This window comes from Euleptes europaea, chromosome 1, assembly GCF_029931775.1.
Source record: "Euleptes europaea isolate rEulEur1 chromosome 1, rEulEur1.hap1, whole genome shotgun sequence".
Classification (NCBI taxonomy): domain Eukaryota; kingdom Metazoa; phylum Chordata; class Lepidosauria; order Squamata; family Sphaerodactylidae; genus Euleptes; species Euleptes europaea.
In genome coordinates this window covers 122,534,145-122,606,233 of record NC_079312.1, presented here as the reverse complement: position 1 = coordinate 122,606,233, position 72,089 = coordinate 122,534,145, and the positions used below count along the sequence as shown (strand labels likewise).

Here is a 72,089-nt window from a genome sequence, read left to right as displayed (position 1 = left end):
TGTATATAAAAGTAATGTTTATGCTATACTGTAGTCTATTAAGTTTGAAATAGCATTATGTCTACAAAAAGGAACTGTAAGAATAATGAAAAAGTCTGCAATATTGCAAGATTTACCAGAATGTGACACAGAGACACGAAGTGACCACGTGCTGTTGGGAAAATGGCGCCAATAGACTTGCTCAAAAACGCAATCTCTGCGAAGCGCAATAAAGCGATGTGCAATAAAACAAGGTATGCCTGTACAGATCATCCCCAGAATAGAGAGATCCTCCAGAATACAAAGATCTTGAGTTCCCTCTCCTCCCCAGCCTCCATCCCCAACTCTCTAGGAGTTTCCCAAGCTGGATCTGGCAACCCTACCCCCCCAATCCCCTGCCAGTGGTCAGAGGGGACCAGGCAACCCTATGTGACGCTGTACCTGCCTCCTGCTGGTTGCCAAGCACTGCCTTGGGCACCCTGTTCATAGGGCATAATCTATTAGTAACCAGAATTAGATATCCATTCTATATTCCATATCTGACATCACATGTATGTGCTTCCCATGAAATTTCTCATCCCTTGGAGAAAAGAACTGTGCATAACAAAAATAAGCTATAATGTGTGCATATAGGTAGAATACAATGCAGACATCCTGCAACAGGCAATAATGCTGGTATTAGTACCAAGTGAGGAACATAAGAAGTTCCTTCCTTCCCCTCATCTCTCTTGATTTGTGAGGTCTGCATGGTGGGAGGATCTACGATGTATACAAGGGAGCCACTGGAAGAGTCACTGGGAAAGGGTCACTCTTCTGATATACTGTGCAGTATGATGAGTTGGTGTCCTCTGCTGGGCTGGGGCTACCCTACGATGGTGAAGCTTGAGTGCTAAATAGTGTGAGAGCAAATCGGTATCCTGAGAGACATGGCATCATGAAAGAATGGTCTTCTTACTAAATAATGATGTCTATGGGAGGGGTGGAACATTGAGAAGGGAGACTCCAAATGGTCACCCAGCAAGGCATGCTTGTGTCAAGGAAATAATTATTATCACACCATTTGACATATGGAGTGGGAGTATAAAGAAATGTAAAATCTCCCCTACCTTCATGTTAGGTAATGTTTCCAGGGTTTCCCTACTATAGGGGTTCTCTATTGCATCTTCATTTGGACTATCTTGGTTTTAAGCATGATGTGGCGTACTTGGAATCTGTGCACTTACAGCCTCCTTTGCTTGTCTCCTATATGCCTTCATCTTCAGTGGAAGCTTATCCGCCAGATCTTGGAGCCTGAAAACATTCTTCTTGTCCTCTCCAGCCTGCATGGAATGTTAATGGAATGCTAACACTGCCTTCAGAGGATACCAGGATACGAATGATCCAGAAGGTGACAGACAGAAAAGGTCCTTTGCTGAATCATTGTCTCTTCCCTCAAGCCAGGAGTTTGAAAGAAACAAAAGCTCAGGAAGGGGATAAGTGGAAGACAGCCTCACCTGATGTGAGTTCTTTGACTCTCTGCTCACATTTTTAAACTCCTTCTGTCCAGCATCAAGTTTTTTCTAGCTCATACACCTACAAGAGAATATTTCAGTTTTAAAAAACCCACAGTGAGGGATCAACAGCTGACTTATGGTGACCCCTGGTGGGGCTTGCAAAGCAAGAGATGCTCAGAGGTGGTCTGCCATTGCCTGCCTCTGCATCACGACCCTGGTATTCCTTGGAGGTCTCCCATCCAAATACCTGCCAGGGCCGACCCTGCTTAGCTTCTGAGATCTGTAGAGATCAGGCTAGCCTGGGCTATCCAGGTGAGGCTTCGACACTAGTTCGGTTAATAACATGGCCCTACCAAAAATTAGGTGCCTGATAGGACGACCGGTAGCTCCACCCACACGTTCCACCACCACATGAGGCATATTTTTTAAAGCAGTTGCTGGAAAGCCAGATGTCGGACCGGAGAGAGGCACACAGCCTGACTGTAGGCTCATTTACTCAATACGTCCAATGGGGCTTACTCCCAAATGTGCACAGAATTGCAGCTTGATGTGAGGGCAGCAGGCCAGAGAGGCATTCACTATGCCCATTTCTGTGAAGTTGCTTTATTCCACATCAGAAGATGAAGGGAACCCCTCATAATCACAGAGCACTTGAAACAACGCAAATACATATTGCATGGGAAAATGCCCCATCATACCTTTGGTACAGCTAGCTCACTGTTGTCTACTGTGGTGCAGGTGGACCTCCAAAATCTCAAGCAAAGAAGGGTCCTTCCCATTACCCATTGTTTGAGATCCCTTAATGGAAGTGCCAGGATTCAAACACGGGGTCTTCTGCATGCAAAAGAGGCTCTCCATCACTGAGCAGGCAGGAGCAAACCAGGTTTCCCCACCGTGCATGTAAATTACAAGAAACACAAAAAGAAACAAACAAACAGGTTTGTGTAAATGAAGGGTGTGTGTGTGAGAGAGAGAGAGAGAGAGAGAAAGAGAGAGAAGAGAGGTTAGCATATCTGGAAACCCTTGAGCCACCTTGGAGAGCGGTCCCTAGGGTTGCCAGGTCCCACTTCGCCACCATTTTTATTGTTTTATATGTATGCATTTTAAAAGGTGTTTTTAATGTTTGGGCTATTCACCACCCAGACGACCCTGAATGTGGTGGAACTGTGGCACAGAAATGTTTTAAATAAATAAGGAACTGCAGTTCCACCTGACATCAGAAGACATCCCTGTATATGTGGCTCCTTTGACTTTTAAATGGAGGAGCTTGATTACTGCCCTGTATTCAAGTTTCAGTAGTGTGCCACCTTTGGTCAGGCTGGCAGGTCTAGTTCACAAATGCTTCAACCTGAAAAGACAAAAATTGGAACATAAGTTGACAAGGCATGGGACAACATACAGTGCACGGGTCACGATTCTACCTCAACTCCTTTTATGTGAGGGAAAAACCTTATTGATAGGCCCTCATAATTTTACCTCCCTGGAGATGGCAGGCCAAAAGAACCAGGCCAAGATAAGGTGTTCTTTACCCCCTGATGGCCCGCCCAGGAGTGGTCGTGGCTTAAACAAAGTAACTCCTCCCGGTATCTCTGGGGTACCAACAGCTGATATACCTCCCTACCAGCCTCTTTCACCACCCAATATCAACTACCCCGCTGCAAGGCAATGTGCGGCCACCCCCCCTGCCCTGACCCTCACTCATGGCTACCATTCCTCGCAGGGCCTATAGTGACGGGTCTTGGCCTTGGGCCTGTTGGAAGTCAGGGTCTCCAACCAAGTCTTGGGCTCGTTCAGACATCCCCTGGGTTCCTCCGGTCGTCTCCTCGCTTCCTGAAGGGCCTGGGCTGTCGGCTTCTTCTTCTTCTCCGAGGTTGGTTTCCTTCACTGGATCCTCCTCCCGATGGTGACTAAGGGCGCGTATCATCTCGTGGAAGCAGGGGGCGTCCCACCCGATCAGGATCGGGTAAGGCAACACCTCCACCCGGGCGACCTCGCATTTGTAATAACGAGACTCCCATTCTAAGCCGATGGCCACTATGGGGTACTTCTCTAGGTGCCGGTGGAAGCAAGCCACTGTCGCAACCCGTATGACTGACAGTCCCTTGGGCAAAAGGTGAGTCTGCACCATAGAGATGGAAGAGCCACTATCTACCAACGCCTGTACAGACCTCCCCTGAAGCACGATGGAGGCTATCAATGGAGAGGGCCGGGGGCCCTCCCGTTCCCACCTGCATGACCTCCTCCCATCTGAGGTTGCACTCCATGAGGGGGCACTCTCGCTTAAAGTGCCCCTACTGACCTCAGGTGTAGCAGGGCCCGCGCCCTTTTGGCTCTCCAGCGCTGGGGTCTGCCTTGGCTGGCATCTTTGGCCCATCCATCGGACTTCCTAGGACAGGTCTTGGGGCCCCGGGGGGAGGCACCAGGAGACGGGGGCTGACGCTGTTCGGGACATGAGGTACCAACCGTGCTCATCCTCCCTGGAATAAGCTGATACTACTCCCTGCTCGATTTTCCCCTCTGGGCCCATCTCGGGAGGGGTCTCGCATCTCCAGGGCTGCCACGTTCTCTAAGAGCATCATGGCCTCCTCTAGTATCTTGGGCTTGATACACAGGAGCCAATCTCGGGCACAGTTCGGAACCACCTGGACCAATTGTTCCAGTATCATTTTGTCACTGATAGCGTGCTCCGCTGCGGTGGTGGGCTGCAACCACCGATAGGCTGCATCCCGGAGGGCTGTCACAAAGGCCCTAGGGGGTTCCCCCTTCTTCCAGGTAATACTTCTAAACCGTTGCTGGTAGGTCTCTTCGGAGATAGCGTAGCGCTCTAGGACGGTGGCTTTCAACCGGTCGTAATTGGTGCTATCCATCTTTGACATTGCTCTCAAAGCCGCCTGGGCTGGCCCCGTCAGCTGGGGCCCTATGATGAAAGCCCACCTTTCTTTGGGCCAGCCCGAGGCTTCGGCCGTCCGTTCGAAGGCGTCGAGATAGCCATCAATATCGTCTTCGGGCCCTAACTTGGCCAGAGGGATGGGGGGCATTCTTCCAGGTGTCCCATCTCCTCCGACCCCTCCGGAGGCACCCCGTCCCGCCTCGAAGGCCTTGTGCATGTCCCACATCAGCGCTGCCTGCGCTTCCTGGTGTTGCAACGACATCTCTTTCATGAGGCGAAGATGTGCCTCCTGCTGTTGGTGCATCATGTCCTGCATGAGCCAGCTTTGTTGCTCTGCCAGCCATTTTCCAAATTGTCCCAAATCCGCCAGGTTGGAACCCCCGGCTTCCGTGGCCTCCATGGGACTGCGAGAGGCGGGGGTTGAGGGTATCAGATGCGGTGGCCACAACAGGGGCCTACTTGCCCGCCAACCTGGTGGCGCGGGAATTTGGGGCGGGGTTTCTTCACGGTGACCCCCCCTCTTGTGCCAGCATTCTCCACCACTCTGTAGAGACCCCAGCCCGCAGTAGTGGCCTTGCGTGCTTTCCCTTTGGCCGACTCACTGGGCTGTGGGGTCTCCTCGGCCTCACACCACTCAGCCGGGGAACTGGAGCTTCCATCCCCATCTGAGTCCACCAGGGTTGTGGGCTCTGCGGAACCAGCCTTACCCAGGCAATCCTCCTCGGCCTCCACCCCACAATCCCTTTTATATGGTTTCCTCCCCTTGTCCTGCCCCCCCGAGCTTACAAGGATCAGCCCTGCTTCTGTCAGCCCAGGCTGCCCCTCCCGCCCCTCCCCCGCCCCGGTCTTGCCCGCCCAATGATCAGCTAACTAGCGGGTGGGTGCAGCAGTTGGCGGGTGTGTGCCGGCTCGGCCCCGTCCTGTTGGCCGGCGGGCTCCTCCCAGCACGCTCTCCTCGATTCTCCGGCAGCTCCTCCCCCCCGTCGGCATCCCGCGAGGGAGAGAGGACAGGCCGGTAAGGTCGCGCCAAGCTGGCTCGGCTGCTCCCGGCCCTTGCAGGCGGGGCCTCCTCTCTTGCCCCCGGCTCCAGCTGCTGGGGAAAGCGAGATGGGGGGCAGACCTCCTGGGCATGCCCCACCCCGGCTTTTCGCTCTTTCCGGGGCTGGCCTGGCTATCCGCTATCCCAGCTCTTGGGTAAGTTGCCGGGTGGGGGAAAGGCCCACGCCGGGCCTTGCACGGGCCATCACGGGACAATAACTTTCACAGATATAACTTGTAAAAGTAAACTTTCAAAAAGTTCTGAATCATAAATACTAAGGCAATACCAAATCCAGGAAGTTATGAATCATAAATACTAAGACATATTTCAAGGTTTTCTTGAAACTGCAATCCAAGTTGACAATCTTTTTCAAATGAATAAAACACAAATGGATTTTATATCAAAATAAATGAAAATAGCATTCATCACAGAGTAAATAGTGAAAGACTACTGTCAGTTCCAGTGATTCTTACATATCTGCCAAGCCAGCCCAGCCCAGACTCGCAATTATCTGGGGGAAATGTAATTAGTTTTTCTCACTCCTAGGATTTGACTTACCCTGCCCTGCAGCTCTTTGCAATATGGAGCTAATGAGCTGTTTCAATTTAATTATGCATTCCATTTCTAGCCAGCAGATGGCACTAATAATCCTTCTAAGGCTTCAGGAGAGTATATAAACTAGCTTCTGCTTTCCTGTACAACTGGAAGAAAAAGAAGCAAGCAAAGACTTCAGGATGTGCCAACTACTTTTTGGTAAAATCTGCTGTTTGTGAAGATTTTGGTGGCAAAAACTTACACAGGTACAAGACTACGAAAGAATCAGTACAAGCAACAAGCTGGGGAAATTCATTTTCTATACTGTGTTGTCCTTTACTGAATTTGTCGCTGAGCTGCCTCTGGAGTGAATTTTAAGTAATAATAATAGCCTCTTAAATTAACTGTACATATTCATGTCTACTTTTTCTAGGGCAGTTTGCAGGTCTGACTTCTTTTGCTCAATCTGCTTCTTTGCTAATCATTTATGAATATGATCATAAACATCTGCCTATCCGGTTCTCTGAATTCATATCCTTTTTTTTTTTTTTGCAGAGATGTTTGATATTCAGCTACTGATTTTAAAAAAGCTGCTAGTGGTGGTGGGGGGAATACCTACCACAAGGACAGGGAAAATGGCTGCCGTGTGGGTGAGAATGGGAAAATCCAGACTTTCCTGCCTAGATAGCAGCCATCCAGGTTTTTCTGCAATGTTTCCCAAAACTTCACAGCAAGCAAGCTTGGGATTGGGGTTGCCAGGTCCCTCTTTGCAACTGGCAGGAGGTTTTGGGGGTGGAGCCTGAGGATGGCAGGGTTTGGGGAGCAGAGGGACTTCAATGCCATAGAGTCCAATTGCCATAGCAGCCATTTTCTCTAGGTGAACTGATCTCGTATCGGCTGGAGATCAGTTGTAATAGCAGGAGATCTCCCGCTATTACCTGGAGGTTGGCAACCCTACTTGAAATGGATCAGAGAAAAGCCAGGGAAAACCGAGGAAATGCATGAATGCACATGTAGGGTTGCCAACCTCCACTTGGGGCATGGAGATCTCCTGGAATTAGGATGGATCTCCAGGTGACAGAGATCAGTTCCCCTGGAGAAAATGGCTACTTTGGAGGGTGGACTCTATGGCATTATAGACCACTGAGGTCCCACGCCTCCCCAAACCCTGCCAGGCCTAGGCTCCACCCACCAAATCTCCAGGTATTTTCCAACTCAGGGTTGGCAGTGCTAATGCACACCAATGCTGTAGGGAAGCAAACCCCCTTTCCCACAGTATCAAACCTGGGGCAAATAATCCGTGTGGAGAAAGATATATATAGAATCATAGAAACATAAAGTTGTAAGGGACCTCCGGGGCCATCTAGTCCAATACCCTGCACAATGCAGTAAATTCACAACTACCCCCCCACACACACACACCCAGCGACTCCTGCTCCATGCCCCTCCAGGATCCCTGGCCTGGAGGAAAATTGCTTCCTGATCCCAAAGTGGTGATCAGCATTACCCTGGGTATGTAAGAAAGGGCCAAGAGAGCCAAGTACAGATGCAACCCTTCCTGCCCTCTCTCTCATGATCTGCCTAAATTCACAGAATCAGCATTGCTGTCAGATGGCCATCTAGCCTCTGTTTAAAAACCTCCAAAGAAGGAAAGTCCACCACCTCCTGAGGAAGCCTGTTCCACTGAGGAACTGCTCTGTCAGGAAGTTCTTCCTAATGTTTAGCTGGAAACTCTTGATTTAATTTCAACCCATTGGTTCTGATCCAACTTTCTGGGGCAACAGAAAACAGCTCTGCACCCTCCTCTATATGACAGCCCTTCAAGTACTTGAAGATGCTTATCATATCCCCTCTCAGTCTTCTCCTCTTCAGGCTAAACATACCCAGCTCCTTCAACCTTTCCTCATAGGACTTGGTCTCCAGACCCCTCACCATCTTTGTTGCCCTCCTCTGGACAAGTTCCAGCTTGTCTACATCCTTCTAAAACTTTGGTACCCAAAACGGAATATCCAGGATTCTAAGAGCCTTATCGCACCCATACTGGCAAACGTCTCTCAAACCCTTTAGAAAAGTTACATTCTTTCCCCCACGCACCTCATTTTCCCGGTATGGTTGTGAGATCGTTTTGGGAACATATATTGCCCGTTATATCCTGAAACAGTAATATTACGATCTAAACACTTTCTCCGTTCCCATGACGTACTTCCCCCTGGGTGCGATCACTCTAAGAAGCTTTGGGGACTCTTCTCATGCATGCCCAGTTTTCCCAGCTGCCCCCTGACTCCTCCCCACCTGGCCACACCTCCCTCCCCCACCTCCTCCACCTCAGGTCACTGGGCATTCCTCCTTTTCTCTCCTGCCACGAGTGAATGGGCAGTTACCCACCCCCACGGTTTTTAAAAGCGGGGCAGAGCGCTGAGCCACGAAGGGTTTGCATATGTGTGTGGGGGGAGGGGGGAAAGGAACATATGCACGTGGTTCTATGGAGGTCCTTATTTCCCAATCCAAAAGCCAGTGGCTGTAACCTCAAAGCGGGGGGGGGGAGGTAGCCTTGCGATCCACACGGTGGCCATTTACACGCAAGTTGAAGCGGGAGGCTTTTTTGACCCTTTTTTTCTCCAATCCAACAGCCAGTGGCTGGAAGCTCGAGGGGGGGGTAGCCCCGCGAGCCATTATAGCCATTTACACGCTTATGAGACATGCTGCTGGGGTGGCCCGCGATCCCACCCCAGCAGCATTTCCCACGAGCTCTGGTTTTTAAATGGCCAGGCTGCCGATCGACTAACGCTAGCACCTTAAAGACTAACACAATTTCTGGCAGAGTATGAGCTTTCATGGGTCACAGCTCACTTCTTCAGTTTAGTTGCAGCAGGTATTTGTAACAATCGTCTTTTATAATATAATCCCCGACGTAAAAGTGGAAATGTGAATCAGTCCTGAGGGACCAGCGGAGTGGGCAATTTTGATTTCAGGGCCATTTGCAAGTAGAAGCTATTCTAATAATAGCAGTGTTTGATACCAAGCCATTGTTCTATTCTCTCCCGTAGTTTCTAAAGACTGGGCTCCTGTAACACAAATTTTCAGGCAAGTTCAAAAATGCTAGCCAGCTAATAATAAAACAACAAAGTATCTGATTTCTAGATGCACAATATGCAGGCTACAAATTATACCCTATAAGCCTATGAGCTAAGTGGAATTAAATACCTAGCGCAGAATTCAGCCACGTACTGAATTCACAGAAACACCAAAAGGTACCCTGAGGATTTTTAAATTTACAAGCACAATCTGGCACGAACTGCACACTCTTCCTGCAAATGTGTCTGGCTGTTTTCCAGCCTAGGAGAAAATTCAAAGTGCCTCTGCTTTTGTCCGGTGCTGGGCAGGCTGCACTTGACCTCTCTGCGTCAATCGCGAGGTCGTCAACTTCTAGCAGCGTTTGCCTGGTCTTCTGTAGTGAAGGGTCAGACTGCTCCTCTGACTTTTGTTGGCCCTCGGCCAGCTTCTTCCTACAAGGCAAACAACCCCATGTAGAACACCAAAGGTGTTATCCAAACATCTTTCAGGTACAAGGAACAGAAAAGATGCCTGGAGTGGCTAGATGGAAGTATTAGGAAGATGAAGCAGGGAGACACATGGAAAGGAATGCATGTGTGAAATAGCCTTCCTGAAGTGATCTGAATCATGGGGTGAAGATAAATACTGGGTGGGAGAGAGAAGCCAAAGGGGAATAAGGCAATGGGAAGAGTGTTGCCAGCTTTACTGAGAAAGGTTTCAGCTGTTGCAGTAAAATAACAGAAAATGTGCAGCTGAGGCTGCAGTTAAAGCTAGAAACAACATCGGATTCATTGCCATAAAGTATTAAGCTACTAAATCCAAGTCAATTTTTCTGTATTCAAAATGCTTTTCAGATTCCCTTCATTAGAACATAAGAAAGGCCCTGCTGGATCAGACCAAGGTCCATCAAGTCATCAAGGGCAGGATTTGGGGAGGGGAGGGACTTCCGTGGGGTATAATGCGACAAGAGTCCAGCTTTCAAAGCGGCTGTTTTCTCCAGGTGAACTAATCTCTGTCACCTGGAGAACAGATGTAATAGCAGGAGATCTCCAGCCACAACCTGGAGGTTGGCAACCCTACGCAGGGATCATAATTTTATGGGAGTGGAGCAGGCTTTGGATCGAAACCCCATGAGGCAGCTAGGAACCCTATAGATTTCTTAATTCGGTGTTTCCTAAGGTGCAGAATCAAAGCATATGGCATCTTATTCTCAGGAGGCCAGGAGAACTCAGCACTGAGATATTTCATCTACTTCAAAAGGGAGGAAGGACATCAGTTGACAATCTGCCTGGGAACATGCATCTCTATTTAAACTAGTATTTTTCTTCATAAAAGGTTCAGCTTTTAACCCAAGTCTGTTTATTTCTGGGGATCTCCCCCCTCACATAAGAAATGCTGCCCAGGACCCTGGCAGAGGGTCTCAATAGTAATTGCCCAGGGTGCATGGGTGCTTGACACACAAAAGAGGGATGCTCCTGTAGTCAAGAGATACACACACAGGTAAGCCATTCCGATAACATGGGGATCACATTTGCAGCATCGTGGGTAGACTGTTTTCAGCGGCAATGTTAACATGAACTGGTAGCACTATAAAAAGATTTATCTCTGAGCCATTGATTTATACTCCAAAAAGGAAGGATTAAACGTTTTCCACTTCACACTTAATCAGCTTTTACAATATCACTAAGAATTAATTCTTTTATACTGTATATAAAAATCTTATTTTTGTCTCAATAATTCTTCTCCTGATAAGGCGGTCTTATAATGTGAAAGAATGTTTTAACCATTCATCATTATTGTAGGCTTTGCAAAAGTGCCTGTTTTGCTTTTTCCCACACAACATATTGCTCTATTGATATTTATAACTCGCCTTTGAATTTCCATCATTCTGTTCCAGCTGGAAATCTGATGTGATCATTTTATTGCCTCCTTTTGATGTTTCTGTTTCTCCTGATGATAGAGAAGCTTCTGTCCTCTTTTTTGGTGGATTATTTATTTAACAGAAAAATCACCTTGTTCTCTTCCTTCAGCTGCCTCTTGGGCCCTTCTGTCTGCTGGGTGGTACTTCTGTTTACTTTTGATCAATGGTGAAATCAACGGCTCCTTTTCTTCATGTTGTCAAGAAAATTCGCCTAACGGAAAAATACCTACCTAGTCATTCTTGAAAACACCTGTTCTCTCACTAACTAATGTCAGTGTGTCAGATCCTTCACTCTGTGAGTCCAAGAATCAGGGACCTTTCCTGTGTTCCTCTCCTCTAGAAGTCTCTTCTGACCCTGATTGAGTTGATTGCTGGGACCATGGGACCATGTGGGTAATCAGAGGCAGCACATGATACCTGAGGTGTCAGAATTCAACTTCTGAATCTTCTCACAACGTTTTGAAGCTGCCCGTTTGTCCCTCCTTTCAATGGTAACTATATTTACCTGTTTCTTAATGTTTCTGCTGCTAATACACACATTCACATAAGTGTATCAACATGGCTGAGCCCTTTTTAACATTCGTGCATAACTAGTAGGGTTGCCAGGTCCCTCTTTGCCACCGGCGGGAGGTTTTTGGGGTGGAGCCTGAGGAAGGCAGAGTTAGGGGAAGGGAGGAACTTCAATGCCATAGAGTCCAATTGCCAAAGCGGCCATTTTCTCCAGGTGAACTGATCTCTATTGGCTGGAGATCCGTTGTAACAGCAGGAGATCTCCAGCTAGCATCTGGAGGTCGGCAACCCTAATTACTAGCAGGAAGAAAGTGAAGGCAACAGAGGTAGGGTTGTCAGATCTCTCTTCGCCATCAGCAGGAGGTTTTTGGGATGAAGCCTGAGGAGAGTGGGGTTTGGGGAGGGGAGGGATTTCAGTGCCATAGAGTCCAATTGCCAAAGCAGCCATTTTCTCCAGGTGGACTGATTTCTATCGGCTGGATATCAGTCTTAATAGAAGATCTTCTGCCATTACCTGGAGGTTTGGCCAACGCAGAGAATGTTAATAACAGCCAGCGTTGGTCCCTGAAGAAGGCGTTAATCGCTGAAACAGAAAGATCACCGGGCTTCTGTTGAGAACAACTGCACTACTGAATTGCTACTCTCAAGAAGCATATCTGTGGAAGAAAGGGAGGTTGGCACCCCCTTTCATGGACTTACCTATAATACTGTTATTTGTTTGTAACAAGGCATAGTCCTCTCTTTGGCGTTACTTTTAAGGCAATAATTAACAACACATGTTTTTGCCTACATACTATCAGTGGTGGATATGTTATTAAATACCACTACTTTATAATCATTGTGTCTATCAAATTCTTGGATTGTGTTATTTCCTTGGTTCAGGCCTAGGAGTTTTGTGCTGTTAGGATTTTGGAGCAGTAAAATAGTTACACTTTGAAAACTGCTTTTGTGGAGGGAGCAAGGTAGGCCCCAGCTGGTGCTCGTTAAAACCTTTCTCTCCCCTTTCTGGAATGCAAGGCCGGGCGTGTCACAGTAATTAATCGGTCAGCCATTATCTTAATGTTTGTAACGACATTCAGGTGTAGGGGGTTTCTGCAGGCTCCACCACCTGAATGCATTAATTAGTGATGCAATACTCTGACCAAGCGATAACCACAAATCACTTTCGTTTTCTGATTGGCCTTCTATGAGCTCATGCCATTGAGAAAACGAATATAGAGACAGCCCAGTCTTGAGAAAACTATGCACGCTTTGGGGCGCACAGTAGGAAGGCTGTGCTGGCTGCATCACAACCCATTTGATTTTGGCCCTACGGGGAAACTCTGGTCAACTTGACCTGCTTGGAGAAACCTTTTGGATAACCTTTTGAAACTTTTGAAGGCTGGAAGCATCTTTGGAACTTGGTAACTATAAAACCTGATGCAAAAAACCTTTGCAAATCCTTTTGAATTAAAAAGGCTTTTGAATGTATTAGTTAGCTTTGCTAAATAGTTTATTATTTTCTTGCTTAACACTTCATGACTTTTTCTTTCCTGTAAACCAACTTGAATCTTATAAATAAATTGTTAGCCTTTAAATGGCTTGTGTCTGTGATTTTGGGATTCCAAGCCTAAATTCTAAGTGCCTTGTTTGAGTGTAAAAACCACCTACCAAAAACCTAAGACATTTTGGGAGTGTAATCTTTCCCTGGCAGGCTTCTACCTTGCAGAGTAAGCGTTGCACTTAACATTTGGAGCTTGGCTGGAGGTACCCTGAACTCCTTGCCTGGAGGCTCACCCTTTGGACCTCAGGGTTGGTGGCAGCTACTGAATTAAACTTGTGGTGGAAACCTGGAGTTTAATATTTTGGGAAACTTTTGACCCAACCAAAGCAGCCCAACTGGTGGAGACTGGTTGGAGCTCTTTGACAGTGTCTAGCTTTGTGAAGTGCTGTTTCTAGTTTGCTGATTACCTGGAGGTTGGCGACCCTAAGCAGAGGACAGGTTCTATTATTTATATTGGGGGGGGGTTGTATCTGGGAATGGTTTTGTGGCACCCCATATCTGGCAGTTTTCTGCAAAGCTTTTAATATTTTTTTTATTTTGGCACGTGTTTACAGTGAAATTTGGAAGACTTTGTAAACGTTTGTGCCTTATGCATTTATCTTATTGTCTTATTTTTAAAGACTGTTCAATGCTTTAAAGTGTTGGGAGTACTGAAATAAATACAATTATTTACAAAGGATTGAGAAAAGAATGGGCCTAGATGGGCTAAACATTTTGTCTCCTCCTCAGACTTGGTGCTCTGATGACCCCTTTGCCCCTGGATTTACAGTTTTATCTTTACCAGCTCATAAATCAAACTCCAAGGGACGCCCCAAGCCTTTGTTGCTTGGTAAACCCTACAACAAAATATAAAATCACCTGCCTGCCACCTGAGCCACCCTATGCTCAAGCTATCCTACTTAGACATTGTACAAGCTTGTTTCTAATGATAAACGTGTATATCCCTCCTATACCCACGATCAAATTACGGATTGAGGCCTAGACAACCTTGAGGAAATATCTGGAATCACTGATTGATAGTTATCCATCAGCTCTCATTATTTTGGCAGGAGATCTTAATGCCAGACTGGGCCCCAATAATGTTACTCTGACATCTCATATACCATGGATTAATGACGAATTGTGTTCATCCTTTTTCTTTGCTCCAAGGATATCTAAAGACTAAGTAATTAACCATGCGGCTTCACTTTTGATTGATCTTTGCATTGGACATAATCTAAGGATCTTGAACGGCTCCTTCCCCAGAGACATCCTGGGGGAGTTTTTGTTTATCTCCCCTCGAGGCTCAAGTGTGGTCGACTATATTTTGGTTTCTCCTACTGCTCTCCCTAGGGTGACTGGTTTTTCATTTGGACTGCGTTCCGAAAGTGAGCATCTCCCCACTCAGTTGACTCTATCGTTGGTCCCTCCGGACGTCCATCGCTCCGACGCAGATAATTTGAACAATTTGTACACAACCCATCAGAGACTAAAATGTACCAGTAACCTGAGGGATGTTTTCCTTCAGTGGTCATCCACAGACCAAGCCATGATGCTGAAATATACCATCTCTTTTGATAGCTCTTTACTCAAGGTCCTAGAAGCATATCAAGATGCCATCAATTCCATTTTTGGCCTTGTAAGAACAACAGACACTCCCAGAAATGGCAAAGGTCCCTCCTCATGGTTTGACTCTGAATGCTGGACTGCTAAAAAGAACTTACGACATCTTTATCACCAACTACATTCTCACCACTCAATTGAACTAAGTGCTGCTTATTTTGAGGCTAAAAGATCTTATTTACGCTTGTTTGAAGGAAAAGAACGTGCTCTAGCCCTGACGAAGTGGTCCCACCTATACCAGGCATTCCAAACTAAGAATATGAAGGATTTTTGGGGCGAAGCTTCTGGGCGAAACCATTCTGCCTCTGCCACACAACCTTCCCCAATCTCTGCCTCAGCCTGGATCGGGCACTATTCTAAAGTTTTTACTGATCCCATATTAGCTGATCTTCCCAAAGATTTTCAAATCCCTACTGATATTCCTCAATGGCCTCCCGTGTCTAAAGAGGAAATCCTTGACATTTTAGCCTTAATGAAATCAGGCAAGGCTCCTGGCCCTGACAGCATTCCCCTGGAGCTGATTAAAAACAATCTCGATTGGTGGGCTGATCCATTAGCCCATCTATTTACTCTCATTGATACATTTGGGATACTACTAGTCTCCTGGTTAAATTCCATTATAGTCCCAATTTTTTAAAAAGGCGACGCCAAAATTCCCGTAAGCCTATTATCAACCATGGGGAAATTATACTCAAAACACCTGCTGGGCCGCCTGACTGAGTGGATGAATAAAACTAATCTGCCGGGTAAAGAACAAGTGAGATTTTGCCAGGGACATTCTTCCATCGATCATACCCTCGTTCTTTCTTTTTTGGCGGAAAAGTATTCCATACATCTAAAGGGTAAACTTTACGCCGCTTTTATTGATCTCCGCGGGGCCTTTGACCCTGTAAATAGAAACCTTTTGTGGGATAAACTCGCTACCTTAGGAATGGATAAATGTTTACTTTTCCTGATTCAGAAACTCCACTCAGCGAACAGCTGCCAAGTTAGACTTGATAAAAGCGGCCAATTGACCGGGAAAGTTTCTGTTTTTAAATGAGTGAAACAGGGCTGTTTACTTGGCTTTAGTTAATTTGTTCCTGTCAGATCTTCCATCTCATTTATCCGCATCTGAAGGCCACGCAGCTAGGATAAACTTATTACCAGTCCCTCTTTTGTTGTATGTGGACGATGCAGTTCTCCTATCACCAAAATTGGCCTCCAACGACTTTTATCTGCTTTTTCTGCCTTTTGTTCTCAGAACGATTTAATAATCAACTTTGAGAAATCTAAGATCTTGATTTTCTCTAAAACTTGAAAAGGCCATATATGGAGAGTGGATGGCAACCCTGTAGAACAAGTTAAGACCTTTAGATATTTGGGCCTCCTCTTCCACTATAATCTTAATTGGTCTTACCATCGGAAAGCAGCTATTATTACATCAAGGAGCCAATCTCAAGCGGTGGTATGATTTCACTATCAAGACGGGCACCAGTTCATCCCTGCTGCGACTCAGATCTACATGGTGAAAGTTTCCAACCAACTATTATACGGGATTCCTGTATGGATCCAGGCTTTTACCCCTGACGTTGACAGTAGCTTGGCCATTTTCTTGCGCCGAATTTTGGGCTTGCCCAATATGATTAGACTCTATACTCTCTGTAAAGAGCTTGGTCTCCACCTTTTGTCTACTAAAGCTTGGATTGCCACCGTCAAGCTGTGGCTTCGCATTCATTTCCGTATGGGTATATCCACCCTATTGTATGACATGTTAAGTGACTCATATGTCTCTAAATGGTACCAACACATCCTGCTGAAAATCAACTCCTTAGAAATTAGTCTAGACTCCTTAAGCAACTGTGGCGAGTCTCAGACCTTCTTTATTCTCCGGCAAAGAATCAGGGATATAGAGAAACAGACTATAAATGCAGGCATTAACACGACGTATTCCCCTTGCTTCTAAGGACAGTCAACCATTCGGCCCGGAGGAGCATCGTATATTCAAAATGTCACTAACCCCCTTCATCGGCGGGCCTTTATGCTCGCCAGGTTAAATATTTTTCCCTCAGCTGTTATTTCCGGGAGATTTCACAACATCCCGCTTGGAGACAGACTATGTAAATATTGCCATCTTGAACCTGATTCCATGACTCACATTTTATTGTTCTGCCCTCTCTTCTCTAGCTTAAGACATCATTTTATTGATCCAGTTATCGTGAATTTTTCCAGCTCGGCGAAGAGGACTACTCAATGTCTACTAGCTGATAAGTGCCCTAATTTGACTGAAGCAGTTGCCGAATATTTAGCAAATATTTTAACTAAGGGTCTTTGTACCGATAAGTAATAGTCCATTTTATTGCTTATTTTGTTCATGCAGTTTGTTGCGGAATTTTACTACCGAATTTGTACTGATTTTGATCGGTACTGTATTATTTTATATTATTCTGCTTTTCTTTTTGTTTTTATGCCATTAAAGGTTTTGAAATTGAAATTGAAATTAAATACTGGCTTCCCTCCAAAGGTTGCACAGGCTTTATACAATATTTTCTGACCCTGATGAGCTCAGCTGAGTGTATGAATGGGAATTAGAATGTGGGTCAATATAGCTGCTATGCAGTTGGTGAGGATCAGACACATTTGATCTCCAAGCCCTACCCCCACAAAAAAAACAGTGCCAGTCAGTCAGTCAAAATATATTACTATACAAAATCAGCTCCAGAAGATTAACAAATAAAATAAAAGTAGACTCATATAGTGTGGCCAATATAAGGCAGTAAATATAAATCGCAAGGGGCACAAAAAGAATAAAGCCCTCCCCCAACAACCAGGCAGAGCTGTTAGGACTTAAAGTGCCTTTTCTAAGGAGAATTACTCCAGTCTAAGCCCATTGAAATGCATGGGCTTAGACTGGGGTGACATACATTGTATGAGACAATGTACAGAATGAGGATGGGTGCTTCTCAGATTGGTCATGAGTGTGTTTAAATTCTCCAGTGCCAGAGGAAAAGGGGGCACCTTAAACTTAGCAATGTACTGATTTGTTATCTATATTTATCTGTACTATTAAGGGCAAAGCTTAAATAAATGCCACATATTCTGGACATGGCAGACTCTGCCTGGAAGGAGTCCCCCTTCTTCTTGGCACCCTTCTTGTTAGCATCACTCTCACCTTGGAACAAAATAGAGCATCAGGCTTTGTGTTTAATAAAGGAAACACATGGATTTCTAGAGCTGGAGGGCCGACATGACAGCCCAATAATTCTCAATGCTTATATCCTAAGGTAATTGGTATCTGAAACAGCAGCAGACTTTGCAGCGTTACCCTGTTTGCTGCCTCCTCCAATCTTATGTTTTCATTCCATTTTGTACATATATACTATTCAATTATTCCAAATCCTTTTTTTCTGCTATAACTTTGCCCTTTTTGTTTGCGGAGATCCCCAACCAGAAATGAGATCTGTCACATACATCAGTCACCAGTCCTGGAAATAGTATTTCTTTTCTAAAAGCCACTACTGTGTAGCAGCTGAGGTATTAGCTAGAAATCTGTGGTTTGAATCTCCAGACACAAGCTCACAGGGACCTTAGAGACACAATATTTCAGCCACCCATCTGTGATACAAGGGGGATAATAATAATGGCCTGCCTTATGAGAATGGACTGTTGGGTTAAATAGGAAACATATTGCTGTTTTAGAAACACTCTACATAAGTACTAAACATTATTATATATGGAAAAAAACCTATTTGACGGTCAGACAAGGAAGAAGGGAGTTCCAGAGCTTTTCTCAACTCCCCCCGCATACACCAACCTCCACTCATGCCCACCAATAAAATTTAGCTTGAGCATACCCATTGCTCCATAGCAACAACCACAGTTATAACAGAAGATAGCAAAGACTGAAGAGCTGTTATGCCAGAGTGGCCAAAATCTTTAAGCCCTGAGTTGCAGCTGGCCAGCGAGGATGAGGATGTGGGGCCTGAGAAAGAGGCACCTGTGCCCTAGAACTACCCGTGCCTCTTCCCTGGAAGGGAAGAGGGTGCAGCCAGAGATGGGAGGGGGACACGGGGCAGAGGTTCTCCTCCACCTGCTTCCCTGGTCTGTGTGCCGCCTAGGGCAGCCTCTCCCCTTGGCCCCACCCTAGATCCGGTCCTATTCCCAGCAATATTGCAGGCACAAGAAAAGGGCGCACCCGCAGGCTACATGTTTGGGAACCCCTGATATAGCATTATAATATTATAACAATCTACTGCAACAATGTGCTAGTACCCAGATTTCATTTTTTGAAAAGAGTAAATCTCTAGCCTCTTGGTAATCTCTAGCCTCTACCAAAAGTAAGTCTCTAGTCCTTTTGGTTGTGGAGGTATAGGGGAAGCGTACTTGGAACATATTTCTCCTTCCAACTCCACAGCCAAAGAACTAGAGACTTATTTTTGTGAAAAATGAAAGCTGAGAACTTGCACCTTTTTGCAATAGATTGTTATAATGTTATTATGCTATAGTGATACAGTACTATTTGTTTTTAAACACAGAAAACAGCTGTCTGGTGGCAGGGGAGAAAGGGCAGTCACAGAGGGTTGAGTTAAGGAAAGTGCAGGGAAAACCTCTGTGTGGATGATCCATTGCTACTGGAAATGCCTTTTCATTTGCAGCAGCAACAATGGCTACACCTGGCCATGAGGTCAGTGGCAATGAGCAGCTTTAGCTCCATAGGAATGAATGGCAAGCATCCATTTAAGGAGCAAGTAAAGGTGAACACAAAGAAATCTTTGGGGTAGAGGCTAAATCTGTTTCCTGCTGCTGGCAGGGCCAGTGCCAGTCTTTTTTGCACCCTTGGCAAGGCTAACTACTTGTGCCTCCCCATCGCTAACCAATTTTCAAAAACAGATGTCTTGTAGAAAAAATAAAAGTCTGATGTATTCCTACAAAACTTTTTATAAGACATTATAATTAATTATATTCCGTAGCACTGTTGTGGTACTTATCTTAAAATTAAAAATATATATAAATGTGACCATTTTTAAAAGAAACTAATCTGTTTAAAACTGTGCCCCTGAGGCCAGTTCTGCGCCCCTCTGAGGTCTGCGCCCTAGGCGGCCGCCTAGTTCGCCTTAATGGTAGCACCGGCCCTGGCTGCTGGTGACCAAAGAAGAATTTATTTGATGCCACATCCTTTAAGGGACTGGCACTTATTCCTGTTCCTCGAAGTTGCATTGAACATAACGGATGCTCTTCATTTCACAGTTTTCACACTCCATAGCGCACAGAGCACAACAGAACAGACATTCCACCCACCACCCCCTGTGCCCATGGCCTTTATTTCTGAAACACTGACCTAGCATTTTCAGCGCAGTGTGGTGAATAGTGTTCTGAGCTTGACAGGGTGCCTGGTTTCTATCACTTGTAATATTAATAACAACCACAAAATAGTTTGACTTTTTGCTTGGGTTCTTCAATTCCTCTGAAGTGTTCTTTAGGAATTTATAGTTTGGGTAAATCAATGGATTAAATGCTGAAATCAGCTAAACTATTTTTTCCCCTGCTGACAGGAAATCCAGATGAACACTTAAGAATGTTATTTACATTTGAAAAGAGTTTTATCTAGCTATAATAACCACCAGGGACCACCTGGAGATGCAAGAGACCACTTTTTATAAGACATTATAATTTTGCATTCTGTTGTTTCACAACCATTATTTCAGCAACTAATTAATCAAGAATACAGCTTATTTTAGGATGCCGGCATCTATGACACTATAGGTTGATCTTATGCATACAAAAAAGTCCAGGGATCCTGAAATCCCTGATTTAAAAGGTAGCTTTGGATGGTAGCTTTGTGATTTTGTGCCCTGAAGTTACAAAATGCTAGAGCAACCACAGCACAGCAAAAAGTTGTGACCTAAAACTTACTACTATTTCCCCTGCCTGTCAGCTTTAACAGAACAAATAATTGGATAAATACATAAAAGGAGAGAAGGGGATGTCCGGACCGAATATCACATCACCTTCTCCTTCTCACCAACTATCAGGTGATTTCTGGTAGGTTGATAAAGAGCTGGGCAGAGTGTGGGCATCACATAGGATTGTCAGATCTCCCACTATAGCAGAAGGCCTCCTGGCAACCCCGTTTGTTGACTGCCGCTCCCTGAACTGCCAGCGGAAGGAAATGGGAAGGGGGGGAATAAGGGTGCACAGCTGGCAACTCCCGGGAGCAATTCTGGAGGTGGGGACCAGCCTGCCGGCATTGCGCCGGCTTGCTGACATCATTTCTGGTTTTATCATAGAGTTTTTGCAAACCCTAAAGCATCCCATGACATCACTTCTGGTTTTCACCAGTTGGGGCGACAGCATACCAGTGCCACACCGATGCACCATTCCCCACCCCCGAATTACTCCAGGGGTAGTTGGCTGCACCCTGGCAACACTAATAACACAGGAGCACGTGTTTTCCTGGGAAGGGCCAATCACAGGGGCAGGGGGGCATTTGGTCTGAGCCTCAAGCTCAAAGTGGGCCTCAGATTTATATGCTTCTTAATTTTTTGCCTTTTAGCAAGTTTCATCACTGTATGTGTGTATCACTTTTCATATTTTTTAAAAAAATGTTTGTTGTGGCTAGGGCCCTGAAAATCTGGAAATGGTGAGGGCCTGCTCCTGGGTGCGATGTGTGGATTCTTTTGCAATGTAATCTTCAATTCAGTGCTTCTAACAGAGCAATTTTGGCTCAAAACCCAGTTTCAGTTTATGGTACTCTCATTACTCATTTCAGACAATTGTTTGTGGCCACAAAATAGAAGATCCCAGTGGCTATTTCCAGCTCAAGCTTCTATCATCAGTAGGGTTGCCAGTTCCGGGTTGGGAATTACCTGGAGATTTTGGGGGTGGAGTTTGAGGAGGGCAGGGCTTGGGGAGGGGAGGGACTTCAATGCCATAGAGTCCAATTGCCAAAGCGGCCATTTTCTCCAGGGGAACTGATCTCTATCATCTGGAGATCATTTGTAATAGCGGGAGATCTCCAGCCACCATCTGGAATAGAAGCTTTACTCAGAAAGCGCAAGCAACCATTGCATAGGCAAGAATCAACTCGCAGACTACTATGTAGCATTAACAAAGAAAAAAGGAGACTCGGACCTATGTTGGAAATGTGGAATTGAAAAGGGAACCTTTATGCATGCCTGGTGGTTGTGTAAAAAAATCAAAAGTTTTTGGAGAAAAGTTTTGAAAGAAACCAATAAGCTGATTAATATTAAAGTAAAAAAGGATCCGGCTTTTTGTTTATTGGGAATTCCTCAAGATAAAATGGATAAGTGTGACAGAGTCATATGTCAATATATGCAGCTGCAAGAATTATAATAGCTAAAACCTGAAAGCAAATAAATAAACCTTCAATTATTGACTGGAGAGAGAAACTATGGATGTATATGCGGATGGCCAAATTAACAGATTTCCTACATGGAAAAGATATGGAAGAATTTAAGAAAACATGGGCGAAGGCAGTCACATATTGGGACAAACTGGCAAAAATGAATTTTACTTTTTTAGTTAATGAGTTATAGAGATAAATGTTTATATCTTCATATTACTGTTATTATTGAATAATTTTAAAACTGTTAAGACACTTCTCCGGAAGTCTGGTGATGGGTCACTATATTAAGGTGGGTGGTGGGTTTTAAGGGTACTTTAAATTTTGTAATTTTTATTGTACTATGTAGTTAAAGCAATTTGTATGTACTCTTTTGTATTTTTTCTTTATTTGTTTGTTATGTTTTATATTATTAAAAAAAAAAAAAAACAAAGTAGCAAGGCTGAAGAAGCCATCATTGGTGAAAGCGTCTGTTACCTGGAAGACGTTTCCATTTCCATTTGACATTAAGTGCCAGCTTGGGCCTCGTTTGAATTTCCCGCAGCACATGGCCAGCGGAATAAGGAGTCCAATTCCCAACACGGACCATATAAAAATCTACAGGAATCTTTTCCTCTTCCTGGACCATCTCTTACAAAAACTGATATCATAATAGGAAAGTCTTAAAAGACTCAAAGGGAAACATTAGACATAGATTTCTAATTTCTTGTATATATTGTTCTTTGACTTTGTTCTTTGATACTTATTGTACTATGTTCCCTTGTTTGACTATCGCTCACTTGTAGATATTGCTTGCGCTACTTTTTCTATTGACTGTCTCCTTTTGAATATATGTGTAGAATTGAGCCTAGTGTTGATTAATGTTGCATAACCATCTGGAAGTTGGCAACCCTAATCATCAGGCTGAAAATGGGGCTAGAAACAGCACCGACCATTTCGTACAAATTCTCCCATACACCTTTCCCAACACTCCTGCCTCTCAATATCCCTTAATCTCCTGCAATACAACGTCCACTGCATCAGAGCTTTATTTGCCTTTGTCCTATACATTCTAACTTGCACTTCATGATAGGGCAAGGTCTGAATTCAAGTTTGTCTAATACAAACTTGTGGAAATTTTTTGATGTCCTGTCATGAAGCTTTGATCTTGTCCATGACCAATCTTGAACTGTTTGATACTCGGTTCCTCTGTCTTTTTTCGGGTTGCTCACTCTATGTGAGGAAATTCGTAAACATTAAAAAGAATACTGATTACAAGCAACCTTAATACAGTGATGACACTGAAATAATTCTCTTTCTCATAATGTGGATAGGTTTATCACAGTAAGCTGATGATTCCCTATGTAACTGTACTCCACACAGAGCTCATTATGACTGACAGTATCGTCCAAGTGATAAAATATTGTGCCTTAATACCAGGAAATGTTGTTCTGGGTTTTTCTGGAGGATCTGAGAAAATAACAGTGCAATCCGAAACAGAGTGAACAGCTGCCTAACCTTGGGCTAGTCTCAGCTAGAGCTCTCTCAGCCCTACCTACCTCACAAGGTGTCAGTTGTGGGGAGAGGAAGGGAAGGAGATTGTAAGCCGGTTTTATTCTTCCTTAAGTAGTAGAGAAAGTCGGCATATAAAAACCAACTCTTCTTCTTCTCCAGCCAACTTTGTTTACATATATATTTTTATTCTCCTTTTGCAAAATATTCTCTCTCGATAAGCAGGAAAACCAGGACTAATTAACGGGATCCTAGGAGGCTTGCCAAAATGTTTAATTCCTGTCATTGGAGCTACGTGTTGACAATTTATGCTAAGTGCTGTTGACAGTGAGCATTCATTTAACCACATAAACCATATTTAGAGCAGCACTAATGGGAAGTGGTAGCAAAGGTCATGTACAGCCTTGAGCAATGGCAAAAGCCCAGCCTCCCCAACAGCAGAGCACTGGTCTGAAAATTACCTTGAGATGATGAACTGCTGGTGAATAAAAGAGCCGTGGGCCTGGGAGACTTTATACACAGCTGCCTGTCAATGCCGCATTCTAACTTTCTACTTTTGGTGCATTCATGATCATTAGACATGTATTTTAGCTGCAAACAGTGGCTGCAGAAAGGAGGAATATGGACCATGGCTGCAGCACTGGAAAGGGGAGAGAGTTAACTTTTCCTGTGCTGTGTCCTGAACCATTTTCCTAATCAAAGATTTCCCCCATAACAGTATATTTCTTATATCTTTAATATTTTGGTTTGGTAAGTGTGAAATTCCCTGGAGGAATAGGCAATGCACTGAACAGCAGTGATCCTAGCATGGCACAAATATAGCGAGTGAGCAGGCTTCGTTTTCTCAACATTCAAAGTATTAATCCAACAATTGAAATTGGTGAAGGATTCCATGGAGTCAAAAATAAGTAGCAAATCATCTACAAACCGTTTGAAAAATAATAATTGATGGGAAAAAGGATTATTGTTAAAAATAAAAAGGTGCTCAAAATTATTCATATAAAGGTTGGCGATGGAAGGGGCGCAAGATGCGCCCATAGCCCCACCTTTAACCTGAAGAAAAAAATCAGACTCATACCGAAAATAATTATGTTCAAAAATCAAATCAATGAGTTGTAATAAAAAATGTGTAGGTGGGGTAAGATCATTCCGAGAGTCCAGAAGTTGGGAAATAATAGATCTGGCTTCATCTAAACACACGTTTGTATAGAGCGCCGTCACATCCAGCGTTGCCAAGACGGCATTAGATGGCATGGAGAAGCCCTCAATATATTTGATGAGATCTTGAGAATCCAAAATGTATGAAGGAGTCAACGGAACAAACTTTTGCAAAAAGGAATCCAAATATTTGGTTATGGGTTCAACAGGGTGGCAACCCTACACAGAGCAGCATGTCAATAACATCCCCATACCAGCAATGTATGGAAGGAGCCAACCAATGCACATTAATGTAGTAGAAAAAGTAGAATGAATTTGCAGAATGGCAGAAGGCTGAAGAAGAAATAGGAAGGAGATGCTTTTGATCGCTCTTATTCTTTGTATTTTAACTCTACAACCAATTAATCTTTTATATATATATATATATATATATATATATATATATATATATATATATATATATATATATATATATATATAATTGAATTGTTTTAATCACTTCACAGATAATGTGACATTTGATTCCTATTGCCTTTTTTGCCATTGCAACCACCTTAAGCAACCATAAGGTGGCAGCAAAACACCTTGAGGGATAATGAAGCAACTACAGTTTTATAGACAATAACGCTAGGAAAAATCCAGGCCAGCAGGAAAAGAGGAAGACCCAACATGAAGTGGATTGACTCTTTAAAGGAAGCCATAGCCCTCAGTTTGCAAGACCTGAGCAAGGCTGTTAACAATAGGACATTTTGGAGGACATTAATTCATAGGATCACCATGAGTCTGAAGCAACTTTACAGCACTTAACACACACACACACACATTACATTGCCTTGCTCTTGCATCTCAACAAAAAATGGCCTACTGTTCATTTATTTCCTTTCCATGATCTGGGAGCTCCAGGTAGATCACATGTAAGCCACAGTAATAGCAGAGAAGAAGAAAAGGAGTTGGTTTTTATACCCTGCTTTTCTCTAGTGTAAGGAGTCTCAAAGCTGCTTAGAACCCCCTTCTCTTCCCCTCATAATAGGCACCTTGTGAGGTAGGTGGGGGCTGAGAGAGTACCGAGAGAACTGTGACTGGCCCAAGGTCACCCAGAAGGCTTCACTGTATTAGAAGAGAAGAAGAGTTGGGTTTTATACCCTGCTTTTCTCTACCATAAGGAGTCTCAAAGTGGCTTACAATCACCTTCTCTTCCCCCCACAACAAGCACCTTGTGAGGTAGGTGGGGCTGAGAGTTCAGAGAGAACTGTGACTGGCCCAAGTTCACCCAGCAGGCTTCATGTGGAGGAGTGGGGAAACAAACCCATTTCTCCAGATTAGAGTCCGCCGCTCTTAACCACTGCACCATGCTGGCTCTATATTAAAGATAAAGCCTAAAAATATAATTCAAAACAACAAACCAGGCAATATTCGATTAGGTCAAAATCCCTGCTAACAGTGAATACGTTGGGGCATAGAAATGAATGTCTGATATCTCAGTGGTAAAGTACTCCGAAGTACCGTTCTTTGGCTGCCCCAGCCCACCTTCGAAGAAGTGAGGGCTGGGCAAATTTTGGCTGCGGTCGCGAGAATGAGAGCAAAGTGCTGGGCATCGTCAGGCCTGATGTGCGATGAGGAGTGGAGCCAAGGGAAGGGATATTATTGACTGGGTCGGGCAGACCCTCCCTCTTTGGAAGGTGAACAAAGGAGACACCCACCCTCCCTCCCTCGAGTTCAGAGTAGGCGCAAGCTGTTTGCCCGTCTGGGGGCCGGGTAGGAATTTTTTGCCTCCCTGGCGCAATTGGCGACTAGCCGGGGGGTGGGGGTTTCGCCTGCCCTACTCTAAAAATGATAGGTAGTATGCGGGAGCAGTGCGGGAAAAGGTGGTTTCATGATTATGATACAACTCCGGTGAGCACCCTGAGGCATCACTTTGGAAGATGAAGGAGTAACCCTCAGACCAGGACTGGGGCCTCGGTGCCTGGCAGGGACCTGGGACAAGAACTCCTCGAGGGGTGCCACTATCCTTTACCTATAGACCTTGCGGCTAGGGTGGATTGGACGTGGCACACCTCCCTCGAGCACTAAAAAGGCTTGGCAAGGAAGAGCAAGAGCCATACCGCACGTGACGGCTCGGAGCCAGGGTGGGTCTCGCCCTAAGAACGGGGATGCAAAAAACAAGAGGAGGCCTGACTCTTCAGCATCCCCGCAATGGCCCGCACTGCAGTCAGTTATTGGGGATGTTTTGGTTGTGTGCGCTGCAGATCCCTCTTGAACAATAAAAATAAAGTTGGCCCTTTTGATTATCCCAGCTCTGGTGTCAGCTCTCGTTATTACCCATCCGTGGACAAATGTACCTTTCACTTAAAACAAAAGCTAACTCCTTTAAGAAGTAACCCTTTATCCTTGTTGGGACAAGTTTTTATTTTCCTGAATACAACTGTCTTTGTGTAGTACCAGCTATGGAAGTTTTAAGCACAGAAGGGAAAGCAGTGCCTACATATTATTTTGTGTGTTGTGTATTATCATTACATAACAGCAACAAAAATCCAGTTTTTGAAATGTCACCATTACGTACTGTAACAAAGTTTGCATATATGCCTTGCATATCTCTAAGAAACTAATACCAGGAAAGATAATTGGTGAGAGGGGTGTGCATTTGGATATACCTGAGCCAAAACTATACCAGAAATTAGCTGTTTGGGGTTGGTTTAGGGGCACTCAAAATGGCACAAATGCTCCAAAAATTCTGGGAGTAACAAAAATTTATCTCCTAAAAGTTTGAAGGTGTTTCAAGGTTTAGGGGAGGAGAGGAAGACAGCTGGGGAAGGAAAGAGATGCTGACTAACCTCTGATGGTCAGGTAGAATCCTAGCCTCCACTCACGGCCTTTGAAATTATAAAAGGGAAAGGACCAAACTGGCCCCAGACTTACGATGCTGACATTGTCCCTGAATGTGAAGAGTCCGTTGCTTAAGGGAGATAGAATTTTCTGGAAGCGTGAGAGTCATTGTGTATGCAGGGTTGCCAGCCTCCAGGTGGTAGCTGGAGATCTCCTGGGATTACAACTGAGTTTCAAGCAAAAGAGAGCAGTTCACCTGGAGAAAATGGCCACCTTGGAAGGTAGACTCTATGGATGATACCTGATAGAAGTCCTCCCTTACTAGGACTGCAAACCTCCAGGTACTAGTTGGAGATCTCCTGATATTACAACTGATCTCCAGCCGATAGAGACCGCTTCACCTGGAGAAAATGGCCACTTTGGCAATTGGACTCTACAGCATTGAAGTCCCTCCCCAAACCATGCCCTCCTCAGGCTCCGCCCCCAAAACCTCCTGCTGTAATGCCCAGATATAAGGGCTGGTTTAGAACACTATGTATTCATACGCACACACATGGAAGCTTTGGGAAGTTGGCATCCGGGAGCCATGAACCAACAAATCATGCTCTCTGTGCTAGGTACGGCCTCTCACCAGTAGAGAGCTCTGAATTACGTTCATCTTCAGGAATGTGGTTTCTGGTTACCGAGCTCACAAGATCAGGCACTCACTAAGTGACGCCTTCGGCCAATATCTATAGGTTATGCTAATCAGAGTGAAGTAGACACTTAATGTGCATTGGTGCTTTTGTGTATCAATCTGCTTCTCAGCAGCCATGGGCCTGCCCCATGCGAATGCATAAATGATACTGACTTTCCTTTGGTTCTCGGGCGAGTAACTCTGCACATCTTTTTTGTGGGTTATTCCACCCCCAGGTCTGTGTTTAGCTAAATAAAGAACTGTTACTCTTCTTAACTTCCTCCTTGTTGTCTTCATTGGACTCTACAAGACAACCAGGGCACTTCACTGCCAGTGGCAAAGAGGGACCTGGCAAGCCTATCCCTTCCCCAAACCCCACCCTCCTCAGGCTCCACCCTCCAAATCTTCAGATATTTCCTGCCTGAGCGCTGGCAACCTTGTGTGCATGAGAGAAGAGTCCTTCTGGAAGAAAGGCCTGTGATGCAGAGTGCTTATGATCATATAAAGAGTAAGAGAATGAACTTGCAATTCAGCTGGTTTATTAAGCCTGTGCAGAATGGATAACCTCCATAATTACCCAGCTGATCTGCAGACTATAGAGGTCAGTTTTCCTGGAGAAAATGGCAGCTCCAGGGGGAAAACTCTACGGTATACCACAGATTCTAGATCAGTGGTTCCCAACCTTATTTTGACCAGGGACCACTAGGACTTTTTTGTTCGGTGCTGGGACCCCAAGGTTCAAAATAAAAAATTCAGAGAATTTGAAAATAAACTTTAATCATAACTGTTAGTTAAACATTAAACTTAGAATAATATTTGAATATATATTTTTATAATAGAGAACTTTTAATTGAAAATATTAATTTATTTAGGGTTTATAACTTTGTTTCGCGGACCTTAATTTAGTTCTCACGGACCCCTGGGGGTCCACGGACCCCTGGTTGGGAACCAGTGTTCTAGATCAAACCCCTTCCCAAATTCCCCCCTCCATAGGCACTGCCCCAGACTCTTGAGGGATTTCCTAGGCCCGAGTTGGCAACTTTAGGCCTCAGGCAGGCAACTTTTATCTCGGAATTTGTTGGTAAGCAGTTTTTGTGAGCTTCTCTTAGGCCTAAAACGCATGGCCACTTACCGCGGTTTCTGCCCAGGCTCCTCCCTGTGGATTCCCAATTTCACCCAGGATCAAATCCTCGCAAACAAATGGCACTTGATTTGCTGCTGGCCGAGCGATGTGTCGACCCAAAACAAACCCGGATTTGCTCTCGAGGAGCCAAAACGTTATCCCTGGCTCGTTCAACTTCCCCGGAAGCGGGGCGTGGACACCAGAGGCTGTGGTTGGTCAGTGAGAGTGAATCGACCAATCACCAGGGGGAGGGGGCGTTGCTGGACGACCAGGAAGTTCGTTGCTCCCGCGTTTTCTGTTTGCACGGACGGAGCAGCGCACAGTTTCGCCATGGGTCATGCGTACAGATACTCCCCCGGCCCGGGTTCATTTAATCCTGGCTGGAACGGGGAGGAGCCTGGGCAGAAACCGCGGTAAGTGGTTGTGCGTTTTAGGCCTTAAAGAGATAGCTCCACACACAGAGAAAGTGGCTTTGTGAATTACGTCTCAACTGTCCTCTCTGAGAAATATGCTGCCTGGCTGAGCTGCTGTAATAGGCTGTAAAGCTACTGGTAATATGACCCCAGCATAGGGTTGCCAGCTCCAGGTTGGTTAATTCCTGGAGATTTTGGGGGTGGAGTTTGGGGAGGGGAGCAATACAATGTCATACAGTCCATAGTATTCAGGTTGAAAACCTGGAGATAAAATGTCTTGCCCCTTAAACAGAAGCTTAATGTAAATTACGTGCCATTAAGCCTCTGCTAAAAGGGCAGAACATCTTTTCTCCATGGTGTTGGCAACTCTGCTCCTTGATAGTGAGGCAAACATGTTTTTAGCTTCAGGGCTAAAAAAATCTATAAAAGCTACAAAATCTGATGTAAAATATAAGATGCAACATAGATTGTTCTTCATAAATGTTCCCTATCATGAATATTGCGGGGGGGGGGGGAGGCAACAACTTTTTATTAAGTGTGTCCACTATTTTTGTTGAAACCGTCAGGCAACCATAATTATATGCCCTTTAAATTTGGCTGGGCTAGTACCAAGACTATCACTGTATTTGAATTTTTGAGAATACAAAAGATGTATCAACATAAATTAATGTAGGGCATCTTTCAATAAATAAGAAATGGCCAACTTCATGGAGAAAAGCTGCTGGAGATGAGTTGGTGGGAGTGAAGAATGTATAGCTTCTGCCTGGATAACTTTTGTACTGTAATTGTCCAGTGTTTTTTAGCTATACAAATTCAGTGTAATTAAAGCTGTTGTCCAAATAAAACCCATCATCTTATACTGGAGATCATTTCCTTAGGAATTTTGACAGGGCTGCATGTCATAGAGGTTCTTATAACTTGATATCCACAAAATTCTTACACAGTTTAAAAACCCACTTTAGGGAGTGGATTGGGCTTGCAGAATGTGTACTACTGAACACACATCTGACAAACCAAATCTCCTTTCTTTTAGGCCCTTGTTTCTGGATTCCTTTGGCAGTGTACATGCACAGCTCTTAGTTCCTTCTAGTTTTTGGGATTGGAGTGTCATTCTAACTTCCTTACCATATTTTCCTGCAAGGGTAGGAGCATCTGTGATAGAGACTGTCTCCTACATTGCCATCCCCTCTAATTCTGCATGGCATAGGGCTGCTAGTTTCCTAGAGGGGGAAAAATACTGTCCCTTTAATAGACGCTTACTAGGATGCCATTTAGATGATGTTACTCATCTCCATGCCATGAAAAGCTTCACCAGCCCATTTCTACATATCAAAGGGACATTTTTAACTCCAGGTTGTTACCAATCCTGTTCTTCATGCTAAGTTAATATGGAAGCAGAATGGCCTGTTCACTCAGGAGTGGTAATTTGGGCTTCATTTTTAGCATTAAAGCAGAACCATCTCCCATCTCTGTGTGTGTGTGTCTGTTAAATGCCGTCAAGTTGCTTCTGACTAATGGTGACCCTATGAAACAATGTCCTCCAAAACATCCTATCTTTAACAGCCTTGCTCAGGTCTTGCAAATTGAGGTCGTGGCTTCCTTTAGAGTCAATCCATCTCTTGTTGGGTCTTCCTCTTTTCCTTCTGCCTTCAACTTTTCCTAGCATGGTTGTCTTTTCCAGTGACTCTTATCTTCTCAGAATGTGACCAAAGTATGATAGCCTCAGTTTAGTCATGTTAGCTTCTAGGATCAGTTCAGGCTTGATTTGATCTATAACACTGATTTGGTTTTTTGGCAATCCACGGTATCCATAATACTCTTCTCCCAATACCACATTTCAAAGGAATCGACTTTCTTCCTATCAGCTTTCTTCATTGTCCAGCTTTCCCACCCATACATAATAATAGGGAATACAATGGCATGAATTATCTTGATCTTGGTTGCCAGTGATGCATCCTTACATTTAAGAATAGTTTCTAGCTCCTTCATGGCTGCCCTTCCCAGCCTCAATCTCCCTCTGATTTCTTGGCTGCAGTCTCCCTTTTGGTTGATGATGGAGCCAAAGAATAGAAAGGTTTCAAGTTCACTATTTTCTGCCAACACTACCAGTGTTATATTCTGTCCCCATACAATGGACAAGAGTAGGACATTGGGAATATTGCTGGACATTTCTTTTTGCTAATACAGGGAATGACTTGCTACATAGGGTTGCCTACAGGACTGTAGAAAAAGTTCTGTCCCTTTAATAGAGGCTGAAGGTGTAGAAATGGGCAGCTGAAGTTTTTCATGGCATGGAGGTAAATTATAACACCTGGTAAATAACATTCCATTAAGCCTCTGGATGGCCCAGGCTAGCCTGATCTCGTCAGATCTCAGAAGCTAAGCAGGGTCAGCCCTGGTTAGTATTTGGATGGGAGACCACCAAGGAATACCAGGGTTGCTGTGCAGAGGAAGGTGCTGGCAAACCACCTCTGTTAGTCTCTTGCCATGAAACCCCCCCAAAAGGGGTCGCCATAAGTCAGCTGTGACTTGACGGCACTTTACACACACACAAAGGAAACAGATATTTTTCTAGGGATGCCTGGTGGCATCCCTAGGTCATAGTGAAAGAATAGCAAAAACAACAACAGGTTCTGACAGCCTGAGCTGCTGAAGAAATTGGGACCCCCATGGGACACTAATAAATTATTCTGTAAAGTAATGTTTGGTTTAAGTCTTAACATGAGAATTTTAAGAATGGACATTGGAGTTGGGTTAATTTGTAGTGTAAATATCTCCCTTGTTAACTGCAAGTTTATGTTCTAAGCTTAAGCCTTTTGATATACACTTTGGTTACCTTCCCTAGTTCTTGTAGCTTGTTTATTCATAATTTTTATTTAAAAAAGATATGGAGCAGTTGCCTGTTAGAACTGCCTCTAATTGAAGAATGCAGAGTTTACACCAGCCCTCAGTTAATGGTCTTTACAAATGAGCAGGGACATTCTAAAGAAAAAATCCAGCTATGTCTGTCCAAAAAAGGATTAGAAAGAATCTGAGCCATCCTTACTAGCGTGCGTACATTGGAACATGGTTTTAGTTTGAAGTCTGTTTAGGGGAAGTTTATTGATATATAACATTTGAACTAGGAACCACAAAAAGAATATGTAATTATAGGAATAAGTCAGTGTGAATAGTAACAAAATGGCTCCAATGTTCAGTTAGTTTTATTTGTCATTTTGGGGGCTGATAAGCCATCTCATGAAGAAGGGCCATTTCATGAGGAAGAGCCATCTCATGAGGAAGGGCCAGGTCATGTCATGAACAAGGGCCAGAAATAATGTGAGGAAGGGCAGGATTCATTAAAAAAAAAGTTTACACGTTTTTATGTATGCAAAGGTTCCTACAATCTTTATTTCCTAGACACCTGAGGACAGAATAAACAATAATTACACAGCAAGGTGGCAAAGATCTTCACATTTTGTGCGTTTCTTCATTCACCTTCAGCCTCTAGGCAAGCTTATTCTTCGCTTTTGATTGACTTTCCAGCATCGCGAGACTTCACCCGCATTTTGTTAACCTGGGACTCTGCAATGTCAGCCCGCTCTTCAGCCTCTTCCAGCTCATGCTGAATTTTGCGGAACTTGGAGAGGCTGAGGTTTGATTGTTCCTCCTGAGAAAGGCAAAAGAATTATGAAAATCAAAGTATTAAATATTCTACTTCAGGCCCCGGCTTGACTCCCCCCTCGCCCGCCGAGGAGTAAGCTGGCCGAGTCCCGGACTCCCGGCATGGCCCCGCAACCCAGGGATCAGTGGTAAGGGGATCCGTCGTTTCTCAACATAAGGCAGCGGAAATTCACGTTAAAAGTGCTTATAATGTCAATTTAACGTAGTTTCTGTTTAGCTTAGTGAAGAGCTGGATTTAGTTTGTAAGTTTTCGAGGACTAATCTAGCCAGCACAATTTAAAAGTTCATGAGACCCTAGAATGTTGGGTAAGGACAGTCTATATGAAAAGTAGAATGTATATGCCCAATAAAAGTAGAATGTATATGCCCAATGTAGATGTAATTACATCGGCAGCCTGATCCACAAACCAAGAAAAAGGGGGGAATGAAAAGGTACTAAAAATGTCAGCTAGACACACTAAAATAAAATATTACAACATTGATAGATTATAAACATATGATCTTTTAAATAAGTTCAACATAAGTAGGTTATAACTCATCATGAGATATTCATCAAAAATATTTCTACACAACTAATATACAAAAATATACATAGTGGATGTAACATACAGCATCCACTTATATAACAGTATTTGAAATAATCTTACAAGTTGAATATATACCACAAACCAGTCATACCACAAACCAGTCATACAGGAATATTTTGACAGATGTATTTTGGAAGAAGCTGATGGGATACAATTTAAAGTTAATGAGATGATGTTACTTTTAATCAAATGATTCAGGCAGACATGGTTTTCTGGAGCTCTGGCTTGCATGTATATATCCAGAAGATGACACAGGAATCAGAGAACATAAGGCACTTGGAAGTATAACATAAAGCATATTCAAAACTGGGAGGATTTTATTCGGAGCAATTGAGAACAATGTATATTTGGTGTTTAAAATTAGATGCACTTACTAAGGGAGAAGAAAGCAAAGTGTATAGGGTTGCCAATCTCCAGGTACTAGCTGGAGATCTCCTGCTATTACAACTGATCTCCAGCCGATAGAGATCAGTTCACCTGGAGAAAATGGCTGCTTTGGCAATTGAACTCTATGGCATTATGAAGTCCCTCCCCAACCCCCGCCCTCCTCAGGCTCTGAACCAAAAACCTCCTGATGGTGGTGAAGAGGGACCTGGCAACCCTAAAAGTATACCATAAGGTATATTTTCAAGGTCTCATCCCAATATATACTAGTATAACACCTTTTATATACAAGCGGGTTCCAATGACACTGTGTGAAACAGTCTGCTGGACTAGACGGAGCACTGGTGTGATCCAACAGGCTCTTGTTATGTTCTTATGCCCAGTACTTGTGCCCTTTTCCCTCCCTGTATCTCACTGCTAGGAGAAGTTTCAACTATTAAATTTCATCTAGTCATGTTGACATAAAGATTGAGGATCCTAGGAGGGGGAAAAGACGGCAAACTCAATTCTACAAGCAGCAGGAAATGGCTGCAGCCTTGACAAAGAGACGTCAGATTTCATTTTCCTTCCCTGTACTAATTAACATCTAGCAATTTTTTGTTGTCAGAAAGTTGAAGGATGTGCTGAACTAATCTGGGCTTCTATATGAATTACATCTAATTCAACTTGCCGTAGTATCATCCCTCCAGTGAAGCAATACTGTTGGATTCATGACTGAATTTGGTACTTCTTCTGAAAACCATTTTTATTTACCCTTTCCCCATCCACAGTTTTAAACAGTGTCATAACCTTCTACGTACGTAAGTGCCGTCAAGTCTCAGCTGACTTAAGGCAACCCCAGCAAGAGGCTTTCAATGCATGTGAGAAGCAGAGGGTGTTTGCCATTGCCTTCCTCGGCAGAGTTGTCCTCGGAGGTTGCCCATCCAGGTACCAACTTGCCAACCCTGCTTGGCTTCGTTCTGACATCTGACAAGATCAGGCTGTACCATGCTGCCTCCCTCCCCCCTACACATCTACAGGCTTATTAATCAAACACCATATTCTAACTTGTCAAATTAAATTGAAATGTAATTATTTTCCTAAGGAGTACTTACAGTTTCTTCAGATTGTCTCTTGTATGCTTTCACTTTGAGCTGGAGTTTATCCACCAGATCCTGAAGCCTTAAAACATTCTTTCGATCTTCCTCAGACTGAACAAAATTTGGATAATGGAGGGGGAAAATGTAAGTGTATATAATTGATCAAAAAGGGATCTGACTCGCTTTCTTTTAGCAGATCAGGACAAGAACCTCACTGCTCTAGTAACCCTCCTTTTCAGCTACAGCCCTCACTGAGAGAACTTTCAAAGATCATCCGGTTCAAGAGAGTTTAAGTACTTCATAAAACTTCAATTTTAATTGATAAACTACTAATGAATAATAAGAATGATCTTAACCTATTTTAGCCAGCTGTTCAGCATGTTTTATTATTTCAAGATGCCAATAAAGGTATTGTAGTTGCATTTTTGTATATAATTTATTTCCCCCTTCAGTCCAGCCTTTCCTAAATAATCCATTTTTCTAAAACAGAAGGATGAATAAAGCAGACTAGAACAATATGCTTGGGGTTGTAGTAAAATACAATAAATTAGGGAGGTTAAAGGCATGATTACAAGCAGTGTATTCATGAGGGCACATCCACTGGGGTAGTTTGGATTAGGTGGAATTAAGGTTAGCATAGTGTGGAATGGTATTAACATTTTCATATTGCTCTTTAGAGTACTGGCAGTGATTGTGTTAATTATATTGAAACAGGGAAAGGGGAACAATAAACAGATGGGTCAGTATTTAATCTGTATTACTCTACTTCTGCGCAGACAATTATTTTCCATTTCATAACATTGTAATCTACTGCCCAGTAATTGTAGGATATAAATAAATATACACCTACATAACCATTATTGTGATTTTGAATTATTTGTGTTATTAAAAATATTGTCGAAGGCTTTCACGGTCAGAGTTCATTGGTTCTTGTAGGTTATCCGGGCTGTGTAACCGTGGTCTCGGTATTTTCTTTCCTGACATTTCGCCCGCAGCTGTGGCAGGCATCTTCAGAGGAGTAACACTGAAGGACAGTGTCTCTCAGTGTCAAGTGTGTAGGAAGAGTAATATATAGTCAGAAAGGGGTTGGATTTGAGCTGAATCATTGTCCAGCAAAAAGTATCAAAGGTAACGTGCTAATCATTGTCCTGTAAGTATCAAGATAATGTGCTAAAGAGGGTGTGGTATGTTAATATGGAACCATTGTATCCTGAAGTGATCTGTTAATGTGTGAAATCCAAAGCTAATCCACATGGCTATTGTGGAGTGTAGTCTTTGTTAGTCTGGAGGTTTTCAGGACACGAAGCCAAGCCTTATTCATTTTTAACTCTCTTCTGTTAAAGTTGTGCTGATGTTTATGAATTTCAATGGCTTCTCTGTGCAATCTGACAAAATAGTTGGTAGAATTGTCCAGTATTTCAGTGTCCTGGAATAAGACCCTGTGTCCTGTTTGTGTCAGTCCATGTTCAGCCACTGCTGATTTCTCAGGTTGGCCAAGTCTGCAGTATCTTTCATGTTCTTTTATCCTTGTTTGTATGCTGCGTTGTGTGGTCCCCATGTAAACTTGTCCACAGCTGCAAGGTATACTATATACTCCTACAGAGGTGAGGGGGTCTCTTTTGCTGATCGTAGCATCTGTTGTATTTTCTTGGTGGGTTTAAACACTGTTTGTAGGTTATGTTTTTTCAAAAGTTTCTCCATCCTATCAGTGACTCCTTTAATAAATGGCAAGAATACCTTTCCTATGGGAGACTGTTTTTCCTGAGTTTTCTTATTTTTGTTTGGTTTAATGGCCCTTCTGGTATTTGTGTTATTCTTTCTTTGCACTGTTATAAATGTCAAATTAGACTTATTAATAATGTCACTAGACTGTGTGTGTATGTAAAGTGCCGTCAAGTCGCAGCTGACTTATGGCGACCGCTTTTGGGGGTTTTCATGGCAAGAGACTAACAGAGGTGGTTTGCCAGTGCCTTCCTCTGCATAGCAACCCTGGTATTCTTTGGTGGTCTCCCATCCAAATACTAACCAGGGCTGACCCTGCTTAGCTTCTGGGATCTGACAAGATCAGGCTAGTCTGGGCCATCCAGGTCAGGGCTCAACTAGACTGTTTACCACAGGGAAATTTTTATCATGCTCACCTGGTAAGACAGCTCTTTAACCCGTCTCTCATATTTACGTACACCCTTAATAGCATCAGCACTGCGCTTTTGTTCATTCTCAACTTCTGATTCTAACTCCCGTACCTGAAAAGAGAAATTGAAGATTTCAGTTGTAACATATATCAGAATTAGAAGGATCATTATATCAAATAGTAAAATACGTAGCCCCCATATGGCTAGCGAGAGAATCAAACCCAGGTCACCTACATACAGTTATGGGTCTCTACCTATTTGGGAGATTTCCCTTGGTATACCAAAAAATATAGGGTTGGATCCAAATTAAACTTCCTAATGGCAGAATGGAACCTTCCTGCCTCTCTAGCCCACTGATCTTCACAAAATGCTACTCCTGGGGGATAGAGGACCCTGAGAAATGACATGAGAGGAGGCTGCAGTGGGAAGGGAGAATTGATGGAAATAGTAGATTTATTTTGGATCCAACCCATCACTTTCTAACTTAATCAAAAAAGGAAAGGGAAAAAAACTCCTCAAAAGCAACCTTGATGAGTAATGAAAACATTCCAGAAGGGATGGGATTTTGAGAGCAGCTGAGTGTTAAAGGAAAAGAGGGGGAGAACTCAAGCAGCTGAACCCATGGAGAATGTAGGGAATTCTGGTGGGGAAGATTTCAAAAAGTGGGATAGTATTTCCAAATGGTTCCTCCTTTTTGCAATTCCTTGTAAGCCTCAGCTAGTAGGGACCTATTTATTGCGGCTACTCACTCTAGCCTCCAGTTTCTGGAGCTGCTTCTTGCCACCTTTCATTGCCAGCTGTTCTGCCTCATCAAGACGGTGCTGCAGGTCCTTCACGGTCTGCTCAAGGTTCTTCTTCATCCTCTCCAGGTGGGCACTGGTGTCTTGCTCCTTCTTCAGCTCCTCTGCCATCATGGCTGCCTATTAATATCGAAATCAGTCCAATTCAAGAAACCAGCCACGCCAATGAAAGCCAGGTTAGACTTTTCAAAGAAAAACTCCCTCCAACTCACATCAGTGATGGCCTTCTTGGCCTTCTCTTCTGCGTTGCGTGCTTCCTGAACTGTCTCTTCCACTTCACCCTGGATTTGGGCAATGTCTGTTTCCAGCTTCTTCTTGGTGTTGATCAAGCTGGTGTTCTGTTTGGGGGAAAAAGGTTTAGCATTATTGCTTGAATAGAAAAGATTGCCTAAAATTGTCAAATATTAAGAATGTTTTACAAGAGAGTGCCAAATGAGTGCCTTACTTCTAAACTCCCTTACTTCTAGCCTTACTTCTAAACCCCCTTCAGAATCCCAAGGGAGACCAAAAATTCTGTCATGGGATTTAACAATAATCTTCTTAATCCCCATTCATGTTTTATATCAAGCCTGACAAGTATTACTCAGGCATAGTTTTCATATTTTTCAAAAGAACATCACAACCATCACAACACAAGACAGGGAAACAGCAGACTTTCCTAACATATTCATCAAGCTCAGTCATTGCCTTCTAGAACAGGGCCTGTATACAGTCTATTCTTCTCTCTCAGGGACTGTGTAAGGGTACACTGTTCATTAGAAGCTGACCTGAGTGTGGAGGAGCTGCACGCGTTCACTGGCATCCAGGAGCTCCTGTTCAGCCACTTTCCTGCCCCTTTCTGTCTGTTCCAGGGCTGCCCGGAGCTCTTCAATCTCAGCCTGCATCAGGTTAGCTCTGCGCTCCACCATGGCCACCTGTTCCTTCAGGTCATCTTGACTCCTCACAGCGTCATCCAAATGCAGTTGTGTATCCTGTCAAACAAAGTTATTGTGTGTCTTTAAATGTTTGTTGTTATCACAGCATCAACGTTTCTTGGCCAATAGCCTGAAATTTCCCTACATATACCTTGAGCTGTCCTTGTGTGTTCCTGAGGTTCTTGAATGCTTCAGCAGCTTGGCGGTTGGCATGGCTCAGCTGGATTTCCATTTCATTCAGATCTCCCTCCATCTTCTTCTTTATCCTTAAGGCGTCGTTCCTGCTCCTCACTTCAGCATCTAGAGTACTCTGCATGGACTCTACCACTCTCAGGTGATTCCTCTTCAACTGATCAATTTCCTCATCCTTCTCTGCAATTCTCCTATCAATGTCAGACTTCACCTGGTTGAGCTCAAGTTGAATGCGGAGGATTTTGCCTTCTTCATGTTCCAGTGAAGCCTAAAGGAAACCATTTATTACAGCTGGTAATAATGAACTATAATTCGCAGCTTTTTTCTATTGTATTAAAATGCAGTCGACAGTATATTTAACACAGAACATTCTGCCTTCTTTTCTGTAGCCATCAGCACATCAAAACTGTTTAGATCAGTTTTATGTTCATATTTTTCAGTTTGCTTTTTGAATTGTGCCCTAGTGGTTTACAGCATCTCCTAGGACAAGAGTTTCTTGTCCAGTTTTCTCTATGACCCATCTCATGTTTACCTCAGCTTCCTCAAGAGAAGCGTGAAGTTCAGATTTCTCTTGCTCAATCTGTTTCTTCACTTTTTCCAGTTCATGGATGGCCTTCCCTCCTTCAGCAATCTGTTCCGTGAGGTCGGATATCTCCTCTGTTGGTTAACACATAAATGTTAGACAATTACAGAAAAATGACAAAAGAGTGTTTATTCGGATGAAGATATAGGATGGGGTGAAGCAAATATACTCTGGATGTTAGGGAAAGAGTGTTTTCATGAGACATCCATATGGGCCAGAGCATTAAGGTGCATTTTGCCAATCACGTCATTGGCAAAGTTTAAATTCTTATAAGTGAGTGTCTGTTCAGCTTTCAGAGGAAGGGCGATTTGAGCATATTGCATCCAAATGTTTCCTTTAATGTAAGGCATAATCACCAATTTGCTTCACCAGTAAAAGTCATGCACTAGCTTCTAACTGTTGGGAATACAGTGCTATATATCCAGATTAGAAAAGAAAATAATGAATTTACGTTGAAGATTCTTATTCTCGCGTTTCAGCGTTTCCAGCTGATCCAGGGACTCCTCATAAGAATTCTTCATCTTGAAGAGCTCCGTGCTGAGAGAGCGGGTCTCCTTCTGTGAAGCTTCCAGTTCAGACTGAGCTTCCTCAAATTTCTGTTTCCATTCTGCCAGAACCTGCAAAGCACCACCACGAAATGGTCCATGAGTTCACTGGTCGGGAGGCTTTTGTGCAATATGCCCAAGTGGTTTTTACGGTGGCTAAAACTACCTTGTCAAAGTTCTTCTGTTTCTTATCTAGTGCTGCGCAGGCGGCGTTAGACCTTTCCACGTCAATCATCAGGTCCTCCACTTCGTTCTGAAGTCTCTGCTTTGTCTTCTCAAGGGAGGCACACTTGGAATTCACAGCCTCTACGTGCTCTTCAGCATCCTGCAGGCGCTGGGCAAGCTTTTTCCTGAAGGAAAAATATTGGAAGTAAACAGCATTTATCTCTTTAGGCAATTGAAGGAAGAGCTTTGCCATCCTGTTATAAACATAGCATATCTTTTGTTTCATTTACAATACCGACTCTTCATTTATGTGAAGCATCGAAGAGATAATTCAATTGCAATATCTTTAAAGCAAATGAACCAGCAATACATTTTGACATGAGAATATTTCTTTGAGATTTCTTTTTTCTTTTCTGTAAGCATTTTTTAGGACATGGCAATGTGCTATTCTCAGTTACCACTGGCATGTGCATCCTGCAATTTGGTACACAGATCAGGCATGTCAGACCTCTGAGGGTTATTATTTTGAAGTGATGATAATTTTAAAACTTCAAATAGTTAAGGCCATTACAAACAGGGCTGTAACACAAATCCATATACCATATTAACAGCACATTCCTGAAAGGAATGCCTGCGCCGGGCTTAGGAGGCAACCCAGCGGCAACAAAAACCCATGCAACCCTCATAGCGTTGCACAGGAGTTACGCCAGCAAAAAGCTGGCGTATCTTTGCAAAACAAAAAGGGGCATTCCTGAAATGAAACAGCTCGGGAGGCCAACTAACATCGGCCCCACCCCTCACCTGGCGCTGGAACACCCCGGGAACACCTCCTGAGGCGCTGTTACGCCCCGGGAATGCCTCCCGGGGTGCCAGAACACCTCCCGGCTTGCCGTTGCGGCCGGTGCTGGAGGCAGGAGGCTGCGGCAGTGTCTGGGCCCAGCGCTGCCGTGGCAGCGGCTGGGGACTGGCATCCGGGCCTGCACGCCAGCACTGGGGCCACTCATGCTGGTGTGCACCATCTGGGCGCCAGCAGTGTGGGCCTCTGCACTGGCGGAGGCCTTCGTTGGCCTCCTAAGGCCTTTCGCCACGGCCGCCAGCGCATTTGAGGAATGCGCTGTTAGATTTCTCAATATTTGCTGACTGAAAGAAGAATGTAAAAGGCACGTGATAAGAAAATCTAATTTGTGATTCTCTATCTGTGATTACTGTTTCATATGTTCAGGAGATTACTTATTGCGCTTATCAAGCAATGCGTGAATAGAGCCTTAATTAATCTAAAATACTGGATCATATATGGATTGTTTCAGGGACCCCATCTCTGGATTCTCTTTTGTCGTAAAAATAAATGGGAACAAAGAATATAGTCTGAGTTAAACCTCATAGGCAATCAACCTGGAATGTATTACTGGGCTACTTAAAATTTGCAGAAAGCAAATAATATTTAAATTAGGCATAAAAGAAATAACGTTTTAATTTACACAAGGCTGGGGAATTAGAACTCAAAAACTGTTTTACGTAGAGCTTGTTAAACACAAGCCTGTCTCTCTTCTGACCACAATATGTACAAAAATGGGTAATTTATTTACTTATTTGTGTCATTTATAGTCCGCCTTTCTCACTTGGACTCAAGACGGACTACAAAGAGTGAGTCAATACAGTCAACAGGAAGGGGTATTCAGTAAACAATACAATAAGATTAGGGTTGTAGAACCAAACAGACATCTGGTGTGCAGTGTTAGAAAGCTGACAACATATTCATAACTTCATGTAGGACCCTGACTAACATTTAGAGCAATAACACTCATCCCGAAATTCCTGTCCTCGGTTTCCACCCCCACCCCCCAACACACACACATACTTGGCCTCTTCAAGTTCCTCAGTGCGCTGAATGGCATCGGTCTCATATTTGGTCCTCCATTGGGCAACCTCACTGTTGGCCTTGGACATGGCCCGTTGCAGCTCAGCCTTGGCTTCCTGCTCCTCTTCAAATTGCTCCCGCAGCAAGTCACAGTCATGGCGAGCAGATTGCAAACCATGGGCCAGTGCATTCTTTGCCTGCACAAAATAATTAATTTGTTCAGTGCTTTCCCTACATCTTTTTTGCCAACCTTTCTGAGAATAAGTATATTCTTATTTCCAATGATAAAACAATGAATGTATAATCACAAATTAAACTGAAGAAAAATCAACAAAATGAAAATTAATGTTCTCTTTCCCCACCTGTGTTATGACTTTTAGTTTACAAACCTTTAGGGCAATCTAGTTTTTACTAAATGTATACTGCAAAGTAAATTGCAAACCCCAGGCAACTTAACAATTCTTTGTATATACTTGTCTGTACAATATTGTTATTTTATATGATGCTCTCAGACACTATGGTTCTTTTCTGCTTTGTGCAGAGTAGTATTACAGCACTGCAGAAACTGTCTACCAGTTGCAGACATAAAGCACACCTTTGTTTCTTCTTCAAGTTGCCTCTTCAGTTCTTCAATCTGTTGGGTAAAGCCTTGCTTGGCCCTTGAGAGTTGGGAAATCAGAGAATCTTTTTCCTCTACCTGACGTGCAAATTCACCTAAAGAGGACAGAATAGAGGAGATTGAATAGCACTGGTCTGAAATTATTTTTGAAAAGATAATAAGAAGAGGAACAATAGAAAAAATCTAAAAAATAATAAAATTAGTAATATGCTGTATTTAACCCAAATCTTTGAAGTATATTGTTGGAAATTCTCTGGAGCCTAATTTGAGTGACAGAGGGTTCTTTCCTCCTCTAGAAGCAGCCCCTACCTTCCGTTGACAGTTATCGCTAACTAGCACTCTCTCAAGCCATTATACTGTTTTGCTTTTTTTAAATGAGGTAAAAGTTACAGAAACCTCTTAAGAAAAATGATGTTTGCTTTGAATGACTTTATGAATATTTATTAAAACAGTTTTTCTCGAACATTTGATATGTGTGCTATTCAAAATTCCTCCACGTTCATAAAACCGGCTGTTTAAGGACTCTGCTGTTAAAAAGGTGGAATATTCTGCACCTGGTCAGTGCTGGGATATTACCCCTAAAGAAGCAAATGGGTTATTTTCCTCCCCCCCCAACATATATCACATCCACTCTACAAATTAAGAAGAAAATAAACTTGTCATGTTTCCCCTGCAATGACATGTAGAAGCTCTGATTCCAAGAGAGACATGAAACATTCCATTTGAACATTACAGAGGAGTCATCTGAATTAAAAGTGGCTGCACATTTGAGCTGGCAGCATTTGTTTAGCCAATGGTTCTCTCAAGATAGTTTGGTATAAAATAGTATTTTCACATTTCCTTTTTCTCTCTCATATAATAATTACTAGCAGTAGAATCAATCACATATACAATACCATGTCAGGATCTGTTAGCTCCCTGAGCCTAAGGGAAACTCTTCAGAAGAGGAGGGAGAACCCATGGCAGACCCTAGCACACCCTGAGTCTTGGAGGAATGGTACCTCCAAGTGGAGACTCTTAAATAACATCTATGGAGGACACTTGGAATCTACCAGATCCAAGAATCCCAACATGTGAACCTTGACCCATGCCCGTACTACTCCCCGTACCATGTGGATGTGTGTGTATATATCGTGCCGTCAAGTCGCAGCTGACTTATGGCAATCCCTTATGGGGTTTTCAAGGCAAGAGACTAACCGAGGTGGTTTGCCAGTGCCTTCCTCCACATAGCAACCCTGGTATTCCTTGGTGGTCTCCCATCCAAATACTAACCAGGGCTGACCCTGCTTAGCTTCTGAGATCTGACGAGATTGGGCTATACCATGCTGCCTTCCTTGCCCCCCTCCCAGACCACAGTACTCCTGCGATCACTCCATGACCCAGGAACAACAGAAATGGTTAACTTGAAGCTATTCTTACATAGAGAAGTACTTGCAAGGAAGCACAATGCTTCATTTCTCCCTAACTTAGCTTCTGAAGATAAAGTCCTCTCATATCTATTTCCAGGATCAGGGTTCCCACTGACAGACCAGCAAGACTGCCAGTACTATAAACTCTTCAGGTTCTACCCAGAAGCCATTGTAGCTCTGTATGTAGTCCTTGGTTACCTTTTGGCTAGCTTCTTCGCCATTCTTTGGCTAGCTTCTTTGCCATTCTTTGCCATTTAGTTTTTGAACTCAGCCTAGACTTACACTGCTTTTATCTGCTTGCTAACTTTCTGGTTTGGGTGATTTTTCACAGTGCTCCTGGGATGGCAAGACCAAGACAGTCCTTTTCAGCATATAAAGTTTGCTATAATTCTTATGTCATTTATAACCAGTCTTACCTGTTTCTGTCTGTAGACGAGCTCTTTGAGCACTCAGATCATTAATTGTGCGCTGGTGTTCTTCCTCCTTTGCTTTAACTTCACTGAGCTGATCTTCCAAGGAACGGCTTAATTTCTCAAGAGCTGACTGAAATGAGCAAAAGGAGATACAATATTCATTTTAAGGATATTTCAGTGTAAAAGTGAGAAATGGTACACATTGAACTGCAAAGGTGAAAATTTGACCACATGTGGAAAATAATACAAATGGGTTTACTGATAAACTTGTGTCTGTGCCAGATCATGTAGGCTTTATTCCAGCCATAATCAAAAACAATTTTTGGAACAAATCTAATTAACAGTATAGCACATTCTTGAAGCAATCCTCCTTGTTTAAGTTTTCATTAAAATTTAATTTCTGGCACCCAGATCCCTGGTGAATTTGTCTTTGTTTGCATTTACACTGCTGGCATATTGTCAAAATTTACTGTTTTGCTAATATAGCTGTTAAGTACACTACACCCCCAATACTTAGAAGCTTCTGGAATAAATGTTAGAATTAGGTTGCAAGACTCCTACATCAGTATGGATAATTTTAGTTTTCAACAACATTAAATGTAAATTGTATTCTAATGTACTAAAGAGCAAAACCTTGGATTTGGAGACAGATTCCATGTTGCTGGCAAGGTCATCGATCTCCATCTTCAGCTCACTCTTTTCCTTCTCCAGCTTCTGTTTCACACGCTGCAGGTTATCAATTTGTTCCCCAAGTTCAGCCGAGCTGTCTGCATGCTTCTTGCGGAGGGCAGCTGATGTGGCTTCATGCTGCAGAGTAGCCTCTTCAAGGTCCCGGCGCATTTTCTGGAATTCTGCCTCACGTTTCTTGTTCATCTCAATCTGAGCTGCTGTTGCCCCACCAGCTTCCTCCAGGCGCTCACTAATCTCTTCAAGTTCCCTAGAGAGATCACCCCGCTGCTTCTCTGCTTTAGCCCGAGATGCACGTTCAGCCTCAATCTCCTCCTCCAGTTCCTCAATACGGGCCTTGAAAAAAAGGAAGCAAACATTAAGAGTCAAACCTGCTTCCCTGATGAATTAATTCACTCAGTCCCAAGGAGACCATGATGTAACTTGCCTGTAGCTCCTTGATCTTCTTCTGAAGCTGAGAGCCTAAGGCCTGCTCATCTTCAATTTTGCTTTGCAGTTGGCTGATTTCAAAGTCTTTCCTTTTTACAACAAAACATAATGTGTGAGAGTCCATATCTAATGTATGGTCCAAAGATCCCTAATTAAAGGTGTGGTACAATGACCTCCACAAAAATCATCCAAATAAATAAATGATACTTACTTCTTAAGCTTTTCATCCAGTTGCTGTTTGTCATTCTCCAAATCCATTGTAGATTCCTGGGCCAGCTTCAGATCCCCTTCAAGCTTCCTCTTGGCTCTTTCAAGGTCCATGCGAAGCTTCTTTTCTTGCTCCAGTGACCCTTCAAGCTGAAGAGAAAGAAGTCATAAAGACCCTGCCAACAGAAGTCTATCTCAGAGCTGTTATTCCCCATACTATTATGCTCACATCGTCCACTTGCTGCTCCAGCTTGGTCTTTGCTTTGGTCAGAGTATTCACTTTGTCCTCTTCTGCCTGCAGGTCATCCAAGGTCTGTTGATGGGCTTCTTGGAGGGCTTTCTTTTCCTTGGTCAGCTTGGCAATGTTCTCATCCAAAACTGCCATCTCTTCAGTAAGGTTTTTCACCTTTTAAAATGGAAATAGACCCAAAATTTGATTATAGTATACGATGACAATAGTACATTTTGACTATTTGTTATGGATTTGACTGTATTCTGGGCAGTACCTTGTTCTCAGTGGCATGCTTTTCCTTTTCAACCTTGGCCAGTGTTAACTCAAGATCATCAATGTCTTTCTTCAGCTCTGAGCATTCATCTTCCAGCTTCCTCTTCTTGGCTGTCAGCTCAGCATTCATTTCCTCTTCATCTTCTGCTCGTTCAGTCAGCTCCTTAATTTTGGCCTCCAACTGGATTTTGGTTTTGATCAGCTGGTCACATCTCTCCTCGGCATCTGCCATGCCATCTGATTCCTACCAATGAAAAACATGTAATTCCCAGAACAGTGTCATTGCCCTGATACAGAACTTCATGATTTGAACCAATGGTTTGAACCAATCTTCTAATATAACATATGGATTTGTTCCCACCATTGAAATTAATGGGGCCAGTTCTCTAGCCAGGGTAGTTCCATTCCTGAGACTAAACTGAAGTATTGGGGGAAGTGATGTAATGGTTTCCAGATATGCCCATCTATTCAAAGCAATCTGATTCAGGTTGATGATGAAGAAGAAGAGCTGGTTTTTATATGACAACTTTCTCTACCAGTTAAGGACGAAGCAAACTGGCTTACAATCACCTTCCCTTCCCCTCCCCACAACAGACACCCTTTTAGGTAGGGGAGGCTGACGGAGCTCTAAGAGAACTGTGACTAGCCCACAGTCACCCAGCTGGCTTCATGTGCAGGAGTGGGGAAACCAACCCGATTCACCAGATTAGAGTCTGCCGCTCATGTAGAGGAGTGGGGAATCAAACCCAGTTCTCCATATTAGAGTCCACCGCTCCTAAGCATCACTCTTAAGCACTATACCACACTGGTTCTCTGAATATCTGGTTAATGTAACGAAAATGTCTTTTACAGGCAAAAAAGGATTTATCACTGGCTACACTAAATGCTCTCTCGCTCACACATACATTTATTAAGTGTAGCCATATTTATGGAAAATCCTAGTTAACCCCTGTCACTTTTGGAAATTTCCCTGCAGTGCTTGAACTTCTAAGCTATACCACCGAGACTTAATAGAACAAAAAAATGTATACTGTCACTAGTAATGCTTACAGCTTGGACTTGGAGCTGCAAGTCATTTTTCTCTTGCATCAGAGACACCATTTTTTCTTCCAGTTCCTTCCGTTTAGCCTCTGACTTGGCAAGGTCTTCCTTAGTTTTCTCAAACTCTTCCTTCATGTTGGCCATCTCCTTCTCTGACTCGGCACTTTTCAGCAGCGGCTTGATCTTAAAGTACAGCTTCATCCAAGGCCAGGTCTTGACATTCATGAATGAACGGACATTGTACTGAATAGTAAAGATGGATTCCCTGTAAGGAAGACAACATAACATCTTAAAGATGAGTCCATTAAAAATTATGCTGTGCTATGAACCACTAGGGAAGTTTGTTAAATCTGGTCTACAATTCATTCCACTCCTCATTCCAACCCATTCTGTAACATTCATACTATATTATAGAAAGAGAATTTGAAAAAGGGGTGGGGCCATATGTAAGAATTTATAATGCTACCTTATTATGTCACACAGTACATTATTAAGGTTTGCTTCTCAAACTTGTTACATGGACCTCTAAAATATAGAGTTTATGTGCAGCAAATGCATGTTTTCTATGGCATAAATATAGTTCCTTCTGCCATGGAGCTGGGATTGGCCATGTGTGCCCACCACATAAACACTATGGCAAATTCATAAATTTGCTGCCACATACTTTATGGCCCTAACAGCAGTTTATAGTGCTGTCATGTCTGTGTAGTGGTTAGACTCGTTGGGTCATGAATTCTGTCAAAGATTTCAAAAATGCTACCTCCTTTCCATCATTTTCTTGAATTCCAGCCTCGTCACGTAGCCACGGCACACGGCTTGTGTACGTGTAATCAGCTGGGCCAACTTGTCATCTCTCATCTCCTCTAGAGTCCCCAGAAGGCCAGCTTTGAAGAACACCTAGAGAAGTAAAATATTTGTCAATATTGGTCATTGTTCCAACAAAGCCAGATGTTTCATTCTTGTCCGCCTGAATAATTTTACCTTGGTGTGGCCAAATTTATACTGGGTGTGATCAACATCAATAGATCCAAGAAGTTTCTCTGAAGCCTTCTTGCTATCCATGAACTGTCCCTCTGGGATGGCACTTGCATTTAATATCCTGTACCTGTTGAGGAAAAAATTACAGGTATTTTTTTCTAAATCGTTATATAACACTCATTTCTTTTTCATTTGTAAGCATCAATAAGAGAAAAAAAACCCAAATTTTGCCGTAGAATGCCAGTCTCATGCCTAGATAACTCTCCCTTCATATGCTTTAGTTTACTAACAAATTAATAAAGAACTGTGTCACCATCTACCTAGTCTATAACGCTTTTCTTGAAGCCCCATTGTTGTGCTGTTAAAAGTCGATGCTATACAAAAATAATAATCATAAATATCTTTGTAAAGTGCAGAATGACTAGTTTATGTCTTTGTCCATCCTCACTTCCTTAATCTGTACATTATAAATATATATACGTTAATTAATTTAAGAGACTTTAAAATCAAGTTTACTGTGTTATGCTGAAAATAGCTTTTGAAACAGAACGAAGAGATACAATAGTAAATTCATGTAGAGCATACTAACTAACCTCTGTTTGAAGTCACCGTAAATGATTCTGCTGGGGAATCCCTTCCGGCAAATTCTGATGCCTTCCAGCACTCCATTACACCTCAGCTGATGCAATACCAGTTCATGCTCCATGGCACCTTAGAGTATGAGAGCGTGGGTTAGTGCTACATGGTAGGACTCAAGGGAAACTGATGCATCACACTTCTCTTTTCATCTCAATATCTTACCGGGAGTTTTAGTTTCATTGGGAATGAGGCAGCGCACAAAGTGAGGGTGAGTACTCCTCAGATTGCTCATCAGCTTGTTTAAGTTCTCCTGTGGGACCAGAAGCTGGTATTACAATCTATATGTGGATGAAGCACAATTCCCTTGGACTGCTACACAGGCAAGCCATTTCTGAAGCTGATCAGCAGCCTACCACTTTGTCAGGAGGAGCTATTGCAGAGAAAACTAATTCATATTTCTCCTCCAGGAATCTATACTCTTTGGATTCCACGATCAGCCCAAAGCTGTTTTCCTGATTCTATAACCTTAAGCATATGATGAGAGGGAATCTTGGCCACTTTCTGGGCCTGGAGTAGGGGTCACTGGGTGTATTGTGGGGGAGGTAGTTGTGAATTTCCTGCATTGTGCAGGGGGTTGGACTAGATGACCCTGATGATCTCTTCCAACTCTATGATTCTATCCTTTCTAAACAATATATATTTGGGGTGTCTTGATCCATGATTTTTACATGCAGATTTCTTTTTCATTCAGTTTGCTTTTGAGTTTACAAGTTCTGACACATTTATGTTCAGTTTCATAAATTAAAAAATTGCACTTTACCCTGAAGAGGGCAGACACAGTCTGGAAAGAGGAACCCTTCTTTTTGCCACCTTTCTTGCTAGCGCCCTCTAATTGATAAAAAAAATGTGATTAGAAATGCAGTTTAAAAAAATTAAATTAAATGTGACTAGTTTTAATATCTATGAAAGGTTTCTAGTTTGTACTGTATTTATCGTTAGCTTTTTATTTATTGTATTGTTTTTATGCTTTGTAAATCCATCTTGAGCCTCAGTAAGAACAGCAGGCTATAAATAAATAAATAAATAAAACAATTTCATGAATTATTTCATGAATATACGTATCAAGCTGAGGAATAAAGAAACTGTCTCTGATAAATTACTTAAGTTGCTAATTATGCAGGAGTTACCAGCATCGGAAGGGCAATCAGTAGAGCTCGGCAGTACTGATAGTCTGTGACTGTAATCCTGTTCCCATGTTACAGTGAATGCAAATACATCCTGTCTCTATGTAAGAAAGAGCAAGGAGACATTTCAGCCATTAACGCATGGGTGTGTGTGAATTTTTTTGTCCCTCTAATATCACACAATTTCCCCAAAAAACTGCACGCATGGCAGAAAAGGAGCGCTTGGCCAGACCCACCGCCACTCTGCTCTCCTGCACCCCGCCGTCCCCAGGCAGAGGGGAGGGGAAGCTGGCAAGGGGTGGAGGCTGCTGTGGCCACTCCGCACGCCTCCACCCCGCTGTCCCTGGGCAGAGGCGAGGGGAAGCAGGTGGGGAGTGGATGCTGCTGCGGCCGAGTGGAGGTGAGAGGAAGCCGGCGTCGGGAGGAGGAGAGGGGGGGCATGGGGTTGGGGGGCGCTGCTGCTGCCGCTGTCAGGCCTGCCAGGCTTCTTCTGGCAAGGGAGTTGACCTGGATGCTGAAACGCTCCGGGAAGCTCTCGTGGTTGCAGTGGGCTTTAAATTTAAGTCGCTGCAAACCAGCACTTTGCAGACCCGGGGAAGTTCTGGCATTGGGTGGGTCGATCACGTAGGCCCTGCGTGTAGGCTCATTAGATTCGCCACAAGCCAGGGAGTTTATCAGGATAAACAGCCATGCGTTAATGGCCTTCCTTTACAGGTGAAACTGGGGAACAGCACCTGGGTAAACGAGGGGGTCAATCACACGTTCAGTTGTACATGCATTTAACGTAACATAAGAATTACTTAACACATGTATGTTAAAAAATCAAGTGTTCACTGTAACTTGCGAACAGAGCTTGATTCACTCAGAAGACAGCAAAGGAGAAAGTATTGCTACTTTTAAACAAAGTTCACTGTGAACTTAGTTATGGACTGCAGTGCCATAGCACCTCATCTGTTCTAAGGCACAAGAATATTACCTTCAGCAGGACGTTCAGTATACAATAAGGCCAAGGTTTTCATGGATGATTTCTGGAACAGCCCCACAACGGTTTCGTTCAAGGGGTCCTTGTTCTTGTCCAGCCAGCCGGTGATGTTGTAGTCCACAGTGCCAGCATAGTGCACCAGGGCGAAATGGGCCTCTGCTTTGCCTTTGCCAGGCTTGGGCTTCTCAAAGTTCTTGCACTTGCCCAGATGCTGATCATACAGCTTGTTTTTGAAAGAAGTGTCTGTTGCCTTGGGGAACATGCACTCCTCTTCTAGGATGGAGAAAATGCCCATTGGCTGTAGGGAAAACAGCAGATATACATAACCTTAGATTAATCAAATCAACATTTATTTAGTACTGTTGAACTTTGCATTCAGTAAACACAATTGAATACAATTAACTTAATGAAAGTCATAGCCCTACATTGTGTCCTTAGGCAAAGGTACATAACTTTGTGTACCTATTCATGTACAGAATTAAACACGAACTTGAGTCTTCCAAAAATAGGGATTTTGGCAGCTATGCAGGTTAAAGGACCTTCTCCATTGTGGTGTCAAAACTCAGGGAGATACATATGTCTCCCACGGTCATTGTCTTTCACCAGTGGGTGAAGAACTTTTTTGTTCTGTTTGGCATGCCCTCACTAACTCTCATTGACTCTCCTCCCTGTTCATATATGCTTACATTTTAATATGTTCTATTTAATAGTTTAAAATATTTTGTAGATATTTATCTGTATTTTAAACACCGTTTTAATGTTTTGATTGTTTGCTGCCTTGGGGAGCCTAAGTTGGGCAGAAAGATGACGTACCAATATTTTCAATCAATCGATCAATCAATCAATCAAATTATTTTTATCCAGACCTTCTCAATGAGCTCAATGCAGGCAGCCAAGTCCATTCCGAAGTCAATAAACTCCCAGTCAATCCCTTCCTTCTTGTATTCTTCCTGCTCCAGCACGAACATATGATGATTGAAAAACTGTTGCAGTTTCTCATTGGTGAAGTTGATACATAGCTGTTCCAGGCTGTTGTACTAGACAATGCAAATTGACAAATGAGACCACAGTGTTTACAAGTGTTTTAAATCAGATTCCTAATTATTATCAGTACAGGCCCTCCTTCTCAGTAGGTTTGTGTATTAAAGGTATGTATAACATTTAGCAAAAGGGTGTCTTTATTTTTCATAGTTATCTTACGTTATCATATCAAATCTGCTCATACTTTAATACTATCATTAGCCTATGATTGCTCATCTTCTCTGAACGCAGTTTTTTATCCTTTCAAAGACATAGCTTACGCTCCAAAGATGCCTTGAGTTGATGAGTCCACAGTCATTGTACCAAATAATTTCTACAATTTCTAATCTGTGCCAGAGACTTCCCTCTCCAGCCAACAGCTCGGAAACAATTTCACTCCTTCCGTGCCTTTGCATTCAGAGGATTATTGAATTAAACCCTTAAGTGCTGAAAAGATTTACTCTGGCAGTTAGGATCCCCGTCTCTTTTCCAGAACCATTCCACAAAGTCTGTGTTCCTTACATCAAAGATCTCAAAACCAGCAATGTCCAACACTCCTATGTAGTGCTGCCTTGACTGCTTGGTATCCAGCTGCTGGTTGATACGAATGACCATCCACAAGAACATCTTCTCAAAGACAGACTTCGCCAGAGCACCAACATTATTGTACACCTAAAGCAGTAGAATGTGAACAGGAAACAGAAAGTTAGACTACAAAGCAGATGGATGATACCTCTGACAACAAATGGTTAATAATGTGGCAAAATCTAACAGCAGATTTTATTTTATCCGTCATCACCTGCTGCACAGTTTGGCCTTTGGTGACATATTCGTTGCCGACTTTGACTCGAGGATAGCACAGAGCTTTAAGCAGGTCTGCTGAGTTGAGGTTCATGAGGTAGGCAGCCTTGTCAGCAACTGAACTCAGAGATGACAGGAAAAGATCATCAACGCATAATAGAAAGACAATGTTTCTAGACCATTAATCCCAATACCCCGTTGCATTTTAAGGGTCCTATGTGTAGACAGCCTATGATTGTAACGCGGAACATTGATAATCCCCTGTATACACAATTCATAATGGAGGGTACGGATCACCCTTGGATACATGGAAGTAATATGCAGGAAGAAACTTGATCTCCCATCCACACATTCATTTTTACATTTGAACAAGAGTTATTATTTTTTCATTCAACGATTTATTCCTTAAGCCTATGCTTCCTAGCATTAATTTTTTCCTGTTCTATCCATATTAATTCTTATGACTGAACTTTTCATTAATGTTGTACGGTCAAATGGAATAAACTAATGCAATACAGACAAAGATATAATAAGCTACACCACCTTACCAGGACATATAAAGTACTGTGTCATCTGAATATAAATGACATAATATATCCTGCACATTAGATTAGGTATCTCAGTATGATGGTTACCCTGATAAAACTGGGAGTTCTGAAGTGGATTTCACTCGTACCTTCAGTGCCATCTGGCTCCGCCTGCTCCTCACGCTGCTTCTGCTTGAATTTCATGTTCCCAAAGTGCATTACAGCTCCTGTAAGCTTGTAAATGGCTGTCTTTTCTTCAGGGTTGAAGCCCAGGATGTCAATGGCACTCTGTCAATTGAATTAGCAAGCTCTGTAAGTGAAGGCACTTCAGGTAGATCCCACCCAAATTCAGTTTTGCACATTACTTACATCTGTGGCCATCAGCTCTTCTTGATCATCTATGCTGGCGACAGTGATTTCTCCTTGACTCACAAACGCAAAGTCGTAAGGGTTGGTGGTAATCAGAAGCATCTCTAAATGGAGAATAGAGCAGGTTAGGGTTGCCAACTGCCAGGTAGTGGAAAAAAGTATAAGCACCACTGTACTGGTATCAAGAGATTAGGAAATTAGTACAGGAGCTCCTGTACTAACTGCCGGGTAGTAACAGGAGATCTCCTGCTAATTCAACTGATCTCCAGCTGATAGAGATCAGATCACCTGGAGAAAAAAGGCCGCTTTGGCAATTGAACTCTATGGCATTGAAGTCCCTCCCCTCCCCAAACCCCGCCCTCTTCAGGCTCCGCCCCCAAAATCTCCTGCCGGTTGAGAAGAGGGACCTAGCTAGCCTAGAGCAGGTTCATTCACATTGCTTCGTTTAAATACCCAGTTGCTGCTGCTATTAAAAAATGTCAAACATTATCTTTACCAATGAGTTCTGGCTTCTTGTTGGACATGATCTGGTAAAAAATGTGGTAGCTTCTTTCAGCTTTCAGCTGGAAAGTAACTCTGGACTTCTCCAGAAGATCTGAAAAGAAAGGAGAAACAGAAGTAACCCAATAAAAAAACAAATGGACAGAAGGTGGATCTTTGTCCCTCTAAAGAAAAGACCCTTACATGTCTCAATATCAGCAGAAGCCAGTTTGCCTGTGGTACCGAAATGAATTCTGATGAATTTACCCTATAGAATGGAAAAGGCATGTCATTAATATGCTCTGCTAAAGACATACTGTAGGAGAACACCGGACTTTCAGAAATGCAGGCCAGTGCTCAGATTCTGCAAAAAAAACTTACAAAACGTGAAGAGTTGTCATTCCTCACAGTCTTGGCGTTTCCAAAAGCCTCCAGCAAGGGGTTGGCACTGATGATTTGATCTTCAAGGGTCCCCTGCAACGTAAATATTATTCCCAAATTATCTACCTTCGTATTCATAGAGTAGCGGCACAAAATCATGTGTCATTTATTACTGGGGGGAGGGGAACATGCCTGCATTTTGCCAGGTTGGGGTGCCACCTCTTCCTTTTTCTTATCAGATGCAACGGCAATTGTTGCAAAGTACTGGATGACACGTTTCGTGTTCACAGTCTTTCCAGCACCGGATTCTCCACTGTTAATCAAAGACAAGTGTGTGTTACGGTCCAAAACAGAAGTCCAGTGATGGCACGAAGACTAACGTTTATTCCAGCATGAACTTTTGTGAGCCAGATGCAAACTGTCCCTCTCGTCTCCATTGCCATTTCCAAGGAGTGAGTTGTGCTCTCCTTGAGCCTCGAATCCCTCACCATGGGAAACTGTTTGCCCCCCCCCCCCCAGCCCCTAAGTTTGGGACCCAGTCCTGCTACCACCACCAGGACTTCCAGTCACTCCTCTCCCCTTAGCTTTACTTGGGTGTTCCTTGTCACCCAGAGAAACTGGGGTATACATCTGTGTGCACGTGTGCGAAACAGAGAGATGCAGGCATATAGCTATGTTCTCCTCCCCTGGTTGATCTATTCCCTTCGTTGGTTAGGTCAGCAACCATTCTAGCTCTGTCTCACGAAAGGTGATGCTGGAATAAATGTCTTTAAATTGCCACTGGACTTCTGCATTGGTTTGCTACTATGGACAAACAGTGCAATCCTATGCAGAGTAACTCCAGTCTAAGCCAATTGGTTTCAATAGGCTTAGACTGGAGTAACTCTGCATAGGACTGAACTGCAACATGGCTACTTCTCTAGATGTGTCATGTCAGACCTTCCCCCTGCAAAAATAAAGAAGATTGGTTCGTAGCCACCCTTTCTTCAAAACCAACTAATTATCAAGGCTTGGATAAAAGTCCTTTCCTCTACAGAAATAATACCCACGGATTTTCCATTCACACGTTTTCTTAGAAGTAGAAATGGCAAGATCATTGAGAGTTTATGTTACTGAATTTCTTTAGGATCCCACATGCAACAGTATGTTGCTTCATTTTTCCCAGACGGGAAGGAAAGGAAGTGCTGACAAACTTACTTTATTGTTTGCTACACTACCACAAAGCCAGCATATACCTGAATAAGAAAATCAACTTACGTGATCAGAACTGACTGGTTTTCACGATCTGAAAAGATGCAGAACCAACATTATTAGATTAAATAGGACTATGGTTGTATTCAAAATTTCTTGAGAGTGAGTCCTATTGAACTTATTAGGCTTTCTTTTGGAACCCTGAGGGCCTTAATGCACATAGTTGTTGAAAAGAAGCTTCCACCTGAACAAGAATGAGTAGATAGATGTGCAGGGTAAGGCCATGCTGCAGTTCTGTGGGAGCTCAAAAAAGAGCAGAATGTGGTATTGCATGCAAAAAATATTTAGAAAAGCAAATTCCCAGGCTACAATAATCTACTTTGGAAGGTGGTGTGTGTAATGTGTGCATGAGAGAGATGCCAAGCTGAAATATCAGGAGACTGAATATGTTTTCCAGTAACTGAGTGGGGCTTCATTATCCTGCATAGTTGTATGATCCTTCCCTTACTTAGAAAAACTAGGTGGGGTAAGTGCTAGTAAGAAAGAGGGCAGGAAGGTCAGGTTGGATGATAGGCAGGGTTGTTTTAGCAGCTCAACGCCAAGTAGTTATTGAAGCTTGGTATCAAGTTAAAAAGGTAAAGGTCCCCTGTGCAAGCACCGGGTCATTCCTGGCCCATGGGGTGACGTCACATCCTGACGTTTCCTAGGCAGACTTTGTTTGCGGGGTGGTTTGCCAGTGCCTTCCCCAGTCATCTTCCCTTTACCCCCAGCAAGCTGGGTACTCATTTGACCGACCTCGGAAGGATGGAAGGCTGAGTCAATCTTGAGCCGGCTACCTGAAACCAACTTCCGTAGGGATCGAACTCAGGCGTGAGCAGAGCTTGGACTGCAGTACTGCAGCTTACCACTCTGCACCACGGGGCTCTTGGTATCAGGTTAGTGCTATTTATTTCATTGTTCTGGATAAGTTCTTCCAGGCAACAGCAATTCAGCTATAAACGGTGTGGAAGGAACATCAGTGAAAAGAGCCTCACGGCTTGCAAGTGCCTCCCCAGTCTTGCATCTGGAAGAATTGGATGCTATTTCTTTAAGAGGGCAGGAGCCCTCTTAAAGCTTTGGATGTTGTATGTATGCAGTTCATTGTAGCATTGCTTGTACATGTTTGTGTGTTTTAGTATTCTTGTATAGGATTGTAAAGATAGTAAAAACACATTGCATAAAACTGTACAGGATTGTAAAGGTAGTAAAAAACACATTGCATGAAACTGATAGTGGTTACGTTGCTGTAGCATTGTTGGGCTAGTTTTTTGTTAACCTTTTACAGCGCATAATTTTTTTTTGTTGCAACCTCCAGGTAGTGGCTGGAGATCTCCCGCTATTACAGCTGATCTCCAGGCGACAGAGATCAGTTCCCCTGGAAAAAATGGCTGTTTTGGCAATTGAACTCTATGGCATTGAAGTCCCTCCCCTCTCAAAACCCCGCCCTCCTCAGGCCTCACCCCCCAAATCTCCAGGTATTTCCCAATCAAGAGCTGGCAACCTTAATGATAGGGGAAAGAAAGGAAGTAAGGAGGAAATGGGAGCAAAGGGATGAGGAAGGAAAATTAAGCAGAGTCTGAACAAATGAAGGGAAGGAAATTCACCTCCCCAGCAACTTTTCACAGATTCCCCTCTTCTATGTCATATTTTTCAAGAGGGAAGTGACTCCTGAATGCAAAATCTGTGTCATTAATGAATTATGTTCATGATAATTGTATTTTTGCCTGCAAAATGTATACAGGTATGAGCCAGATTCTTTTCCAGTTGCCCCCAAATGTCTTTTGCAGATAAGATTCAATTGTATACAAGTTTGTCAAAATCATGCATAACTTCCTAAATATTTTGTGACAAGCAGGAACCCCTCCCCCACTATTTCTTCTTTTTCTTTACTGAAAGCTTCCATAGCCTGTCGAAGGCTTTCACGGTCAGAGTTCATTGGTTCTTGTAGGTTATCCGGGCTGTGTGACCGTGGTCTTGGTATTTTCTTTCCTGACATTTTGCCAGCAGCTGTGGCAGGCATCTTCAGAGGAGTAACACTAAAGGACACTGTGTTACTCCTCTGAAGATGCCTGCCACAGCTGCTGGCGAAACATCAGGAAAGAAAATACCAAGACCACGGTCACACAGCCCGGACAACCTACAAGAACCAACTCCCATAGCCTCTCTGCTTTTCCTGCTTCCTTTTCTCCTTCCCACCCAACAGCCAACCTACATTTATCTGCCCCTCAGTCTTCTGCTTTCCCTCTCCCCCGACCAGCATCCTCTTCCCGCAACCTTTTTGGTTGCCCAGTTTCTTTTATGTATCATTAATTTTTGGTGGAAAGTTGGTCCAGCTTTAATTCATCAGCAGGAATTAGGACAAACTGAATTTCTATGACAAAGGAATTTCTTCGTTATATTGAGTGGTCTTCTCATTTTTGAGGAAGGATGTTAACTCAAAACAATATCTGTCTACTCACCAGTTAACATGAACTGATAGGCATTGTCAGAGATGGAGAAGATGTGGGGAGGAGCCTCTTGACGCTTTTTGCCCCTGTAGGCACTTACCACCTGTGCATCGTACACTGGCAGCCACTTGTAGGGATTGACAGTGGCACAGAAGAGACCTGAATATGTCTGTAAGAAACAGGAAAAAATAATTTACAAGATGGAACCCTCAAGGACTTTCAGGAGGCATCATCTAATTTCCCCCTTCTCTACTCTTTCTTCTTTCTCTTTTTTGAAAGCCCCCATAGCCTGCTTCCTTCTCTCCTTCCTACCCAACAGCCAGCATACATTTATCTACCCATTAGTCGTTAGGTTTCCCTCTCTCCCACCCCCCAGCAGCCTGTGTCGAGGAAAACTATGGCCCAGTAATGTGGTGATGGCCACTAGGCCAGGCCCACTTGCATAGTAGGAAACCCTCAAGGACTTATGGGAGGATGCCTCACTTTCCTCTATATCCTCCTCCCCACACTATTTTTTCTTTTCTCCTCCAGGCAACCCCATATCCTATCCCCCTTTCCCTGCCTCATTCTCTCCTTGTCAGCCATCCTTCAGCCTAACTTTTCTCTATCTCCTATCTTCAGCTCTATTTACTATTTTACTTCATTTATACCCCCTCCCCTTTCTCCACAATGGGGACCAAAGCGGCTGACATTATTCTCCTCTCCTGTTATCCTCACCACAACCCCGTGAAATAAGTTAGGATGAAAGTATGTGACTGGCCCAAAATCAGTAAGATGGAGATTCAAATATGGGTCTTCCAGACCCTACTCTGAAGCTCTAACTGCCACACCACACTGGCTTTCATAGGGTGGCTGCTGTTGAACAGGAAGAAGCAGCCAGGCCTGGTTGAATCATGCAAGTCAGGTGTTGCCAGGCCTATGCCTGGCCCTGATGAGTCCTCCTTCAAAGGCCAAAACAACCCTGGAAAGGGCCCTTCCTCTCCCCCTGCCTTTTATTCACAGAAACCATGCCTGGGATGCTGTGGTTGCATAGCAACAGCCACTGAGGGAATCCATTTGTTGAAGCTACTTTTATCACATTTTTCTGCAAACCTTGGGCATTTTTCAGGTTTGTAGAAAGATTTGTCTCGCCCATTCACAGCTCCGATCACCTGATTTAAATACCCTCTGATTTGGCTGACCGCTATTAGTATACAAGTGAGAGGCATCTTGTTTTCCCCTCCCCCATAATTTCCTCTTTCCCATTCCTGAAAGTTCCCATAGTCTCTCCCCCTTTCCTGCTTCTTTTGCTCCTTCTAGTGTTGCTAACATCCATGTGGAGCCTGGAAATTTCCTGGAATCACAACAGATCTCCCAACTACAGGGATTATTCCCCCTTAGGGTTGCCACCTCCAGGTTGGGAAATTTATGGACATTTGGAGGTGGTGTCTTGGGAAAGCGATGTTTGGGGAGGGAAGCAACCTCAGCAGGGTACAATGCCATAAAGCCCACCCTCATCTGAAGATCAGTTGTAATTCCAGGTGATCTTCAGCCTCTACCTGGGTGTTGGCAACCCTAGTTCCCATGTAAGAAATGGCTGCTTTGGAGGGTGGAGTCTATGGCATTATACCCCTCAGAGGTCCCTCTTTTCCTCAAACCAAACCCTCCCCAGATTCTACCCCCTAAATCTCCAGGTATTTCCTAACCTGGAGTTGGCAACCCTATCTCCCTTCCCACTCAACAGGCAACTTACCTTTAACTGCCCCTCTGTCTTCAGTTTTCCCTCTTCTCTCCCCCCACCCCAGCAGACTCTACCTATGAAAATTTTGGCCCAGTTGTATGGTCCAGCCACTGGGACAGTCGCACTTGCATGGTAGAGAACCCTTAAGTCCTTATAGGGTGGTACCTCACTTTTCCCTGTATCCCCCACCCCACACTATGTCTTCTTTCTGCCCTCCTGGCAACCCCCATATCCTCTCCCCTTTCACTGCCTCATTCTCTCCTTGTCAGCCATTCGCCAACCTATTTTTTAATCTCCCTCCCTTCTTCATAGTGTTGCCAACCTCCAGGTAATAGCTGGAGATCTCCTGCTATTACAGCTCATCTCCAGCCGATAGAGATCAGACCACTTGGAGGGAAATGGCTGCTTTGGCAATTGAACTCAATGGCATTTAAGTCCCTCCCCCTCGCAAACCCCGCCCTCCTCAGGCTCCACCCCCAAAACCTCCCGCCGGTTGCGAAGAAGGACCTGGCAACCCTACTTCTTCAGCTACATTTATTATTTATTTACTTCATTTATACTCCACCTTTCTCCACAGCAGGGGCCAAAGCAGCTCAGATTATTCTTTTCTCCTTTTTATCTACACAACAAACCTGTGAGGTAAGTTAGGTTGAAAGTATGTGACTAGCCCAAAATCACCCAGTGAACTTCCACAGCAAGATGGGGATTTGAACCTGGGTCTTGCAGACCCTAGTCTGAAGCTTTAACTGCTACACCACACTGGCTCTCATAGGGTGGCTGCTATTGAACAGTAGCAAGCAGCCAGGCCTAGTTGAATTATGGGAGCCTGGTAGTATCAAGTCACCAGGAGGTTGCTGCCAGGCCTAGGGTTGCCAACCTCCAGGTAGGACCTGGAGATCTCCCAGAATTACGACTGTGATCTGTCCTCCTGGAGAAAATAACTGCTTTGGAGGTGAACTCCGTGGCCGTATATCCGGCTGAGGACTCTTCCTTCCCCAAACCCTGTCCTCTTCAGACTCCACCCCAAAATGTCCAGGAATTTCCCGACCTGGAGCTGGCAACCCTAGGCAGACATAGCCCCAATAAGTAGGGTCACCAACCTCCAGGTAGAGGCTGGAGATCTCCTGCCGTTACAGCTGATCTCCAGGTGGCAGATCTAAGTTCACCCAGAGAAAATGGCCATTTTGGAAGATGGACTCTATGGCATTATGTCCCTCCCCTCACCAAACCCCACCTTCCTCAGGCTCCACCCCCAAAATCTCCAGGTATTTCCTATCCTGGAGCTGACAACCTTACCAATAAGTCCTCCCTCAAAGGCCAAAATAGGCCTGGAAAAGGCTCTGCCCTTCCCACTTGCTTTTGCTCTCAGAACCTAGCCTTGGAACACTGGATCACTGTGGTTGCCTAGCAACAGCCACTGAGGGAATCCATTGCTTAAAGCTACAGGTGCACCTTTATAATTCTCGGATTTTTAATCCTCACCCCAATGTTTCTTTTTTAGGTTTGTAGAAAGATCTGCTTGTAGAAAGATCTGTCTTGCCTGTTCACAGCTCCAGTCGCCAGATTTAAGTATCTAAAGATTTGCTGACTTCGCTATTAGAGTATAAGATGTTATATATGATGATGAGGATGTTGGAGATTGTCTCCATATCATCCCAAATAGTGTAAAAATCCATATTTTTCAAACTTATTGCGGGCAAGAAATTCAGTGTGGATGAATGTCATGAATACTATGCAAGCAATTTATCTGAACAAATGGCAATAAAATGTAATTAATAAAGCTTGTTGCTTGCCATGCTCCTGTCTTTGACAGGCCCTAGACATTAAATAGATGGGAAAGGATATCTTTACTAATAGTTACCCCCCAAGCAAAAAACAAAACTATGGACAATGGAAACACACTGAATTTCTTGGAATGGGGTTTGATGCCTAGTTTCACCATGAAGGGGCATACTCACATAGATCATCCAGGCTGCATAACGCTCTTTGAGGTTATACAGGACAGCAGGTTCGTGGAGATGGGTCATCATGGCCATGTCCTCAATTTTGTCATATTTGGGAGGGTTCATGGAGAAGACTTGGTCTTCCTTCACAGTCACACTCTGGCACAGAAACAAAAGACTAGTTACCATCATCTTAGAAAGCAGAGAGGAGATAATGATAACATTTTCCTTTGTTGCATTTTAACTCACTTCCCCTTTTTCAGTCTTGACTGTGACTTTTCCACCTTCCCTGCTTAAGACACTGGCCTTCACGTAGGCTTCCTTAGGGTCCACCACAAAAACAGAATTCTTAGCATCAAAGGGCTTGTTCTGTGCCTCAATCCTCTCCTTTTCTGACTTGCGGAGGTAAGAGGCAGCTGGCCCGAAGATCGCCATCTCAGCGTCGGAAGACATGGCTGTGATTTATAGTGCACAGCTCAGCCCAGAAAACACTGAAGGAGAAAAGAAGAATATAAATTATGGCATAAAATGGTGGAAATGCTTCTCTTACGATTATTTTCAGTTCCACTTTCAATCAAGATAGATTATACATGTTCACTTGATCATACTCTTCACATATACTACATGGGGAGGTGCCATACAAGTGGGAGACCAGCAAGGACTTGCGGGGGAGCATCTCATTTACCTCCCCCCGCTATTTCCTCTTTTCCTTTCATGAAAGCTTAAATATCCTCTTCCCTTTTCCTACTTTCCTTCCCACCTACCAGCCGTCTTCTACCTTTATCTGCCTTTCGGTCTTCAGCTTTCCCTCCTTCCTTCCTTCTGGAAGCCTCTACCTGGATAACTATGCCCTAGTTGCACAGGGCCAGCCTGCACAGCATGCCCAGTTGCATGGTGGGTAACGCACTAGGGCTTGCAAGGGGCACCTCATTTTTCCATGTATCCTCTTCCCTACACTATTTCCTTTTTCTCTCCTCTGACAACTCCCATACCCTCACCTTTCCCTGTTTCCTTCTCTCCTTCCTCCATCAACCAACCTACCTTTTATCAGTCCCCACTCTGGGAATGTAAACAGTGGGGTCTAAAGACAATTAAATGTAAGAGGCAGTCTGTGTAGCAAGTCTCAGTTGCATTCAAATTAAAAACAAGAGCTAGATTCAAGTCTAGCACCTCAGAGACCAACAAGATTTTTTCCTCTCTAAGGTGCTACTGGACTAAAATCTCTTCTACTTCAAACCAGCTACTCTCTTGAAACCCAATTAAAAACAAGTGACCATTCTCAACAACAAATCTTGCTAGACATGCTCATCTAATAGGGTTGCCAACTGCCAGGTAGTAGCAGGAGATCTCCTGCTAATTCAACTGATCTCCAGCCAATAGAGATCAGATCACCTGGAGAAAAAATGGCCGCTTTGGCAATTGAACTCTATGGCGTTGAAGCCCCTCCCCTCCCCAAACCCTCCCCTCCTCAGGCTCTGCCCCAAAAATCTCCCGCCGGTGGCAAAGAAGGATCTGGCAACCCTATCATCTAATGAGAATGCTTTGAATTTATTGAAGCCTAATGAGATAGTACTAAGCTTCCTGATGGATTCAGTCGTTTCATCTGGAGAGCCAGTGCGGTGTAGTGGTTAAGAGCGGCGGACCCCAATCTGGAGAACTGGGTTCGATTCCCCACTCCTCCACATGAAGCCTGCTAGGTGACCTTGGGACAGTCACAGTTCTCTCAGAACTCTCCCAGCCCACGCAGAGACAGGCAATGGCAGACCGCCTCCGAACATCTCTTGCCGTAAAAACCCTATGGGGTCGCCATAGGTCAGCTATGACTTGATAGCACACAAACACAGTTCCATCCTGGGACATCCCTTCAAAAAGTTCTGCATCCTTCTGTGTGTCGAACAGGTGAGACTTTTCTTTGATTAACTGTGCAATCCTGAAGGGGGCCCCCAAATGCCCATTGGAGCCAGTGCTAAGCCGGTGTCTGTGCCACTTGTGCTGTGCAAATTGGCATGGACGCCAGCCGAGGGTGACTTACGCTGGCCACTCTGGACAGTGGCTGCAGCGCGGCTCTTGGATGCTGTCGTGGCCTCCCACAGGCGTTTCCCCGGCATATCTCCTCGCACCAGCCTCCTGGGAGACATTCCTGGGGCGTTCCTGGGAACGGAGCTGCCTTTAGGCAGCTTCCTACCCCCTTCTGCTCCTCCTCCTCCTCCTCGCTGCAGTGGGGCTACACTAGCAAAATAGTTGGTGTGGCCCCACTAAAGTTTATGGGGCATTTTTTCGACTTTTCTATTTTTGGTGCATTTATTTTTCTTTTTTCCGAATGGGAAGTCTCTGTGGAGGTGGCACAACGGCGCTACTCCCTGCTGCTGTCTAACTGCCCCCCCCCCAGAATGAGCTGCCCTTCAACACTGGTATTTAGGGTTGCCAACCTCCAGGTACTAGCTGGAGATCTCCTGCTATAACAATTGATCTCCAGGAAACAGAGATCCGTTCACCTGGACAAAATGGCTGCTTTGGCAATTGGACTCTACGGCACTGAAGTCCCTCCTCCCAAACTCTGCCCTCCTGAGGCTCCACCCCAAAAACCTCCCGCCGGTGGCGTAGAGGGACAGACAACCCTACTGGTATTTCTCATCCTCCAGGGTCAATTAAAAATCATATACTTTCAGACAAAATCTTTCCTCCCCTCTGGAAACATGCTTTATGAAGACATCCTGATTGCAGCTACCTGCAGTGCTAAGTATGCGGGTGATGGCTGTGGGTCTCCAGCATTAATCATCCTTTTTGGGATTGCGTCAGTGCAAATATTTAATTAGAAGGGCTGATAAGGGTTTCCCTGATTTCAGGGTAGTCCCGTAGCAGACTTTCTCCTGTTAGATTGAATGCAAGTTCAGGGCAAATTATGATATAGCTGTACATGTCCCATTAACACTGAGAGGAAGCAACTGGTCCAATGAGCTGCATGCAAATCCCTTGCTATAAGGTATCTAGCTGCCCCCAAGGGATTAGTAAATCAGTGTCTTACCTTCTTTGATAGGAAGAGGCAGATAGAAATGCAGGGTCTGGCAGGCCAATACTGCAAAATAAAAGTGACAAATCCTTTCTTTTACTGCTTTGCCAAAAGCTCTAGTCATATATTACAGAGCAAAATGGATAGAGGCCAACTGCAAATCCTTTAATGACACACAGGCAGTCCGTGTACAGAAGTGTCAAAAATACCAGCGGTGCACTGGGATATGAGGAATTCTGGGTGACATCCCACTCCTTTGAATGCAGACTCCACACCCTCTTACCTTCGAGCTGTCAGAGCAAGGACATAAGAGGCTGGTCCCAGGGCTACTTATATAGAGGGTGTTTTGCATACACAGCAGCCTCCTCTTCTTTCTTAGGTCAAAACCTTTTTGGCAATCTGGCTTCCAGCAGGATTCCCATTCATATTGGACGCGAACAGATATAATTAGACCTATCAGCTCCATGAATTAATCTATAAATAATTTGGCAAGGGTGGGGGGGAGGAGCGAACGTGGCTGCATATATACCGTGCTCCGGCAGTCGTGAAATTGAGTGGAAGAGGTGTAATTGGGAAGTCTTCTGTATAAGACTAAGGGAGCATTCCTAAACAGGTCTACTCATAAATAAGTGCCGTTTTAGTCAATGGGGCTTACTTCCGAGAAAGTGCTTTTTACGATTGCATCCAAAACCTGTAGCAGCAAGAGGCTGGATGAAAACTCCAAGGCAGGATTAAAATTGTGGATCCCAGGAACGCTAGCGGAACAGAACTTCATGGAGCAGAGGGGACTGGTCAGTGCAATAAAAGGGATTATGGAGCAACAACTGATGGAAATCTGACAGTGGGAAAACAAATCTATCTATCTATCTATCTATCTATCTATCTATCTATTTTGATTTCTACCCCACATCTTTCCCAGCAATGCAGGGCCCAGGACAGCTTCCAACAATAAATATATACAGTATAAAATCTCAGCAAAATCATCAGCAAAAGACAAAACGATCAGCAAAAGACAAAAGAGACCCCCTCACCTCTGCAGGAGTATATCGTATACCTTGCAGCTGTGGACAGGTTTACATCGGGACAACAAAACGCAGCATACAAACAAGGATAAAAGAACATGAAAGATACTGCAGACTTGGCCAACCTGAGAAATCAGCAGTGGCTGAGCATGGACTGACACAAACAGGACACAGGGTTTTATTCCAAGACACTGAAAGACTGGACAATTATACCAACTATTTTGTCAGATTGCACAGAGAAGCCATTGAAATTCATAAACATCAGCACAACTTTAACAGAAAAGAAGAGAGTTTAAGAATGAATAAGGCTTGGCTTCCTGTCCTGAAAACCTCCAGACTAACAAAGACTACAGTCCACAATAGCCATGCAGCTTAGCTTTGGATTTCACACATTAACAGATCACTTCAGGATACAGTGGTTCCATATTAACATACCACACCCTCATTAGCACATTATCTTGATACTTACAGGACAATGATTAGCACATTACCTTTGATACTTTTTGCTGGACAATGATTCAGCTCAAACCCAACCCCTTTCTGACTATATATTACTCTTCCTACACACTTGACACTGAGAGACACTGTCCTTCAGTGTTACTCCTCTGAAGATGCCTGCCACAGCTGCTAGCGAAACGTCAGGAAAGAAAATACCAAGACCACGGTTACACAGCCCGGATAACCTACAAGAACCAAGGATAAATCAAATTCCGTACCTGGAGGTTGACAACCCTAGTAGGGTTGCCAGGGGACTTTCAGGAAAGGGAAAGAGGAAATAGTATGGTAGTGGGATATGAGATGGCTCCTGCAAGTCTTTTCGGGTTCCCACTTGAAGGGGTGCCAATCTGCAGGTAGTAGCTGGAGATCTCCCGCTATTACAACTGATCTCCAGCCGATACAGATCAGTTCACCTGGAGAAAATGGCTGCTTTGGGAATTGGACTCCATGGCATTGAAATCCTTCCCCTCCCCAAATCCCGCCCTCCTCAGGCTCCGCCCCAAAAATCTCCAGGTATTTCCCAACCCGGAGGTGGCAACCCTACTTGTATTACTCTAATCCTCTGTAAGGAGATCAGCTCACAGAATATCCACACAATGCAGAACAGTCATGGTTTGGTGGATGCCCCCTTCTCTTCCTGGAAACAGCTTCCTGGAAACAGTTCAGCTAAAAGACTGGGTAAAAAGAAATGTTCTTGCCTGGTACCTAGATGACAGTGAGGTAGGCACCAAGTCAACACCAAGGGGGAGGGCATTGCAAAGTTGTCTTTTCTAGGCAACGATTTCTGCAGTAAATAGAACTAAATATGAAATGTCACCGTTCTTAAGGGGGGGATCCAGTGTCATGTTTTAAGAGCTATTGATTCCTTCTTCATTAGCCTTGACTGCAGACACAATGCCAAACCAGTGCTTCCTTTAAATGGGCAGGCCTGAGAAGTTTCCTGTGTTCCCAGATGGTTGTCTCTTCAGTCGTGCTGAATGTGAGCGACAGGGCCTTAGGGAGATTGGGAAGGCTGAATTTCATGCTGGCACAAACCCATTCTTCAGGAGTGTTTGACATTCGAAGAATCCAAAAGCTGACCATCAGGAATTCAGCTGGTGCAAGTCAGCATTACCCCAGTGACCTTCTCAAGACCAATGCTTGTGGAGGCTCAGTAACCAAGTGATTTCTGAACACTTGGTAGCATAGGCTAAGGAAAAATAAAGCATTGTTCATGTGCATATACTCTTTAAATCAAAAATTGTTTCTTAACCTTAGAGCTGAGCTGAAGCAACAACCAAATCTTTTCTAGATGTCAACCTTGAATTTCCACAGTTTTAATCCCCAGATGCAAGGGGTGTTATTTATTTTTCTTCTTCTTACTCCAATTCAGCTTTGCAGCCGAAGGCAAATAGAAATTACTGCTGCATTTATATGCCTCTCGTTGCTTTTCTGAAGCATTCAAAGTATTTCACATACATTAACTTACAAAATCTCTTCGTTTAGGCCATTATTGTGTGTGTGTAAAGTGCCTTCAAGTCGCAGCCGACTTATGGCGACCCCTTTTGGGGGTTTTCATGGCAAGAGACTAACAAAGGTGGTTTGCCAGTGCCTTCCTCTGCACAGCAACCCTGGTCTTCCTTGGTGGTCTCCCATCCAAATACTAACCAGGGCTGACCATGCTTAGCTTCCGAGATCTGACAAGATCAGGCTAGCCTGGGCCATCCAGGTCAGGGCAGGCCATTATTATTCTCATTTTATATACAGGGATGAAACAAGCTGAACTCAACAGCCAAACTAGACATGACCTCTTTCATGAGTTTGCCTTGTGGACTAGCAGCCATACTGCTGCTGCAAGTCCCTGGCTGTCACCGCACTAGGTATTCCCAGCGATGTAGCAAGAGTTTGGAAATGTTATAAAAAACATCGCTTTAAAAGGGTTTTTGGATGCCACGGCTAAAAAATGGTTGGAAGACGTCTTCACAGCTAAAGGGGCCAAACAAAGTGTGAACAGCATTTTTTATAACAGTTTCAAACTCTTTAATACATCGCTGGGAATACCTAGTGCGGTAACAGCCGCTGTGTCTGTAAAAAGCACAGACAATGCACACTTGGATAAGACAGTTGGTAGTCACCTCCCTTCCTTATCCTTGTAACATTTTTGAAACTATTTAGAAAGAAAACTATTCTTCTTTGCATACGTGCTCACCCCTAGGGTTGCCAGGTCCCTCTTTGCCACCAGCGGGAGATTTTTGGGGCAGAGCCTGAAGAGGGAGGGGTTTGGGGAGGGGGGACTTCAATGCCATAGAGTCTTTTTTATACCATGACCTTTCTGTACTCAAAAGGTTCACAGATCACAGAGTTTTACAAGCTTGAAATAACTTTATTGGTCTGGATTATTCAGCTGTTATGTCTCATGCCTCAGTTCTCTGACCTGGTGCTGCATTCAGTTTCTTGTAAGATGCTTCTTTACCCAACTGTTGATGCTTTTGTTACCGTTCCCCCTATATTAAGCTATTGTTATATCCCTCTCTGCAAAAAGGATTGAGAACAGTAAAAGAAGTCCACATCAGTCATAATCTGTCTCTGGTAGCAAGGGAGGTTATAGGATATAGTTGTTGGGGGGATTCTATGTAAAGCAAATATAGGGAAAATATCATAATTGCAAAAAAAAAGTTTTTTGAAAAGGCAGGTGAAATTTCTTTTTATCGTAAAGAATTGTAGTGAACACTAGCTGCATGGCTGTATTAAATACAAGATTTATGAGTAACTGTAAAACCTGTGACTTAAATGTTTTCCTCTGTTCAGCTGCATTGTAAAAGGTGATAAAAAAGACATAATTCTCAGGTTTGGAGGCTGCAGACTCTAGAGAACCAAACTGATAGCTTTAGCCCCCTGCCCCTATGTATATTCTTTCTCCCCTTTTGTTTAAACTTGTTACATGTGGGTAATAATTCTGAATCCTCTGCACTTGAAATTCAAATGTTGATTCAATTACAGGAAACTTCAAAAAGAAGTTGGGATTTTTTGTATTAAAACACATGAATCTTAGGAGAGGGCCCTCACTGGTCAAAAAGAGTAGGGGATGGAGCTGATGCCCACTCTTATATAGACTTCATCTCCCCTCCCCCAAATCCATCAGAAGAATGCAACATCATGCTAGTTGGCAATGCCTTCTGCCTCCTGTAGCAAATTGTGCTCTCTTCCCATCATCTCTTTTAGTTGCAGGTGCAGGAGTTGTCTTGTATAAAACATGTGAGTCTGAGGAGAGGGGAGTAAGAGTCCTCCAAATTAGCTGTGACCTGGTCATGGGAATCCTCCATTGTCAGCATTTTTCTTCTTCCTGAAGCACACTCAAAGAGCTGGTGACAATACTTAACAACTCAATCCTAATGAAGCCATGATCTAGGAGGACAAAGAACTGTACCCTATCTCTAGAATAAATACATTTGGTAAAGAAAGGAACACTCTGAATTTAAAAATACAAATAGATTCAAAGAGAAAGCAAATCTAACTCAGTTAGGGTTGCCAGCCCCAGATTGGGAAATACCTAGAGATATTACCTGAGGAGGGCATGGTTTGGACAGGGGAGGGACTTCAATGCCATAGAGTCCAATTGCCAAAGCGGCTATTTTCTCCAGGGGAACTGATTTCTGTTGTAGGGTTGCCAACCTCCAGGTACTAGCAGGAGATCTCCTGCTATTACAACTGATCTCCAGCCGATAGCGAACAGTTCACCTGGAGAAAATGGCCGCTTTGGCAATTGGACTCTATGGCAGTGAAGTCCCTCCCCAAACCCCACCCTCCTCAGGGTCCACCCCAAAAGCCACCCGCCGGTGGCAAAGAGGGACCTGGCAACCCTACTCTGTCGCCTCCAGCCAACACCTGGATGTTTGGTAAACCAAAGTTAGCATGAATTTTAGGTAAGACGTAGAATGTTGGTATTTTAGGGAATTTGTTATATAGAAACTCTGCAGTTTCCTTAGAAATATGGTCACATGCCAAAGCTTCATTGATCACCGTGTGGATGATAAGTTGTATTTCATCCGTAGGGTCATGGGATAATTTTTGATAGAATCGATCATTATTGAGTTGTCTGTAGATCTCATTATTATAGTCTTCAAGGGACAAAATAACTATGGCCCCGCCCTTATCCGCCGGTTTCACCACAATGTTGGGTTGATTAGCCAATTTGGTCACAATATCCCAATCTTTTTTAGTTAAGTTATGCCTCCTATGTATTTTCTGTTGTTCCATTTTAAGAATATCATGACTCACCACATCATTGAAGGTAGCAATGTGGTGGTCATAGGAAGGAGGAATATATTTGGATTTAGGCTTAAACTTATTGATGGTCTCTGTAGTTTCAGTTCCAAATTTTTCTTTTAGTTTCAACATCCGTATAAGTTTGAATAAATCTATTTTAGTCTGCAATGGTGAATATACTGGGGTAGGGACGAAGCCTAACCTTAATTCTAAAACCCGTATTTCATCAGCTGTAAGCTGTTGGTTTGATAAATTTACCACTACCTGTTGTCCCATCCGCCCCTGCGTTTCTGAAAAGGGCGTGAATTCCCTCGTCCTCTGACATATCTGGATCTTAAGTTATACTCTCTGTTGGAAGCCCGACTAGACATGCTAGAAGATTCACTATCATAATCGCGTTGTCGGTTTCTGTTAGAATTCCTATAGGAAGAGGATGCTGTTACTTCTGTTTCATTATACCAAGGATAGACAACGTCTTGGCTATAATCATTGGAGTCTCTTTCATATTTTTTGGTCTTATACATTCTCACGTTTTCCTTAAAAGCATTTAAATCAAGCTCCAACTTCTTGATTTTATTATCAAAACAGTCGGAGTCATGGCTGGTTTCAATTCTTCCTTAAGTTTGTCAATATCATCCTTGAGAGTCTCAATTTCCTCATTGGCTTGACCAATTATCAGGGTCATTAAATCATAAGCGCATTTTATTAAGGATAGCAACCCATTTGTCTTTAAAGTTAACATTGTCTTTAAACAAAGTCGGGGCTTTTTGCATGCGCAGTCCTCGGGGAATCATTCTATTTTTAACGTACTGCGCTAAAGACGAAGCATGCATAGAATATTTAATCTGTTTTTTACATAGATTCAATAAC

At 43.6% G+C, this 72,089-nt stretch overlaps 1 protein-coding gene across 1 annotated transcript; it reads right to left on the bottom strand.

The window, feature by feature from the left end:
• Positions 1 to 32,949: 32,949 nt before the first annotated feature.
• Positions 32,950 to 62,931, bottom strand: LOC130479149 (myosin-4-like). Its single transcript, XM_056851494.1, has 39 exons — positions 62,694 to 62,931; positions 62,460 to 62,603; positions 58,794 to 58,950; positions 56,362 to 56,389; positions 55,297 to 55,417; positions 55,105 to 55,197; positions 54,928 to 54,991; positions 54,740 to 54,838; positions 54,244 to 54,347; positions 54,024 to 54,162; positions 53,346 to 53,464; positions 53,069 to 53,218; positions 52,393 to 52,563; positions 51,510 to 51,824; positions 50,870 to 50,881; positions 50,181 to 50,246; positions 49,583 to 49,670; positions 49,375 to 49,492; positions 48,785 to 48,908; positions 48,564 to 48,700; positions 47,813 to 48,068; positions 46,764 to 47,006; positions 46,487 to 46,663; positions 46,262 to 46,407; positions 46,049 to 46,139; positions 45,568 to 45,957; positions 44,938 to 45,064; positions 43,089 to 43,207; positions 42,494 to 42,690; positions 40,637 to 40,820; positions 40,377 to 40,542; positions 39,875 to 39,999; positions 39,302 to 39,610; positions 39,004 to 39,207; positions 38,449 to 38,574; positions 38,186 to 38,356; positions 37,443 to 37,547; positions 35,320 to 35,415; positions 32,950 to 33,240 (listed from the first exon to the last, which is right to left on the bottom strand). The coding sequence occupies exons 1-39, from the start codon at positions 62,895 to 62,897 to the stop codon at positions 33,088 to 33,090; spliced, it is 5,838 nt and encodes a 1,945-aa protein (XP_056707472.1). The 5' UTR covers positions 62,898 to 62,931; the 3' UTR covers positions 32,950 to 33,087.
• Between the last annotated feature and the right edge of the window lie 9,158 nt (positions 62,932 to 72,089).

What these genes read in the sequence shown, in the direction of transcription:
- LOC130479149 (XM_056851494.1), bottom strand. Translation starts at nt 62,897, where the DNA reads ATGTCTTCCGACGCTGAGATGGCGATCTTCGGGCCAGCTGCCTCTTAC. An exon ending in TTCTGCTGATATTGAGACAT is followed by an intron (nt 54,839 to 54,927) that starts GTAAGGGTCTTT and finishes CTTTCTTTTCAG; the next exon opens with ATCTTCTGGAGAAGTCCAGA. An exon ending in TCGTCTACAGACAGAAACAG is followed by an intron (nt 43,208 to 44,937) that starts GTAAGACTGGTT and finishes TGTCCTCTTTAG; the next exon opens with GTGAATTTGCACGTCAGGTA.